Source organism: Coregonus clupeaformis, chromosome 23 (genome assembly GCF_020615455.1).
Source record: "Coregonus clupeaformis isolate EN_2021a chromosome 23, ASM2061545v1, whole genome shotgun sequence".
Taxonomy (NCBI): Eukaryota; Metazoa; Chordata; class Actinopteri; order Salmoniformes; family Salmonidae; genus Coregonus; species Coregonus clupeaformis.
This window is the reverse complement of record NC_059214.1, coordinates 5,014,129-5,086,217: the sequence shown is the minus strand read 5'-3', so window position 1 is coordinate 5,086,217 and position 72,089 is coordinate 5,014,129. Positions and strand designations below refer to the sequence as shown.

Below are 72,089 nucleotides of genomic sequence, written 5' to 3'. Positions count from 1 at the left end.
TATAGATTTAGCTGTGTTTGTGAGTCTAAAAACGATGTGCCCTCCCAAGTGAGGGGTAACATCAAAAGAACTCTGTCCACAGGACTGGGACCACAAATAAAGGACAATGAACATCAGTCAAACATATTCACATGGTTTCACATCGGCTTTGTGTGATGGCTGGGACATTTCAAGATTGGAAGATCAACAAAGTAATCTATTTTTTTGCCATTCTTTCCCGCCTGTAAATTATTGGCCTCATCTTCATCAACTTCAATCTCCCTCGGTTCAGTCATGAGTCACACATGGTCCACTCAGTTATACACGGTTTGGTTTCTCTGTTCTTTCTCGGTCTGCTCCGTCATTGGTTATGTATGTATTCTGTAAACATTTTTTTAAAATATAAATGGTATTATATAACTGATAAGCTATGGGTGTCAGAGTTGAGGTTTTACATATTTCATTCATATATTTAATGTAGGCCTATTTTTGGATTTATTTTAATAGCTGGATTGCATGTACTATGAGGTGTATGATTTTGTATTGTGTGAAATGCTATTCGCTTTAATTTCATGGTCTTCCCTGTAAAAATAAATAATAATCGGTAGAAACAGCTAGAATTTGCCACAACGGTTCACAATTGAAAAGTTATGCCGTTTTGCTCAAATTTTTGATCATAGTGAAAGTCAATGCCAGAAGAAAACAAATGACAGAATTTCATAAACAAGTGCTCCCATGTTCTGTTAATTTGACATTAAAATAACCTTTTAGGTAAATTTGATTTGTCAGTTACTAATAAAACGGAATCAAAGTTTGATTTGAAATTAGATCATTTTAGGATAAGTATTTTGTTGTATTCCAAGCATGCCTGTAATTTCTCAAAATGTTCAATTTTAATAAACATGTTTTACTCTTTACATATTTTAATAGCACCACATTGTCAATTCAATGTGTCTTGCCTTTTAAAAACATACATATATGTTTTGCTATTTTATTACAATGTTACATGTTAGATGAGTTCAGTTTGGGGATATTGCACTCCCCATGTCTTCTCTACCTTCTGTAATCCCATTGCTCAATTTGAGAAGCAGATTAACTGCTTTGATCCAAAGTACAGAGCTAAAAAAAAAATGACACATTGTTTTGGAGTTAAGACATGTCCCCTTCGCCTACCCTTTTTGTATGGCATTTTTATGATTAAGATTTTGATTACGATTTTGTTTTAACATCAGTGCATGTTGTCAGTTGAATGTGTTGTGTATAGTTCTGAACACTAGCTTATATTTAGATGTTTACGTTGACGTTCTTCTGCACATTACATCGTGCCTTGTTCTTCCGAATATTGGGGGGAAATGTTTAAGAATTTATGTTCAGAAGTGGGGTTGTCTTGTTCATAAGAATAAAGTTTGAACCCTTGAGAAGGATACGTCCGTGTGTCATTGAGCCCAGGGAAACAACCCTTTATTAATAAACCCTACCTAATGAAATGGAAGCCTGTTCGAAAACATTGCACTACTGTGAAAATGTGAAGACTACAGGTCACAAAAGTACAATAGGTATACACATGGCACTTCATTGTAAATATATCTGCTATTTTAATAAGAAAATGTGAATGGATATCCACTAGGGACAAAATGACAACACAGTCAACACATAGTTTTTGTGTTGCCTGAGTAATAGTTATTCATGAGACAAGAATATAGAAAGGGAATGAGACATACTTGTGCTTTGAGAACCTAAGGCAGTTCTGAGTAGCTGTCATTAAGTAATTTTCACAAATAATGAAAACTTCAAATTCCTTTCTTTTAAATAAATACTGTGAAAATAGTCTGTTGCCCTAAATGGCTTGAACATAAAACACCCCTAGTCCCATTCTATAGAAACAATAAGTTATTAGGAAAGCAGTCCTTATGTAATGTTGAAGATGCAGGGACTCTGGCCTAGTAAACAGGCTATCCTGCGGCAATGTTGCCGTTTTTGGCTCCAGGTTCAAGTTTCCCCTAGGTGCCGATCTAGGATCAGCTTCCCCCTCCCCTAATCCTAACCTCAACCATTAATGGGGTAAAAGCAACTAGGGGCAACTTCACCCTACAACCCGTTTTTGTTATAGTCTTCAATTAATCATGTCCTTCCACTTCCTTAATCTAGGATGGAAGACTGACGTTGTTCTATTTATAGTATAGTCACATATTGGACTATGAAATACCTGTTATATCAACCTGTATAATGTAGGCTGTTTATTAAATACCTGTTATATTAACTTGTCAAATGTAAGTTGTAGCTCTACATTAGACCAGAGTTCCTGACACCTAGAACACAACAAAGGCTGCGTTTACACAGACAGCCCAATTATGAACTTTTGCCACCAATTGGTCTTTTGACCAACCAGAGATATTATTTAGCCCATAATTGGGCAAAAGATAAGAATTTGGTTGCCTGTGTAAACGCCGTCGAAGGACCAAACAGAAAGCACATGATAAGGTAACTAGCCAAGGGTGTCACACACACTGGCCAGTTTATTAGGTACACCACCCTGTTCACGAAAATGATTAGCTCCTACAGACAGTGAGTCACGTGGCCGTGGCTTGCGATATAAAGCAGGCAGACAGGCATCGAGGCATTCAGTAACTGTTTGATTGAATGCTAGAATGTGTAAAAGTGACTGAGCGTGGTATGAGTCGGTGCAAGTCGCTCCGGATCCAAAATCTCCAGAAACGGCCGGCCTCCTGGGCTTTTCATGCACAACAGTGTCTAGAGTTTACCGCGAATGGTGCCACAAACAAAAAAACATCCAGTCAGCGGCAGTACTGTGGGTGAAAACTGCTCGTTGATGAGAGGTCGAAGGAGAATGGCAAGAATCGTGCAAGCTAACAGGCGTGACACAAACAGGCAAATAACGGCGCAGTACAACAGTGGCGTGCAGAACAGCATCTCGGAACGCACAACACATCGACCCTTGTTACGGATGGGCTATTGCAGCAGGCCACCACACTGGGTTCCACTAAAACCAAGCAGAAGCACTAGCGGGAACGCGATCACCAACACTGGACAATTGAGGAGTGGAAAAACCTTGCCTGGTCTGGCGAATCCCGGTTCTCGGTTCATGCTGATCGGCAGAGTCAGGATTTGGCATAAGCAGCACGAGTGCATTGACCCAACCTGCCTGTTGTCAACGGTACAGGCTGGTGGCGGTGGTGTACTGGTGTGGGGAACATTTTCCTGGCACACGTTAGGTCCCTTGATACCAATTTAGCAACGATCGAACGCCACAGCGTATCTGAACATTGTATGCACTCACTAACTGTAAGTCGCTCTGGATAAGAGCGTCTGCTAAATGACTAAAATGTAAATGTTGCTGACCAAACCCAATAGACAGAGCATCTTTGGGATGAGATGGACCATGCTGTTCGCAGCATGAATGTACCACCGTCCAATCTGCAGCTACTGCGTGATTCCATCGCCTCAGCATGGACCAACATCCATGTGGAACGTTTCCGACACCTTGTAGAATCCATGCCCCGAAGAATTCAGGCTGTTCTGGAGGCAAAGCGGGGTCCGACCCTGTACTAGATGGGTGCACCCAATTAACTGGCCACAGTGTATTTTGGTTAGTCATTTAACCACAACACTGTCTTACATACAAGCTAAATTAGGATGTTAATACAATATAAAACATGTTCTACTTAAAAACTGGTGATTTTAGTGTGCTTTTGGGAGTATTGTGTGGTTGTGGGTGTGTGTGTGTGTGAGAGAGAAATAGTTTGGCAGGGTGTAGCAGATCCTCTTCAAATCCCAGTCCTCAGGCGTCGCTCTCGCCCTCTGCTTCATTAGGGTTAGTCTCATCCTCCATGATGGGTACAATCAGGTTGTCCTTGGACATCAGGTTGTACTTCATCACGAAGCGCGTGAACCGATGGCACAGGAATGTCTCGTTCTGGAGAGGGCAAGAGCATTCGCTTGAGTTTTTAGAAAATCCTAAACAACCTTTACAGTTTAACTAGCATTGGGTTTAGAAACGTTATCCCTGGTAGCTACAGTCCCATGTAGCTCAGTTGGTAGAGCATGGCGTTTGCAACGCCAGGGTTGTGCGTTCGTTTCCCACGGGGGACCAGTATGAAAAAAAAAAAATGTATGCACTCACTAACTGTAAGTCGCTCTGGATAAGAGCGTCTGCTTAATGACTAAAATGTAAATGTGAAATGTAATCAATACACCAGAGTCAAGTATCATCACAATCACAGCTGAATCTATGTGAAACCTGTTGGGGTAACAGTTAGGATGGGATTCAATCTGATCACGCATTGTAGCACGCTTAACATGTAAAGGTAATTTCCCATTGAGCCGACATACGCAGCATTAACCGTGAATGCGATCTCCGCAACCGCTGGAACATTGGACAGCGCGGGATCAGATTGAATTCCAGCCTTAGGGCTAGGTTAGGGTTAGTGCTTTAAGTACATGTGTAATTACAATACACTATTCACAGGAATAAAGACAGTCCTAGAAAATGGAATCTCACTGCTTACCTCATACTTGTCAAAGATCTGACGATGGTGGAAGTAAGCATGGGAGAAGATCCTGTAGATCCGCCGACAAACTGAACCCAGTTTCCCTACTGAGGATTCTTTGATGCTCACTCTACCATAGAACAGAGACCAAATCAGATTACAGTCTATAGACTGCAACTTTATTACAACGCTTACAGCAAATGTAGGTAGGTGCATAAATCAGTCTGATGCGAATGAACATTTGGATGAAACGGTGTCCGATAACAAATTCTTCTGATTTCTGTGCGAAGGGTGCTGGGGGTTAATGAGAAAGTGAAATGTCACAGGAGACATAGGAACATAGTAAACAGTTGTTACCTGCTAGGGAAGTACTTGTTACTGTTGAGGAGGCAGGCGGCTCCGTCCAGGGTGTGTCTGGTGTAGTCGATGGCTGGACACTGCAAACAGAACAACAGGCTTGAGTACCAGCCATGATACAATAATGAGTATAATGTTGTTATTAGTTCTGGCATGGTGAATGTGACTATCTTGTAGTCCTGTGAGGCTCAGTGGGTAGAGCATGGTGCTTGCAACGCCAAGGGTCGTGGGTTGGATTCCCACTGGGGCCACCCAAGTTACAAGTTTGTCTATTTGTCATATGTACAGGATACACATGGTATACACAGTCCAACAAAATGCTTACTTGAAAACGAAAAAATGTATACATGACTAAGTCGCTTTGGATAAAAGTGTCTGCTAAATGGTATATATTATTATTATATTCTTATACCAGGGAAAGGGGTTAAGAACTGGATGAGGGATCCACCTCTACAAATGCTGTGGGCAGAGTGGACATTACCTCTTTGGGAGTCTTGTGTGCAGCACAGAGGAAGATCCACTGCTCTGTTGCCGTCATCTGGGTGCATGTGTCTGGGTGGCATTCTCCCTGTGGGAAGACAGAGTACATGTTAGTAACAGACTTCACAGAAGTTACCACTCCAACAAACACAGTGTGAGAAGAATGGATGTTGAACATGATCTTCCTGAAGAGCTATGTGGTCAATTGTAAGGTCATACCTGTAGTTTCACAGCAAGTCCATTCAGCTCCAAACAGAACTGCCTAAAACGGAGAACAAGAGACAGGACTAAATGTTAAAAGAAGGATTTGTTTTCACCACCAGTACACATTTTGGATGGCTACATGACTTTCTTCTAAGTGGTAAACGTCTGCTACTACCTGAGGTGTTCGTACTTCCAGACACCTTCGTCCTGGCCCTCTGGGGGCTCCAGGATCTTGTCCATGTTGGAGCAGTCTGTACGGATGTTCTGTTGGATGTACTGAGAAGAACCACAAACATAGACTTTAGATAGAAACAGTACTGTATTAAATACAAAACCCGACTAAGCCATTCTACCTCAGCAACTCAAATGGCAGAATAGCCATACATTTTTTTCTGATATATTAGCTATATGCAACTGCTCAATCCATACTGGGTAATCTTACAGAGAGCTGCCCATACAGATCAACACTAGCTAGTCGAATGCCTGATTGGACTTATCCAATGAACCACGGTGTCTCCTCATTTAAATGACTCAAACAGTAAGATATTTCAAACATTAAAATGGAGACATCTGACTCTCACCTGCTGCACAGCCAGTGTGCTGTCCATCTCCTCGAATGACTCATCGGGCCAGTTGTAGAAGTCCTGTGGGCATACACAAGAAACTCAGCAGGGCAAACTAACTGCACTGATTCTGCTGACAAAAAGACCTAACTAGCTAGCTTCTCTCTGTCTGGTAAATGACTAGGTAGCTACTTGCCCAATATTGGACTAAAGAAGCCTAACTTTATTCCTTATAGTCCAAGGACCTTACATGTTCTGTTTAAAGGGCGAATTGGCTCTGGAAGCAAAAACCAAATACTCCATCTAAAAGTGAATCCATTCTCAATTGCGGTACGGTTCTAGAAACGTGAAACATAAATCCCTCTACTTTCATGTCACATCAAAATAATTTCACAAATGCAAAATACATGCTTACTGTACACCAGTGGCGGCTGGTGGGAGGAGCTATATGAGGATGGGCTCATTGTAATGGCTGGAATGGAATTCATGGAACAGAGTCAAATGTGGTTTCCATATGTTTGATACCGTTCCGTTCCAGCCATTACAATGAGCCCGTCCTCATATAGCTCCTCCCACCAGCCACCACTGCTTCAACCGGTTTTAACACAGTTGCAATGGACAGTATTTTTTTGTGACAACATGTTTGTGGCCTGTCTTCAGTTTACACACAGGTGTTCAGAGACGCCGAGATAGCTAATTAGCACAGGTAGAGACCTTAACAAGCGCTGTAACATGGAAATATGGCCATGTGGGTACCCTAACCTTTTAAAGGTGTGAATCAATTTAACCTTCTTTTTTTAAACAGTATTTCTCGCCGATATGAAAGATAAGGTCCTTACGTTTCCAAAATCGTACTGCAAACGATGCGTGTTAATGTTCAGACCGAGTGTCGCGGCTCTTAACAAAACACCCACCTACAGAAGACGCCTTCGTCCAGTGACTTATGTGTAATGTAATAGCACTGATAGTCATGATTAAGGGCTAGGTAGCTAGCTACTAGATAGTTAGCTAACTGTAGATTCGATTTTCAGATAACTTCAGACAATTGACAATACAAACAGGCACCGTTTGATAGCTATTACCAACCCATGTCTCATAGCTTCTGACTTTGACTGGCTAGCCAGCTGGCTGTATGTAGCTCGCTAAGTTAGCTAGTTAACTAAGCCAACAGCTGACAAACGGGGCGTCAAGGAAAGGTACAAATGTGCCCAAGTAAAATGCAAGACAAGAGCATTGAGCATACCGCCACACTATATCAAATTAAACCATGTTGCTAAAATCGGGTACCTTTTCTTTAGTCCCTGGTCGATTCCTCCTCATAACAGCTGCACCCTCCGCCATGACCATCTCGACTGGAATCCGGATGTTGCCAAAGCTGGAGGAAGTGTTGGCTCGCGGTGCAAGTAGCCTATCTTCGTACAGTAAAAAGGCAAGTGCGGATTTGATTGAACTTCAGGGGTGTATTCATTAATTGGATTCCGTTGCAAAACGTTTTGGAAAAGAAACCGTTTAAATCAAATATCAAATCAAATTGTATTTGTCACATGCGCCGAATACAACTGGTGTAGACTTTACCATGGAATGCTTGCTTAAGCGCCCTTCCCAACGATACCGAGTTAAAAAATAAAATAGTACAAGAGGAATAAAATAAAATACACAAGAATGGAGCTACAGTATATACAGGAAGTACCAATACCAGATCAATATGCAGAGGTACGAGGTATGTACATGAAGGCAGGGTAAAGTGACTAGGCATCAGGATAGATAATAATGAGACTAAAATAAAGAACAGAGCTGCAGCAGCATATGATGTGTGTATGTTGGTTGTGTCGTTCTGCGAGTGTGTGTTAGCCTGTGTGTGTGTGTGCGCGCGGGCTTATGTAGTGTATGTGAATGTGTGTGGTATTGTCAATGTATAGTGTGTGTGTATATGGTTTACCGTTTACTCTAGGAAACAAACAGAGCGAACGAAACGGGGAGGGACCTACCTGAATTTCTCCAAACGAAACTCTCGTTTTCGTTGCAAAACGTTTTCCGTTTGGAGTGAACGATTTCCATTGCTAAACGTTTTGCCACAGACCAAACGTTTTGCAACGGAATCCGACTAATTCATAAATCCGTGTAATGAATACACCCAGTTCTCCCACCCCTGTGGATCGAGTCCTTTTAAATTCACAGACCACAGTGCTGACCACCAGTCCTGTGACAGTATCTGATGCAGTAGAGGCTATATTATTAGCATTATATGTTCCCCATACTGTCTACCCATTATATGTTGTTCCATAACATATACTCCTATTCCCCATAATATATTGTCCCCCCATCAGACCCAATAATACCGTAACCCTTATAAGCCTTTTTTGTGGCTGCAGTAGCCTACTGTAGGATACAGGATACCCTGTTTGTGAATATTAACTGATGCTCCATTAGCTTACTTTCAATGATAATGTTCCATGTTACATAGTCCTGTTTGAATATAGTAGTGTTGTGATGGTCCTATACCGTAGTGTTGTGATGGTCCTATACCGTAGTGTTGTGATGGTCCTATACCATAGTGTTGTGATGGTCCTATACCATAGTGTTGTGATGGTCCTGTACCGTAGTGTTGTGATGGTCCTATACCATAGTGTTGTGATGGTCCTATACCGTTGCGTTGTGATGGTCAAGTACCGTAGTGTTGTGATGGTCCTATACCATAGTGTTGTGATGGTCCTATACCATAGTGTTGTGATGGTCCTATACCGTTGCGTTGTGATGGTCAAGTACCGTAGTGTTGTGATGGTCCTATACCATAGTGTTGTGATGGTCCTATACCGTTGCGTTGTGATGGTCCTATACCATAGTGTTGTGATGGTCCTATACCATAGTGTTGTGATGGTCCTGTACCGTAGTGTTGTGATGGTCCTATACCATAGTGTTGTGATGGTCCTATACCGTAGTGTTGTGATGGTCCTATACCGTAGTGTTGTGATGGTCCTGTACCGTAGTGTTGTGATGGTCCTGTACCGTAGTGTTGTGATGGTCCTATACCATAGTGTTGTGATGGTCCTATACCGTAGTGTTGTGATGGTCCTATACCGTAGTGTTGTGATGGTCCTATACCATAGTGTTGTGATGGTCCTATACCGTAGCGTTGTGATGGTCCTATACCATAGTGTTGTGATGGTCCTATACCATAGTGTTGTGATGGTCCTATACCGTAGTATTGTGATGGTCCTATACCGTAGTGTTGTGATGGTCCTATACCGTAGTGATGGTCCTATACCATAGTGTTGTGATGGTCCTATACCATAGTGTTGTGATGGTCCTATACCATAGTGTTGTGATGGTCCTATACCATAGTGTTGTGATGGTCCTATACCATAGTGTTGTGATGGTCCTATACCGTAGTGTTGTGATGGTCCTATACCGTAGCGTTGTGATGGTCCTATACCATAGTGTTGTGATGGTCCTATACCGTAGTGATGGTCCTATACCATAGTGTTGTGATGGTCCTATACCATAGTGTTGTGATGGTCCTATACCATAGTGTTGTGATGGTCCTATACCATAGTGTTGTGATGGTCCTATACCGTAGCGTTGTCGATGGTCCTATACCATAGTGTTGTGATGGTCCTATACCGTAGCGTTGTGATGGTCCTATACTGGAGTGTTGTGATGGTCCTATACCATAGTGTTGTGATGGTCCTATACCGTAGTGTTGTGATGGTCCTATACCATAGTGTTGTGATGGTCCTATACCATAGTGTTGTGATGGTCCTATACCGTAGTGATGGTCCTATACCATAGTGTTGTGATGGTCCTATACCATAGTGTTGTGATGGTCCTATACCATAGTGTTGTGATGGTCCTATACCGTTGTGATGGTCCAATACCGTAGTGTTGTGATGGTCCTATACCGTAGCGTTGTGATGGTCCTATACCGTAGCGTTGTGATGGTCCTATACCATAGTGTTGTGATGGTCCTATACCATAGTGTTGTGATGGTCCTATACCGTAGCGTTGTGATGGTCCTATACCATAGTGTTGTGATGGTCCTATACTGTAGTGTTGTGATGGTCCTATACTGTAGTGTTGTGATGGTCCTATACCGTAGTGATGGTCCTATACCGTAGTGTTGTGATGGTCCTATACCGTAGTGTTGTGATGGTCCTATACTGTAGTGTTGTGATGGTCCTATACCATAGTGTTGTGATGGTCCTATACTGTAGTGTTGTGATGGTCCTATACCATAGTGTTGTGATGGTCCTATACCGTTGTGATGGTCCTATACCATAGTGTTGTGATGGTCCTATACCGTTGTGATGGTCCTATACCATAGTGTTGTGATGGTCCTATACCATAGTGTTGTGATGGTCCTATACCGTAGTGTTGTGATGGTCCTATACCGTAGTGTTGTGATGGTCCTATACCGTAGTGTTGTGATGGTCCTATACCATAGTGTTGTGATGGTCCTATACCGTTGTGATGGTCCTATACCATAGTGCTGTGATGGTCCTATACTGTAGTGTTGTGATGGTCCTATACTGTAGTGTTGTGATGGTCCTATACCGTAGCGTTGTGATGGTCCTATACCATAGTGTTGTGATGGTCCTATACCATAGTGTTGTGATGGTCCTATACCATAGTGTTGTGATGGTCCTATACTGTAATGTTGTGATGGTCCTATACCATAGTGTTGTGATGGTCCTATACCGTTGTGATGGTCCTATACCATAGTGTTGTGATGGTCCTATACCGTTGTGATGGTCCTATACCATAGTGTTGTGATGGTCCTATACCATAGTGTTGTGATGGTCCTATACCGTAGTGTTGTGATGGTCCCATACCATAGTGTTGTGATGGTCCTATACCATAGTGTTGTGATGGTCCTATACTGTAATGTTGTGATGGTCCTATACCATAGTGTTGTGATGGTCCTATACCGTTTTGATGGTCCTATACCATAGTGTTGTGATGGTCCTATACCGTTGTGATGGTCCTATACCATAGTGTTGTGATGGTCCTATACAGTAGTGTTGTGATGGTCCTATACCATAGTGTTGTGATGGTCCTATACCATAGTGTTGTGATGGTCCTATACCATAGTGTTGTGATGGTCCTATACCATAGTGTTGTGATGGTCCTATACTGTAGTGTTGTGATGGTCCTATACCATAGTGTTGTGATGGTCCTATACCGTTGTGATGGTCCTATACCGTTGTGATGGTCCTATACCGTAGCGTTGCGGATGGTCCTATACCATAGTGTTGTGATGGTCCTATACCGTTGTGATGGTCCTATACCGTAGTGTTGTGATGGTCCTATACCATAGTGTTGTGATGGTCCTATACTGTAGTGTTGTGATGGTCCTATACCGTAGTGTTGTGATGGTCCTATACCGTAGCGTTGTGATGGTCCTATACCATAGTGTTGTGATGGTCCTATACCGTTGTGATGGTCCTATACCGTAGCGTTGTGATGGTCCTATACCATAGTGTTGTGATGGTCCTATACCGTTGTGATGGTCCTATACCGTAGTGTTGTGATGGTCCTATACCGTAGTGTTGTGATGGTCCTATACCATAGTGTTGTGATGATGCATTCCAAACGGTAAACATATGTCCCTTTATTGTGGATTACTGGATAATAACATGTATTTTGGTAGACGTACAGTATCAAAAGGGCAGTGGCCAATGGCACGTGGGTGAATAATGTGCAGGGCTAGGACATTTGCATTGATGAATCAGGGGTTTTATCTGTATGGACAGGATCAAGAACTTGGCAGCATCGCAATGGCACCAAATCCCTGTTCATTAAAATAACAAAACCTCTGATCCGGCAACCTTTGATTGAGGTTTATAAAAGAGGCGCGTGTCCCTCTGTCCTGGATATTACATTGAGGAAGAGTGCTCTAACAACTGTGCAGACATGAGTAAGGTAAGGCAGACCAGTTTTTCTCTAACTATTTGGCTTTATACAGCGCTCTGGGTCGTGGTCTCTGGTTGTTTTATGGATTTTAATGCTGATTTGGAAAGAAACTGGTTGATTGTTCAACACAGTAATTCCATAGTGCTGCCAAGAAAAATAATCCAGAGGTAAGTTTCATAGTGTTTGGTAATGACAATGATCATTGATCACTGTTTTACTGGTAGACAAGCTGTAGAATGCTAACAGTGTATGAGCCTTTAACAGGAGACCTACAAACAGGAGACAAACTTACTTGTACATAATTGTTGGTCCAGAGAAGGCGGTATATTTTGCCATTTATAGAAATCATAGAAAATGTGTTTATATCAAATATTAGGAAGTGTATTTTTATTTGAAATGCAGTAAAATGACAGAAAAAAGGGAATGCTTAACTGATGTTAACATTTCCCTCCTAACTTCGGCCCTGGCTGTGTAGATCACTTTCTACGAGGATAAAAACTTCCAGGGTCGCTCCTATGAGTGCGACACGGACTGCCCCGATGTGCACCCCCATTTCAGCCGCTGCAACTCTGTCAAGGTAGATAGCGGCTGCTGGGTGCTGTACGAGAGGCCCAACTATGCAGGCTACCAGTATGTACTGACCAGGGGAGAGTACCCAGAGTATCAGCGCTGGATGGGCTACAACGACACTGTTCGCTCCTGCCGTACCTTCTCTTATGTGAGTAGCCGGGAGGTGAGAAAAGGGGGCTCTCTTTTGAGATGGGTTTTAATGTCTTATTTGTTCATGCCTCAATCTGTATTGTAGTAATGCATTGTGGGGATTTATCAGTGTGTACTTGTTCACTCAACTGGTGGTTTTATGGCTGGTTGCCTTAACACAGATGAAGCCTAGTCCTGGACTAACAACCACTTTCAGTGGAGATTTTCCATTGATTTTTGTCTACGACTAGGCTTCATCTGTGTCCGGGAATCCCGCCCATAGTTTTACAAGCACAACACATGAGTATGTGAATGGTTGGGAGAAAACCAGACCACGTAAAGGTCTGAAGGTGCATGTCAAATAAAGCAAAATGACTCTACGACTCACCTAGAGGAGGAGAGTGGATGGATGGATGGATGGATGGATGGATGGATGGATGGATGGATGGATGGATGGATGGATGCCCATAAAATGTTAATCCCATGGTCCCTTTGTATTAGGAGGTTTCATATGACATAATGATCTAGCATGTACAGTATGTCATGTTAATATAACATAAGGCAATTTCATGTTGGCTAGCCACAGACTAAAGCCTCCCACTAACCAGAACCATACCTAATCAGAAGAATATCTGATCCAGATCATTCTGGATTCATCTTGGGTTCCTTCAAGAGACATTTCTGAGACATTCTGGAAATGTTCTAAACTACCTTTTGTGACTGTAACGACCCTGGCCTATGTTAACACACTGCGACCTCCCCAATTGCGATATCCCACTTCTGACACCAAATGTGGTGTTTGGCTACTTTAGCATTTTTACTTACATGTGTTAACCTAAGGCCCACTGAAAAATGTCAGATGTACTGGTTACCTGTGATTCCCCATGCCCCCCAAGTGACCTGTGTTTTGACAGTGTTAACTCTCCTGTACCTCTCTGTCCGAGCAGGCCAGCGGCAGTCCCTACCGCATGAGAATCTACGAGAGGCCAGACTTCCAGGGACAGATGATGGAGTTCGGTGAGGACTGTGACTCTGTCCAGGACCGCTTCCGCAGCCGTGACATCTACTCCGCCAACGTCATGGATGGCTACTGGACCCTCTACGAGCACCCCAACTACAGGGGGCGCCAGTACTTTATGAGGCCCGGCGAGTACAGGAAGTTCAGTGACTGGGGCGCCACCTGCGCCACCACTGGCTCCTTCCGTAGGATCACCGACTTTTAGGCCCAACATCTTCTCCACTCTGACCAGTCAATAAAACTATTGTTTAAATTAAACTTGCTGTTGATATTTCCATTTCACTGTTTCTGATTAACTGATTGATTTAATTGGTGACCTTTATGATATTTGGGGTCTATGTTTGTGCCTTTAACTTAAATGGAGGACAAATCTCAATACATTGAGCAAGAGGCAAATGTTATACAGTATCCTGCAAGTAGGCATAAATATAATGTAATATACTGCAAATAGGCCTACATAAGAGGATGTAAATATATATTTGAAATACACCTTAAGAATGTACCTGAATGGGCTGTTTAATGGTGTTTCTCTGTGTTGCACATTTAACATTAAAGTGGTGAATCATATGACATTAAGCAGACCATGTTCAGGATCAAGTTTCTAGCTCACTCACTCTTCATGCTTCTTTGACACAGAGTCACTGGGTCAAAAAGGGTCACACAGTTGAAACTTGCCTCCTCGTTGGCAAAGTTCCCAACCAGAAGAAGGTCCCAAAACAAAGCCCATACTAGAAAGGAAGGTCCCAAAACAAAGCCCATACTAGAAAGGAAGGTCCCAGAACAAAGCCCATACTAGAAAGGAAGGTCCCAGAACAAAGCCCATACTAGAAAGGAAGGTCCCAGAACAAAGCCCATACTAGAAAGGAAGGTCCCAGAACAAAGCCCATACTAGAAAGCAAGGTCCCAGAACAAAGCCCATACTAGAAAGGAAGGTCCCAGAACAAAGCCCATACTAGAAAGGAAGGTCCCAGAACAAAGCCCATACTAGAAAGGAAGGTCCCAGAACAAAGCCCATACTAGAAAGGAAGTTACCAAAACAAAGCCCATACTAGAAAGGAAGGTCCTAGAACAAAGCCAATACTAGAAAGGAAGGTCCCAGAACAAAGCCCATACTAGAAAGGAAGGTCCCAGAACAAAGCCCATACTAGAAAGGAAGGTACCAAAACAAAGCCCATACTAGAAAGGAAGGTCCTAGAACAAAGCCAATACTAGAAAGGAAGGTCCCAGAACAAAGCCCACACTAGAAAGGAAGGTCCCAGAACAAAGCCCATACTAGAAAGGAAGGTCCCAGAACAAAGCCCATACTAGAAAGGAAGGTCCCAGAACAAAGCCAATACTAGAAAGGAGGTCCCAGAACAAAGCCCATACTAGAAAGGAAGGTCCCAGAACAAAGCCCATACTAGAAAGGAAGGTCCCAAAACAAAGCCCATACTAGAAAGGAAGATCCCAGTACAAAGCCCATACTAGAAAGGAAGATCCCAGTACAAAGCCCATACTAGAAAGGAAGGTCCCAGAACAAAGCCCATATTAGAAAGGAAGGTCCCAGAACAAAGCCCATATTAGAAAGGAAGGTCCCAGAACAAAGCCCATACTAGAAAAGGAGTAAAATAAGAAAACAGAGATCCTGAAGCTCTTTTCATACCTGCTGGTGGAAGCTTCCACCTTATGCCATATAACATAAATCCTATTGGTTACTAGGCCCTGTCAGTCAAAGTATATAGAAGCAAATGTTAATGTCAGTAATATAAATAATAATATATTACAATTACTTCAAGGTGTATAGATGGGCCTACATTGTCATCATGGCTTTTTATCAATACAATTACACTTTTATTAGTAATGTTTAAGGACCACCTAAAAGTGCTATCAAACTTAGCTTAAAGTGCTGTCAGAATTTAAAATATTGTAATTGTGGTATGAATCATATTGTTACTTACAAGATTGTTCTATAATAAATCTAACATTTTCTATGTCTGGTTAGATCTGTTATGTTCCAGTTATGTATACTGAACACAACTATAAACGCAACATGCAATAATTTTACTGAGTTACAGTTCATATAAGGAAATCTATTCCATTGAAATAAATTAAATATGCCCTAATCTATGGATTTCACATGACTGGGCAGGGGTGCAGCCATGGGTGGGCATAGACTCACCCACTAGGGAGCCTAGGCCCAGCCAATCAGAATGAGTTTTTTCCCCACAAAGGCCATTATTACAGACAGAAATAGATGATGATCTCGGTGAAGAAGCCGGATGTGGAGGTCCTGGGCTGGCGTGGTTACACGTTGTGAGGCCAGTTGGACATACTGCCAAATTCTCTAAAATGAAGTTGGAGGCAGCTTATGGTAGAGAAATTAACATTACATCCTCTGGCAACAGCTCTGGTTGACATTCCTGCAGTCAGCATGCCAATTGCATGCTCCCTCAAAACTTGACGCATCTGTGGCATTGCGTTGTGTGACAAAAGTGGCCTTTTATTGTCCCCAGCACAAGGTGCATCTGTGTAATGATCATGCTGTTTAATCAGCTTCTTGATATGCCACACCTGTCAGGTGGATGGATTATCTTGGCAAAGGAGAAATGCTCACTAACAAATTTGTGCACAAAATTTGAGCTAAATAAGCTTTTTGTGCATATAATTTTAGTCATTTAGCAGACGCTCTTATCCAGAGCGACTTACAGTTAGTGAGTGCATACATTTTCATACTGGCCCCCTGTGGGAAACGAACCCACAACCCTGGCATTGCAAGCGCCATGCTCTACCAACTGAGCTACACGGAACACTAATGGGATTTTTCAGTTCAGCTCATGAAACACTTTACATGTTGCGTTTATATTTTTGTTCAGTGTACAGTATATGCATTTCTGAGTAGAAAAATATTGTATAAGCAAAACCTGTAACAATATCTGTTTGCAGAGTACAAAAATAGATCAATCAAATATCAATAATCTGAATTCAACCAGACAGTGTACAAAAGGCCTACTACTAAAGTAACATAAAAAGTATAATACTTGATTATGTCATTAATGTAGTTTTGTCGCGATACCAGAATTTTGACTTTCGATACTGATACCAAGTTTAGTATTGCGATAATCGAAATACCAAAACGATACCGCAACAACAAAAACGTTTCAAAATGTCTACATTTCCATGTTGCATTATTCAAGTGTTAACAATCAATCAATCAATCAAATGTATTTATAAAGCCCTTTTTACATCAGCAGATGTCACAAAGTGCTATACAGAAACCCAGCCTAAAACCCCCAAAGAGCAAGCAATGCAGATGTAAAAGCACGATGGCTAGGGAAAAAATCCATAGAAAGGCAGGAACCTAGGAAGAAACCAAGAGAGGAACCAGGCTCTGAGGGGTGGCCAGTCCTCTTCTGGCTGTGCCGGGTGGAGATAGTGCAGATGTAAAAGCACGGTGGCTAGGAAAAACTCCCTAACGTCTGTGCAGCATGAGAGGTATAGCAAAGAATGAGGAAGTGGACCAGGCTCGTTGCCCTTGGCGGCGGGGCTGCACTGATACAGACTTGATCCTCTCAATCACGTCAGACACGTAACAACAATTCTAGTACCGAACATTATTTTTGTTTTGTTGAAAAGGGTTTTTCTTTATTTTTACTATTTTCTACATTGTAGAATAATAGTGAAGACATCAAAACTATGAAATAACACATATGGAATCTGTAGTAACCAAAAAAAGTGTTAAACAAATCAAAATATATTTTATATTTGAGATTCTTCAAATAGCCACCCTTTGCCTTGATGACAGCTTTGCACAATCTTGGCATTCTCTCAACCAGCTTCATGAGGTAATCACCTGGAATGCATTTCAATTAACAGGTGTGCCTTGTTAAAAGTTAATTTGTGGAATCTATTTCCTTCTTAATGCGTTTGAGCCAATCAGTTGTGTTGTGACAAGGTAGGGTGGGTATACAGAAGATAGCCGTATTTGGTAAAAGACCAAGTCCATATTATGGCAAGAACAGCTCAAATAAGCAAGAGAAACGACAGTCCATCATTACTTTAAGACATGAAGGTCAGTCAATACGGACAATTCCAAGAACTTTGAAAGTTTCTTCAAATGCAGTCGCAAAAACCATCAAGCGTTATGATGAAACTGGCTCTCATGAGGACCACCACAGGAAAGGAAGACCCAGAGTTACCTCTGCTGCAGAGGATAAGTTCATTAGAGTTTCCAGCCTCAGAAATTGCAGCACAAATAAATGCTCCACGGAGTTCAAGTAACAGACACATCTCAACATCAACTGTTCAGAGGAGACTGTGTGAATCAGGCCTTTGTGGTCGAATTGCTTCAGAACCCACTACAAAAGGACACCAATAAGAAGAAGAGAATTGCTTGAGCCAAGAAACACGAGCAATGGACATTAGACCGTGGAAATTTGTTGTTTAGTCTGATGAGTCCAAATTTGAGATTTCTGGTTCCAAATGATGTGTCTTTGTAAGACGCAGAGTAGGTGAACAGATGTGTGGTTCCCCCGTGAAGCATGGAGGGGGAGGTGTGATGGTGCTTTGCTGGTGATATTGTCTGTGATTTATTTAGAATTCAAGGCACACTTAACCAGCATGGCTACCACAGCATTATGCAGTGATACGCCATCCCATCTGGTTTGCGCTTAGTGGGACTATCATTTGTTTTTCAACAGGACAATGACCCAACATACCTCCAGGCTGTGTAAGGGCTATTTGACCAAGTAGGAGAGTGATGGAGTGCTGCATCAGATGACCTGCCTCCACAATCACTCGACCTCAACCCAATTGAGATGGTTTGGGATGAGTTGGACCGCAGAGTGAAGGAAAAGCAGCCAATAAGTGCTCAGCATATGTGGGAACTCCTTCAAGACTGTTGGAAAAGCATTCCAGGTGAAGCTGGTTGAGAGAATGCCAAGAGTGTGCAAAGCTGTCATCAAGGCAAAGGGTGGCTATTTGAAAAATGACAAATAGAAAATGGAAAAATAAAAATAAAAACTTGAATGAGTGGGTGTGTCTAGGTACTGTATATGTATTTTGTATTTTTTTTATTCCGATTTTTCAGGGTGTGCTTCAGAACCCTCAGCACCCCTACTTCCCACGGTTATGCATGGGCGACTGTGCTGACCTGCACTCCTACTTCAACCGCTGCCAGTACATCAGAGTGGAGACGGCTGCTTCATGATCTCCGATCGTCCCAACTACATGGGCCACCGTACTTCCTGAGGAGGGGAGAGTACTCCGACTACCAGCGTATGATGGGCATGAGCGACTGTGTCAGGTCCTGCCGCATGATCCCCATGGTATGGAGTTTGATACCAGAACATGAGTAGCCTGTACACCGGTAATCTTGTGCTATGTATTGGTAATTCTATAAAACGGTACTGGAGTATCACAGGGTTCTTGTCCTGGGCCATTATAGTTCACTATTTGTGTAAATTACCTATCTGACAATTGTAGGTTCTAATCTACATCTAGTTAAATAATGTGTTGATCATCACTCAACAAGCTGCATTTATTCTGGCTATGTTGATGACATGTAGAAATTGGGTTGAGTGACGTGACTCTGTCATTCCTCACAGCACCGTGTCAGCTTCAGAATGTACGAACACCATGACATGGCCGGCCAGATGACGGAGCTGGATGACGACTGCCCCAACTGCATGGACCCTTCTGCATGTCCGACTTCAACTCCTGCAACGTGATGGATGGCCACTGAATTATGTCGACCAACCCAACTAAAGGGGCAGCAGTACTACCTGAGGACCGGCCAGGATCGTAGATACAGCGACTGGGGAGGCATGAGCCCCAGGATCGGTTCCATCAAGCATCTCATGGACTTCTAATGAAAAGGACCTATTAAGAAAAGGACCTTCAATGACAAACCAATCCTGATCAAGTGTCTCCTGTACGCCTTTTTTTCACACAATAAATTGGTATCAGTAATCCTAATGTCCCTGATGGTTTTTCCTAGATGCTTGGGTAGTGCTATTGTTAACTTTCTCAATTACATAATACTGACATGATGCTCCTCTGTGACTGACTGGCATTCATATCTGGGTCCCCTGCGCACCACAAGAATGTGTTTGCCCACTGAGCTAAAGCCTAGGCTTTAGTTTGTGGAGCTAACGCGCAAGTCTTCAGGTCTCCGACAGGTTACTCATCACGTAAGCGTTCACTGACATGCGGTATAACATTGACTTTTATTTTAAATTCCGGATCAGTTTGAAAATTAAGTATTTCCTCTCAAAGTGAATTACCACAGTTTTTACTTCTTTTTTTCTTACTAATGACATCATGGCAATATTGTTGGCCATTATGTATGTAAACATGATATATGATTACATATATGCATATTCATATGGCCAGAGATTTTTGTTTGCCCACAGAACACAGATCTTTAAGTATAGAAAATAACAACGGGGCCAAACAACCGTTCATTACATAATTACGGTAACATCAGCGTTTTCAGAGTGCATCCCTACATCTAGAAATAAGAAACATATTCTGGCTCACTTGAAAGTCTCCGGATTCAATCCAAGAAGGCATTTTATATGCTGATACATATGCATAATTGTGCATAAAAGGACACAATTGAAACGGACCGTGTTGGTGAATGACAATGATATACTAAATGTCTCATTGATTTGTTTTGCTGATGCTAAGCCCAGCCATGCCCCGGGTCTCAGTATACAGTAGTGTTTTCTGTCAATAGTGATGAACATGTGAAAACTGGCCAACAACAATAACTCATCACACAGTAAGGCATGGCTTATATATAAACAGATTTGTGTACTAACTCCAGATCATTATTTGAATGACAATACTTTATGCTGCGCAATCACACAGCTGCTTTTTATAAAAGGACAGAGGCACAGAGAGGTGACCATTGAGTGTCTATCTGCCCCACACACAACCATGACAATGGGAAAGGTAAGCCAGACTCCACTTGCATTCATATTACTATAAGGCAGTTTTATAGTATAACGGGAAAAAACACCAAACATTTACTTTTATCCACCATATAATGATTCCGAAATGGAAAAAAAATATATCAGTAGATGTATGATAAAAAACTTTTTTTTTAAACAATGACCAAATTATGCTTTAAAATGTCTACACTCCCCTTTGCAGATCATCTTCTATGAGGACAGGAACTTCCAGGTCGGCACCATGAGTGCATGAGCGACTGTGCCGACCTGCACTCCTACTTCAACCGCTGCAACTCCATCAAGGTGGAGAGTGGCATGTTCATGGTCTACGAGAGGCCCAACTACACTGGCCACCAGTACTTCCTGAGGAGGGGAGAATACAATGACAACCAGCGCATGATTGGCATCAATGACTGTATCAGGTCCTGCCGCATGATCCCCATGGTAAACCCAGTGTAGATGTCTCAAACACAGGGCTACGCTCACATTGCAATGTGTTTTTATAGAAGAGCATCAATTAAAACTTCTTGAACTTGGTAAAGGTGTTCCTCAAGGCTCAGTTTTGGGCCCTACTTCCTTTTTGCTATATTGTCTCGTTAATGATTGACCATCATTTTAATCTAAAAACCCCTTTCATCTAAATGTCCTTGTCCTGTAGCACCGCGGCTCCTACAGGATGAGGTTGTCCGATCGCCCGACATGAGTGGCCAGATGCAGGAGCTGAGCGGCGACTGTCCCAATGTCCAGGACCGCTTCCGCATGTCCGACATCAACTCCTGCAACGTGATGGGCGGCCATTGGCTCATGTACGACCAGCCCAACTATAAGGGCAGACAGTACTACCTGAAGCCTGGTGAGTACCGCAGACCCAGCGACTGGGGTGGCCTGAGCCCCAGGATCGGATCCCTCAGAAAATCACTGTCCAACATAAAAGTTCTCAATAAATCTGCATGTTCAACCAACATTTGTTCTCTTTCTGTCAAACGGTGAACAGGGGCATCTGATTCATCCACAGAACACAGAGTGATTTGTATTCAATATTGTATTACATATCATGCTCTTTAATGGCATTTATAACAATAAATCTACACATATGCATGGTAGGGGGCTGTAGGAGGAGCTATGGGAGGACGGCTCATTATAATGGCTGGAATGGAATCATACAGTTAAACACATTGTTTCCATGTGTTTGGGACCATTCCATTGATTTCATTCCAGCCATTACAACATGGAGGCGGTTCATAAATACAATGTAAACATTATCAGATCATATTTTCATGTTGCAATGTTGCAACATAATCAATTCCTTTCTGTAACTCAAGTTCTTCAATCAATAGTGCTGACTTAGTTGCCCAGACGTTTTCCCTATTGTATCAAGAATGAAAATATTAGCAAATTCTGCTGAGTACAGATTAGGATCTTAACTTGAGCCAGTTTGGTACAGCGGAAAATAATCCTCCAATTATCATGTGGATTATAATTAATTAACATTTTTGTAGGAGTTGATAATTTTTCGTAATTTCAAAGTGGAAATGACAAACTTCAAGCCTTTTTGAAACCTTAACTACACTACAAGTTTGAAATTTTCTGCGTTGCAGAAGTTCTCCTGAAACAGGGTGATCAAATTAATCCTCCATCTGTAACACATTACACAAATGTGAGTGCAAAGCAAAATATGTAGGGTCTTCACGTCATATAATTCTCAGATTATCGCAAACAGCTTATTCGTGTGAATGGTGCTCACGTACACAAAAGATGGCAACCAATAAATACAAGCATTTATGTGAGGTATTTAGGGTAGCAATCTATTCTAGGTCGATTGGTGTTGTTTCACTCCCGTTTCACTCCGTTTAAACCATGTAATATGGGTGTTAATTCATTTAAAAACTTTTTAAAGTTCAACCAACCTAACAGATACATTTGCATATTCATTATGTCTTGGGTTTAAAATACAAAAGGCAAAAAAAACGCTGTGTGATGATTTATTTCAACATGATTTCCCACGGTCATTCATTCAACAGTCGTACATTCGCTTCTTACATAATCGTCTGATGGGGCCCCACCCTGGCGCTCATGCTTCCCCACTCATTGTATCTCCTGTACTTCTCCAGGGGTTCAGCGGGTACTGGCGCCCCCTGTAGTTGGGGATGCTCATAGAAGAGGGCCAGGAGCCCTCCATCGGTTGCAGAGTGATATCGTTTAATACTCGTGGAGTTGGGGCAGTGTCCTCAATTCCATCATCTGTCCTCTAACTCGGCGCTCGAAGATTCTCATCGGTAGATCCTTGATGCTGTGGAACAGAGGATTATTGATGACAATCATGTCTAGCCTAGCTCAGAAAACATTCGTATATTTAGCAGTAGAATACGTCCAGCAGAGTCAGTGGAGGCTGGTGGAGGGAGAAAGTGGGGAGGATAATGGGCCTGTCCTCCCCATTTCTCCCTCCACCAGCCTCCTCTTCTCAGAGTCCAGCAGTTGATTTCATGGGATCAAACTACAAAGGCCCAAAAGGCCCTGTAATACTTTAGAGTCCCTCCAATACTTCAGAGTTAACGGTATCTCTTTAACCTCTTCCTTAATCTGTCGCTTATGGGGGATCATACGGCAGGACCTGACACAGTCATTGAAGCCCATCCAACGCTGGTAGTCGGAGAACTCGCCTTCCTTCAGGAAGTACTGATAGCCCTGTAGCTGGGCCTCTCGTACACCATCCAGTTGCCGCTCTCCACCCTGATGGAGTTGCAGCGGCTGAAGTGGGCATGGAGGGTCAGAGCATTCTCCACCGCACTCATAAGAGTGACCCTGGAAGTTCCTGTCTTCATAGAAAATTATCTAAAAAACAGATCAGTTTAGGTGTTTTTTTAGTGTAACTACCAGATATCTTCCCCAGCAGTGAGCCCCAAGATTTAGAATTATTTAGAATTATTGTACAGACAAAAATTCCTGATAAGAGCACACATTACCTTTCATTAATCTCATCCCCTTTTATTGATTTTGAATAATCATTCATTCATTATAATAATATTGAATAATCTATGGAGGAATGCAGGGGCACCACATATGCATAGCATAAAAAACAGCCTTACCTTTCCCATTGTGAAGGTCAACTTTGGTCTCACTGGCACTCAGCACGGATCGGGATGTGCTCTCTTTATAATCCATGGACAAACTGCAGTATTGTCATGTAAATGTTTGACTTTTAACACGTCAGTGTTTTTTTTCGAGGAGAATGCTGTGAACACTGCAATGTATTTTTGTCTTTGGTGGTCAACAAAGTAAGTATTTTTTCCTTTTCAAGAAAGGCTTCTTATGTTAGGATGATTGTAATCATAAAATGTATTGTAGATGAGTGATCATCTCTTGATGATTAGAACTATGTTGTTTTAGACTAGATTGTGGTTTGATTGGGATACACAATTCTATTTCTATGTGAAGAAATTAAACTGAGTAAGCTGGTATAGAAATGGCAGACCAATCTGAGTAATACATGTGTCCAGTTTTGTGTACCAATCCAGGTTAAAACATTATAGTAGTGGAAATTATGTTTTCCTGCATGTACCCCAACACATTTTATAGAAAACAAAGTACACAGTACATTTTGGGGGGAGTTCTTTATTGAACTTTTAGAAATGGAAATAACTCCATGTCACCAATCTTCGTCTTGGCTCTGTGAAACTTAAATCCGTTCTACCTAATTTCTACCAGCATGTTAAATGTGCAACCAGGGGAAAAAAACTCTAGACCACCTTTACTCCACACACAGAGACGCATACAAAAGCTCTCCCTCGCCCTCCATTTGGCAAATCTGACCATAACTCTATCCTCCTGATTCCTGCTTACAAGCAAAACCTAAAGCAGGAAGCACCAGTGACTCGGTCAATAAAGAAGTGGTCAGATGACGCAGAAGCTAAGCTACAGGACTGTTTTGCTAACACAGACTTGAATATGTTCCGGGGAATTTTCCAATGGCATTGAATAAGTGCATCGATGACGTCATCCCCACAGTGACCGTACGTACATACCCCAACCAGAAGCCATGGATTACAGGCAACATCCGCACTGAGCTAAAGGGTAGAGCTGCCTCTTTTAAGGAGCAGGACTCTAACCCGGACACTTATAAGAAATCCCCCTATGCCCTCCGACCGAACCATCAAACAGGCAAAGCGTCAATACAGGACTAAGATTGAATCGTACTACACCGACGCTCGTCGGATGTGGCAGGGCTTGCAACCTATTACAGACTACAAAGAGAAGCACAGCCGCGAGCTGCCCAGTGACACAAGCCTACCAGACGAGCTAAATCACTTCTATGCTCGCTCGAGGCAAGCAACACTGAAGCATGCATGAGAGCATCAGCTGTTCCAGACGACTGTGTGATCACGCTCTCCATAGCCGATGTGAGTAAGACCTTTAAACAGGTCAACATTCACAAGGCCGCAGGGCCAGACGGATTACCAGGACGTATACTCTGAGCATGCGCTGACCAACTGGCAAGTGTCTTCAATAACATTTTCAACCTGTCCCTGACTGAGTCTGTAATACCAACATGTTTCAAGCAATCTCTATTGCACTCCACCTCCCTTTCCCACCTGGACAAAAGGAACACCTACGTGAGAATGCTATTCATTGACTACAGCTCAGCGTTCAACACCATAGTGCCCTCAAAGCTCATCACTAAGTTAAGGACCCCGGACTAAACATCTCCCTCTGCAACTGGATCCTGGACTTCCTGACGGGCCGCCCCCCGTCAGGTAGGGGAGGGAACAACACATCTGCCACACTGATCCTCAACACGGGGGCCCCCTCAGGGGTCCACTCCTGTACTGCCTGTTCACCCATGACTGCATGACCAGGCACGACTCCAACACCATCAAGTTTTCGGACAACACAACAGTGGTAGGCCTGATCACCGACAACGATGAGACAGCCTATAGGGATAACAACCTCTCCCTCAATGTGACCAAGACAAAGGAGATGATTGTGGACTACAGGGAAAAAAAGAGGACTGAGCACACCCCCATTCTCATCGACGGGGCTGTTGTGGAACAGGTTGAGAGCTTCAAGTTCCTTGGTGTCCACATCACCAATTAACTATCATGGTCCAAACACACCAAGACAGTCGTGAAGAGGGCACGACAAAGCCTATTCCCCCTCAGGAGACTGAAAAGATTTGGCATGGGTCCTCAGATCCTCAAAAAGTTATACAGCTGCACCATCGAGAGCATCCTGACTGGTTGCATCACCGCCTGGTATGGCAACTGCTCGGCCTCCGACCGCAAGGCACTACAGAGCGTAGTGCGTACGGCCCAGTACATCACTGGGGCCAAGCTTCATGCCATCCAGGACCTCTATACTAGGCGGTGTCAGAGGAAGGCCCTCAAAATTCTCAAAGACTCCAGCCACCTTAGTCATAGACTGTTCTCTCTGCTACCGCACGGCAAGTGGTACCGAGCGCCAAGTCTAGGTCTAAAAAGGCTTCTCAACAGCTTCTACCCCCAAGCCATAAGACTCCTGAACAGCTAATCATGGCTACCCAGACTATTTGCACTGCCCCCCACCCCACCCCATCTTTTTACGCTGCTGCTACTCTGTTAATTATTTATGCATAGTCCTTTAACTCTACCCACATGTACATATTACCTCAACTAGCCTGTGCCCCGCACATTGACTCTGCACGGTACCCCCTGTATATAGCCTCCCTACTGTTATTTAATTTGACTTCTGCTCTTTTTCTCAACACTTTTTTGTTGTTGTTGTTTTATTTTACTTTTTTATAAAAAAATAATTGCATTGTTGGTTAAGGGCTGTAAGTAAGCATTTCACGGTATGTCTACACCTGTTGTATTCGGCGCATGTGGCAAATACACTTTGATTTGATTTGATTTGAAGGAAAAATTTGATGGCATGGATTTAACATAAAAAACACTGTAAAACATATAATTGAGTCATTTATCCAATGTCAAGTCATTAAAAATGTTTATATATTCAATGTGCCTTGTGTTACTTCCTCAGGTCCTCTACATTGTGACGTTTTCATAAAACCAAAATTGAACAGCCCTGCTCTAATTTAATATGTTTCTGTAATCATATTTTATTATGCATCTCATGCGATGGCCATACTACCCACAATTCTGCTTTAAATGGTGTCCCTGCTATGTGAAATGTTAAACTCAGCAAATAGAGGTATCAAAATAGTTGAAGCATTTGTACATACGTGAGGAATGCCACTGCAAGGCCTGGTTAGGGTAAGCAGTAGCTGGTGTTGGCCAATCAACAGCCCTTTGCAGGTCCTGGGTCAGTGGTCAAGTAAACAACAGCCCTTGCAGATCTGGGTCAGAGGTAAAGTAAACAACAGCCCTTGCAGATCTGGGTCAGAGGTCAAGTAAACAACAGCCCTTGCAGATCTGGGTCAGAACTCAAGTAAACAACAGCCCTTGCAGATCTGGGTCAGTCAAGTAAACAACAGCTCTTGCAGGTCTGGGTCAGTCAAGTAAACAACAGCCCTTGCAGATCTGGGTCAGAGGTCAAGTAAACAACAGCCCTTGCAGATCTGGGTCAGAGGTCAAGTAAACAACAGCCCTTGCAGATCTGGGTCAGAGGTCAAGTAAACAACAGCCCTTGCAGGTCTGGGTCAGAACTCAAGTAAACAACAGCCCTTGCAGATCTGGATCAGAGAGTAAAGTAAACAACAGCCCCTTGCAGATCTGTGTCAGGAAGTCAAGCAAACACTGACCAAAACATCTGCTCTATCACTGTTTTCCCCCTGCAGAGATGACAACTTTGTCAGGTAAGATCATGCTGTATGCAGATCCAATACTTTTCTAACTTCTGTCGTAGCTCTGTCGTAGCCGGCCGCGACCGGGAGACCCATGGGGCGGCGCACAATTGGCCCAGTGTTGTCCAGGGTAGGGAGGGAATGGCCGGCAGGGATGTAGCTCAGTTGGTAGAGCATGGCGTTTGCAATGCCAGGGTTGTGGGTTCGTTTCCCCACGGGGGCCAGTATGAAAAATAAAAAATAATGTATGCACTCACTAACTGTAAGTCGCTCTGGATAAGAGCATCTGCTAAATGACTAAAATGTAAATGTAAATGTATTACAATTGAACTGTTGTTTGTATCCATTATCTTTCTAATCTACATGTTGTATTTAGAGCCATTACAAACTGTCTCCCATGGGGATGTTTGTGTTCATTTAGTGTTGCAGTCGACCTTTTATACGTTGCGTATTTTACACCATTCATTGCTATGGGGTCAGCATAATAAACTCTCTGTCTTTTCGGTTTTGTTGGCTTCAAACCCTCCTATTGTGAGATGTTCTATAGGCTTAATCCCTCAAATGTTGTAATACTAGTATGTGTCTAAACAAATAAAATAAGTGAAGTTACTAAACGATGGTGAGTGGATAAATAACATGAACATTTAAACGTAAAGATTTATATAATGCATGTTCATTTCCTCTGTTAGTATTACATTTTCTTTAGATCTACAGTAAGTGGCATATTCCAATACAAAATCCAATGCGAAGTTAATTTCTTTGTAGGAAACTATCCTATCTACCCTCAAGAAATGGGGGGTTATAAGTAACAAATTAGTTTCTGTGTTTATAAGTCACAAACAACATTCTTTCTAACAAAAGAGTGTATTTGAATCTTTATTAGGTTCTTGAAGAGGCACTTAACCACTATGGAACCTCATATTCATTATCTTCAGCACTAAAACAATCAGTGGAGGCTCCTCAGAGCAGGAAGGGGAGGACCATCCTCCTCAGTGAATTTCATAAAAATATAAATTGATTAAAACACACTATTTTGCAATGAAGGTCTATAGTAGCCTCAACAGCACTCTGTAGGGTAGCACCATGGTGTAGCCGGAGGACAGCTAGCTTCCGTCCTCCTCTGAGTACATTGACTTCAAAACAAAACCTAGGAGGCTCATGGTTCTCACCCCCCTTCTATAGATTTACACAGTAATTATGACAACTTCCGGAGGACATCCTCCATGCTGCAAGAGCTCTGATAGGTTGAACTGACATGTTGTTCATCCAATCAAAGGATCAGATAATTAATATAGTACTGAAAGCATAAGATACAGCTAGCTAGCACTGCAGTGCATAACATGTGGTGAGTAGTTGACTCAAAGATTGCTACGCAGACGACACACAATTAATTTTCTTCTGATAACCAGGTGGCGAATCGCATCTCTGCATGTCTGGCAGACATATCAGTGTGGATGTCGGATCACCACCTCCAAGCTGAACCTCGGCAAGACGGAGCTGCTCTTCCTCCCGGGGAAGGACTGCCCGCTCCATGATCTCGCCATCACGGTTGACAACTCCATTGTGTCCTCCTCCCAGAGTGCAAAGAACCTTGGCGTGACCCTGGACAACACCCTGTCGTTCTCCGCTACATCAAAGCGGTGACCCGATCCTGTAGGTTCATGCTCTACAACATTTGCAGAGTATGACCCTACCTTACACAGAAAGCGGCACAGGTCCTAATCCAGGCACTTGTCATCTCCCGTCTGGATTACTGCAACTCGCTGTTGGCTGGGCTCCCTTCCTGTGCCATTAAACCACTACAACTTATCCAGAACGCTGCAGCCCCGTCTGGTGTTCAACCTTCCCAAGTTCTCTCATGTCACCCCGCTCCTCTGCACCTCCACTGGCTTCCAGTTGAGGCTCGCATCTACTGCAAGACCATGGTGCTTACCTACGGAGCTGTGAGGGAACGGCACCTCCTTACCTTCAGGCTCTGATCAGACCCTACACCCAAACGAGGGCACTACGTTCATCCACCTCTGGCCTGCTAGCTCCCCTACCTCTACGGAAGCACAGTTCCCGCTCAGCCCAGTCAGCTATTCGCTGCTCTGGCACCCCAATGGTGGAACAAGCTCCCCCACGACGCCAGGACAGCAGAGTCACTGACCACCTTCCGGAGACACTTGAAACCCTACCTCTTTAAGGAATACCTGGAATAGTATAAAGTAATCCTTCTTCTCCCACCCCCCATAAAAATACATTTAAAAAGGTGGTTGTCCCACTGGCTATCATAAGTTGAATGCACCAATTTGTAAGTCGCTCTGGATAAGAGCGTCTGCTAAATTATGTAAAACTCTTGTTTGCAACTGTTGGACTAATGATTACACCCTATATCAGCTAGATGCAGGCAAGAGTGTGCAAGGCGTATATTGGATGTGTCACTGTCTGTCCATGTGTCACTGTCTGTCACCTCAAATTTTCTCTCGACCTGTGTGCACCTACGTTGTAAACTTTAATTTATAGGCTAGGTTGTAGCAACCTCATGATGGGTATAGGGAACATTTTTGGTATCATGTAGTAGCCTAAACCTATCACTTTTACATTGAACTGGGTGAATGGAATATGAATGACAGTCATCCAATATGCTGTAATAGAAATAGGCCATGCTCATGAAAAAAAGTTTTTGTCCTCCCTCATCTTAAACGGCACTGACCGCCACTGATACCAATGTCCACATGCTCTGTAGTCAAAAGCATGAAAAAAAAAAAAGGTCCTAAGAAAATGACTCTCTATGGAGTCATAATTTTCTAGCAACTACAATGAGTTCCCAGTTGATCCCACACACCAGTAAGATTGACAGACGTTTGCTTGCCGAGAGTACTTAGCACCTCTGAACAGAGTGTTGGCAGTCAATCTCTTTTGTGTTCACACCGAACAGACTTTGAAGCCATCAGTCTTGTTAAAATACTCCAAACTAGAAGGTAGGAGTAATGTTGCATTCTTAAGCTTAGTTTGGTAATGCTAGTCCCTATGTATTTTGTTTTGTAGGTATCAATGTTGGCTAATTAGCTAGCTAGCTGCAATAATGTTGCTATTGTTGTAGAATGCCCTTGGTGATACTAGCCAGATGGCCAGAGCTAGATAACTAGCTAGCAAGATGACAAAGAAACAATTTAATTCACTCTCCATAATCCCAACTGTTAGCATGTCATTCGCTAGCTAGCACAACATATTATTTCCTTTTTTGTTGTCACTCCTCTCGGCTCCCCCCACTTTGTGCTCTCTGATTGGCTCAAAGTCAAGTTGTCGGCCACTGAGGAGCATTGTGCTTCTACAAGTAGAAGCGGGTAGGTTCGTCGGTACGCAGCAGGTATGTTTTTGGTTCTAGAAAAAGAGAAGGGACGGCCTCCTACTATGATACGTACCTATCGGCAGTCTATCAGAAGTCAGATTCTCTATGTATTTCGTGCTTTAGGTGTTTGCCTTCTCTCAGCGTCACCACGAAAGTCATATTTTTCAAATTACAAAAAAGAAAAAAGAACTCTTCATGCACAAGTTTTATGATTTCTAAATAACAAAACTATAAAAAATTAACTAAAGGACAGAACCTGATGTTTATTTTGGTTGGAATATTATGGGACATTGGAGCTAACAACCCCTGGCCATTTGAAAACATGCACTGCTGGAATTTAGGCCTTGGGCCAATTCAATAAGAAACTGGCCTGGCTATATGGAGGCCTTGGACCTGCAGGCCACTGTACACTTCCATGCCAAACTATTAATGAGGAAGGAACCTACTAGTGGCGTCAACTAGTAGAGTTTTGGTTAACTCAGAAAAGGCTCACAGACATACTGCAAATTATTTCTAATTGTAAAGAAAAAAATAGATATGTTTTATTGTCACATACACCAGATAGGTGCAGGGAAATGTGATATTTTACAGGGTCAGCCATAGTAGCATAGCACTGCTGGAGCAAATTAGGGTTAAAAGCCTTACTTGTCCTCTCGGGTACTCAAACCAGCAACCATTTGGTTACCAGCCCAACGCTCTAACCGCTAGGCTACTGATGACCTCTATGTAGAAGAGTTTTCAGTGTTATGAGAGGGAGATGATTTTAGAGTAACTTGAAGCATTACTGTATGTTGACATTGAGTTTGAATATTACATATATATTAAATGTTATCTGGGTATGATTGGTATGGTCTTGTAAGTATACAGATGGTTTGAAGATGAACATATAAATTATGTGGTGGAGAAAAATATACCATTGCTGCTGTTTTGGAACCACAAGAAGAATCAGTGATCATCATTTTGTTATAGATTGCATGCAGATTTTCTTGGGAATAGATTGTATGTAACATTATTTTGTATTAAAATATTCAAATTACCTGAAACATTGAGTCAATTGAATTTGAGATGGATGCTTTTATACAAGCCTTTATTACAAACCTAATATTCACGTCAAACAGTGAATTAACAAGAATCCATGATACGCCTCATAGACTGCCATCTCATGTTGCCCATGCTTCCCCCCATGTTGCTGAAGTTTCTGTACTCCCCAGGCCTCAGGTACATCTGCCTGCCTCTGTAGTTGGGCTGCTCATACATGAGCCAGTGGCCGTCCATCACGTTGCAGGACTGGCAGTCGGACATACGGTAACGATCCATCATGTTCTCACAGTCGTCCATCATCTCGTGCATCTGGCCTCCGAAGTTCTCCCTCTCGTAGATCCTCATCCTGAACTGGCCACTGTGCTGTAAGGGGAAACAACCAAAGCCATTAGAATAATTGCAAAATGTTGACAAATATTTTATTATAAAATGTTATTCCAATTATAACTATTTTATCCAATCTAAACTAATACCAGTGATAACAGACACATATCAATTAGTTGTTTATTTACCATGGGGATGTTTCGGCAGGACCTAATGCAGTCGGACATGCCCATACGCTGGTAGTCACCATACTCTCCTCTCCTCACAAAGTACTGGTTTCCCTGGAAGTTGGAGCGGTCGGTACACCATGAAGCAGCCGCTCTCCACCTTGCAGGAGTTGCACCTGCTCAGGTAGGAGGTCAACTCAGGGCAGTCGGAGCTGGTCTCATAGGAACGGCCCTGGAAGTTCCTGTCCTCGTAGAAGATGATCTGAAGGGCAAAATAAACAACAATATTGACTCCAAACAGTAATACGACAAGTTCAAAATTCAAAATCAACTGCAATTTTGATTGTTTCTTCAGTGGTGCGATGCTGTAGGTTGGCTTACCTTTCCCATGGTCATGGTGACTCTTTGGGTAGCCTATGGATATAGGGTGATACTTGGCCTGAAAGTCTATAGCTTATGCTCCGTCCTTGGGTACTTTTATACCTGGCTTAACATCAAAAGAACCCCCAGCTCCATTGTGAAAAGTACTGAGTTGTCATAATGGGATAGGGGCCCCCTTTACACAGTGGTTCCCAGCTAAATCCTTTATTACTCACCATTGTGTGCATTTGTGAGGTGGGGTCAATTTTTGGATTGTTGCTGTTTGAATGACAGAGAAAAAAAGAAAATTCTCTGGTCCAATTATGATAATTTACCTCAAATGGCACCCATCTACTGTATAATATTATTATAAAACATAACATTATGCACATAATTTAGTGCTGGAAGAAAAATACCTAATATTTGGGAACACATGAGTGATTTGAGAGAGCAAACTCCATGTTATGAGAGGCTGGTAAGATATGGTACTGTGCATTGCCTCTCAATTTAACGCACTGACATGCCCTGTCAGAAAAATCACTGAAAACAACAGTAGATCTTTAGATGTTCAGTGATAAGTGATTGATTGACTGGGAATATGTTTTTTATTTCAAAGTCAAAACAGGCTAAATGAAAGTATTTCCTGTAAATTATTACACATGTCATGTACAGGTAGACAACATTATGGCTGGCTTTTTGTTTTCAGTTAATCATTGGTGGCAGGTTCACTAACTCCAAAAACTCTAATTCCCTGAGTGAAATGGAAAACCAATTTGCAGTATTGAACATTGATTGGAAATCAGTTCAGTTGATACTTTAATTCTGAATACAAATGTAATCATGAATACAAATTGGTCAACCATTTGTTGCAAGTAATGAAAGCTATTATATATCAGTACTTGAGTTTAGTGGTCTATATAGCCTATTTCTGCTTCAACCACTTCGTCCTTATTGCCAAACAGCCTGGAGTTAGTCCATTATCCATTGTCTGTTGTCCTATCAACACACTCACAGCCATAGTCCATTCCCTTTTCACATACTCTGATTTGGACTCACACTCCAACCGTTCCGTGCTCCAATTTGCATTTCTCAATATTTGCATATATTGAGAAATATCCATTGTTGTCACTGTCACATACTGTAGTTTATCCATTTGAACCTCACCTTGCTATTGAGCCCAACCTTGCTATTAAATCTGACCTTGCTATTGAACGTGACCTTGCTATTGATCCACCTTGCATTCAAATGAACTACCACTTGTAAGGCTTAATGAAGCCTTCATTAGCAATGTGATGCTATATAACATTTAGTAAAAAGGTTACATTTGTCAAAATACCAGATGGAATATCCTTTAACCTCACCCCTTTATGTAGTACCACATTGCTTATGGATGATGTGTGAAGCACTTGTGTAGTGCTTATAAAGGCTATGAATGCCCTATAGAGCCATTATAAATTGTAGTTTGTTTAAAAGAGTATGTTTATTTTACCCAAATTTGATGTCAAGCAATAGTAAGTGAGTGTTTTAGGCAAGGTGAGCTTGTTATTCCCCTCAGGATCCACTCTCGTTCTCCCCTGGACATGCCTCACTTCCTGATTATGCCAGATATTCACTATTCCTTTAGTCACAGCAATCTAGTCACCCCCATTGGTTGAAATAATTTAGATTGTTTGAGTGTTCTGAGACATTTGAAAATGTGTTTATTAAATTAAAATTGAATGATAAATAGGTTATTGTTTTTGTAGATGTCATCTGTGTAAAAACGTATTTGTTGATATTTTCTATGAGGCATACATATAATGCCTTATAAGTGTATATATAATGTCTTATAATACAAAGTGTTTTATCATACTCACTATAACATCTCGTAATTGTTCATAGTAGTTATCCATCCTTATAATACCTATAATATGTTATAAGCCCAGAGAGCATAAAATGCATTATAGCATTGCAAGAATGTGAAAATCTACCAAAGAACACTCATATTTCGCACTAGCTACCTATTAGTGTTATATTTAGGTCAAAGCTTCATTTGACTCGGCTAGCTTGATAATTATCTGTTTAGCATCAGACATGTCTTCAGATAATGCTATTAGCAATCTTCACAGTCAGCTGTCTTCCTAGCAAACAGTTAGCTAACTAGCTAGGTAAGTGTCGGCAGGTGCCTAGCTTTTCCAAATATATGTTGCTAGCTAACGTTAGCTACCTAGTCCTGTTAACTTGGGTAAATACAAGACAGTGGTGGCTAGCAGCTCAGACATTTCTACCTTAGCTAGCTTGTTAGCTAGCTAGCTCGTAGCTAATCACACAATGTTGTGCCATTTGCAAATACCTCATGCCACTAGAAATTTAGCTAGCAAACATTAGCTAGCCACTCACTCAAATAGTCTAATCAAAACGAATCTAAATGTAATCAAATGTATTTGTCACATGCTTCGTAGACAACATAAACACGTGCATGTGACCAATAACATTTGATTTGATTTGATTTGAACTTGTGTGAACTTTGAACTAACAGTGAAATGCTTACATAAGGATGACATAAATGTAAATGTAAATATGGGTCCATTTCCAACAATGCAGAGTTAAAGATAACACAAGCTGTAGCTAGTCTAGTCCATCTACAGCTTCCCAAATCCAGGGAGCGAGCTAGCTAGCTAGTTTTCTTGGAGCAGGGGTAATGGCCGGTTTTAAATACCAAAAGGCTGATGTTATAAATCATGCTCAGTTCAAATTAATGCTGTTAATTAGTTATATATTTATGTAGCCATCTGTGACAGACCATTTTAGGTAGGGCTATAATGCTTGATGCTTTTTGGGCTCATAATGCATTATAGTAATGTATTTTAAGAAAGCTATAACTACCTACGATAAATTATATCTTATAGTGAGTATTATAAGGCACTATAAGTGTATTATAAAGCATTATACATGCACTTATAAGGAGTTATATATGTATGCCTCTTAGAAATGATTACCACAATATTTTATTTGATAAGTTTGTGGTTTTGTATTATGGTAATGTTACAGTTTTGGCAGATGGAAGTGGGAAGTGGTTTGATAAATATGGCATGCCACTGCGTAGTGTGAAGGCCTGTGACAAGTTGTCACAAGTTCTTAAGAGTTGAATTTGTGAGTGCTATGTGTGAAATGTTCCTCTTTTTTATTGTAGCAGCAACATGCTTGATTATGGCTGAGTAAGGACAGTATGATGTGCTGAGCTGAGCTTTCAATGCCCATACGCTGGTAGTCACCATACTCTCCTCTCCTCACAAAGTACTGGTTTCCCTGGAAGTTGGAGCGGTCGTACACCATGAAGCAGCTGCTCTCCACCCTGCAGGAGTTGCACCTGCTTAGGTAGGAGTTCCTCAAAGTAAACAAAAAAATGAATCACTTAAGCGCCTTTGTCTGATTTCCATGCTTCAATTAGAGGACCTTTCCTTTACAAAAAGTGGCGTAGTCTTATTTCTTATTTTGGCAGAATTCCAGTGTTAAGAGTTAATCTTGTCTAAAACACCCATACACAAGGCAGTGTCAAGTGCCTAGAATAGGGTAGAGGGGGTCAACCAACTGTCTTAAGTTTTTTAAGACTAAATATAATGTTTATAGAATTTGGGGCAAAAAATTGCTGCAAAAAATAAAGGTTTAAAATCTTTATTAAAAAGTCAATGCACCCTTTAAAGGCAGCACATTTAAAAGGCAGCATCGCCGGTAATGCGCCTCATGGACTGGAACCTCATTTCATCATTTCCCATTCCCATCTCTCTTGTGTTCCTGTACTCTCCAGGCCTCAGGTAGGTCTGCCTGCCTCTGAATTGGGGCTGCTCGTACATGACCCAGTGGCCGTCCATCACATTGCAGGACTGCATCTCGGACATGCGGTAACGCTCCTGGATGGACTCGCAGTCGTCCATCACCTCGTGCATCTGGCCTCCCGAAGTTCTCCCTCTCGTAGATCTTCATCCTGAACTGGCCACTGTGCTGTAAGGGAAAACCACAACAACCAAAACAATTTTGAAAAGAAGATCACACTTTTCATCATCTATTAACTGAACAGGGTGAGTTTGGTTGATAGGATGGCATACAATGCAATATGCCGCAATCTAAAATGAATGAAAAAGATGAGAACAGCACGTTTAATTCGTCTCTTTTTCATTCATTTGCGGACGAGGTATATAGTTGGATCTACACAACCGATGGCGTGGGATGTGTTTTTATGTGGACTTTAGATTACATTTGAGGTGTGAAAACTTTAGACAGACTTCCATTTGGGAGTGTAAAATGGTTGTATGGCATGTATGGTTGTGATCATTGTGGTGTGGTTGTGGATAGTTGTGTTCTGTTGTGCTCTGTCTGCAGAAGTGCTTACCTGGGGGATCATACGACAAGACCTGATGCAGTCGTTGAAGCCCATCATGTGCTGGTACTCAGGGTACTCTCCCCTCCTCAGGAAGTACTGGTGGCCCATGTAGTTGGGGCGGTCGTACACCATGAACATGCCACTCTCCACCTTGCAGGAGTTGCACCTGTTCAGGTGGGAGGAGAGCTCGGAGCAGTCGCTGCTGCACTCATAGGAGCAGCCCTGGAAGTTCCTTTCCTCGTAGAAGATGATCTGGAGAAAGAGAAAGTATGCAATGAAAGTCTGGAAATCTAATTGATTTTGAAGTGCAAAACTCATTCATTTGATCCAGTTCAGAAATTATTCGACATCATTTTAATGTGCCTGACAAAATCAAACAATGCAACCATGCTTATAATTATAAGTCATTATAAGTCATCTATAGTTATCATAGTGTTCTGAATCTAAAAACACACATGAAGGATCTATTTTCCATTGGCAATGGGCTCTGATGCATACTAGATTTATAGTTCCAATGTCAGGTGACGTACAGTTCAGCACTGTGCACAGACTTTGATCAGAACCCCACATTACAGTACCTTTCCGTTCATGGTCACAGTTATTTGATTTCTGTTGTTCTCCCCTACTGGCGTGCTGCCTTTTATGCTTGATGTAGCTCTAGAAGAATCTACCGCAATTGTATAAAACGCTGAGTCAGCTGAGCATCACTGGGCTCGGTACTGTACTATACATCAACGCTAAGCCCACGGCAAAGAGTTATAATTTAGTGCTCTGTAAGGTAAAAGGGTTTAGATTAGGTCCGATTCGTTTTAGATGAATTGTATAGTGTCTTTAAAATATACTCTGAAGGGTGAATAAACTATGTATTTAACTAACTAATGAACTATGGATTTTCATTTAGCTTCAACATGACATTTGTGCAAATGATGTGCTTATAATTAACCATTTGGGAGAAGCACTTAATAGGCTACTTTCAAACAGCATGTTCATGTTCTTTTCATTTGCATTAGGAATAGGTTTGTACACACAATAAACTTTCACTCAAAAACTATCTTTTGGTATTTTGTTAATTAGTCCACTGTTGATACAGTCCCAAAATGTTTTGCATGTCAGCAGTCAAGTTTTCAAGATGTTGGACATTCAAGAACCAAAGTGTCACCGGCCAAATCATCATGATGATGCAAAATGCAGACCAATGTACAAAAGTCCCTTTAAAGTTGCAATATGTAACTTTTTGGGCAACCTGACCAAATTCACATAGAAATGTAAGTTACAGATCTGTCATTCTCATTGAAAGCAAGTCTAAGAAGTGGTAGTTCTGTTCTATGTGCGCTGTTTCTATGCTTCCCGTTCACAAGTTTCGGTTTTGTACACCAGCTTCAAACAGCTGAAAATACAATATGTTTGGTTATGGAAGATCTAATACACAGCGGTTTATAAGGTACAATGATTCTCTACACTATACTTGCTTGTTTTGTCACATAAACTGCAACCAGGAAATGGCGGAGCGATTTCTGCATAGTGCACCTTTAAAGGGTAGGTAAAGTGCAGGTAAAGGTGTGCCTTACAACTTATATTAACCTGTGTGTATTGTATACAGTATTGCATAGTATCAAAATAGTATCAAAAACAATATGGGGGTTGTTTGAATTGCTCCTTGAGTGTATCAGCAAAATAATATTTAAATTCAGTGTTATTTAAGATGTGCATACAAATGTGAAATCTGCAAGTTTTTGTACAGTACATTCAATATAACACCTTATTGAAAGATACTGTGATATTTAGTTTGACGGAAAACACTGTCTCAGGCGCCGCTCCAGAATCTCCCATAATTATTCCTGTCTCAGGCGTCGCTCCAGAATCTCCCATAAGTGGATCATGATGATCCAAGATGGCGTAGCAGTGCGGTCGTGTACTATGTGTGTCCCCGTGTAAATAGCCAGTTATTTGTATTTTTTTTGTATTTTTCATACATATTTCCCTATCACACTTATCATCCTTCTACTAAATATACTTTCCTGCAACCAGCCTCACTCAATGTGGAACAGATTATATTATTGACTTACCTTTTATCTAGAATCTACAGTTGAAACTAGCTAGCCAGCTAACTAGCTACTTGCTATTAGCCACCGTTAGCGGTTTTCACCCAGAACATCGGATTTTCTGCCGGAATAACTGAATCACTGGACATTAACACCGGATCGCAACTAGCTAGCCGCAACCAAATGGATGTTGCTGTTGGCTAATCACCACTGCCCCCGAAGCAAGCCAGTTAGCCTTGAGCTAGCCTCGAGCCAGGCCCATATCCCGGCTATCTACCTCTCTGTCTACCGGACGGGAGTAGCCAGCTAACTAGCTACTTGCTATTAGCCACCGTTAACGGTTTTTCACCATTGTCCGTGGCCTGCACTACCTACCAGCCAGCTCTGGCCTGGACTATTATCGGCCAGTCTGCACTGTCTGCACAGCGCATTATCGACCCAGAACATATCGTTTTTTCTGCCGGAATCACTGAATCACTGGACCTTTAACTCCGGATCATCGCAACTAGCTAGCTGCAACAAAATGGATGTTGTTGTCGGCTAATCAGCCTTGAGCTAGCCTCGAGTCAGGCCCATCTCCCGGCTATCTACCTCTCTGTCAACCAGACGGGACCTCCTAGAGTCGACACGGAGCCCCGCCGATCCATCACAACTGGTCTGCCGACGTAATCATCTGTGGTTTCAACAGGCTTCCCGTTGCGACGACCACGAAGATCCATCTGCTAGCCCCGGCCCGCTAGCACACGCAAACAACAGCTGTGCTTCCTGCTAGCCAGTGCTGTAGCACCAATTCGAACTGCTCTCGGACTCACACATTGCTGTTCACTGGACCTTATGATCACTCAGCTGCACAGCTGATGCCTGCTGGACTGTTCCTTTACACAGTACCCTGTCCTGTTTATCTGTTTAGTCTCAGCCCAAACTTTCATCGCCATTACCAGTTGTTGTCTTAGCTCTCTCGAATAACACCTGTGATTGCTTTATGCCTCTCCCCCATGTCAATATGCCTTGCCTATTGCTGTTCCAGTTAGTTCTTATTATACAATTTCACTGTAAAGCCCCAAGCCCCTCTCAAATTGCCTCAAATAGCTCCTTTGTTCCACCCCATACACGCGGAGACCGGCTCAATCGGTGCCTCCAGTGATGCTATCTCTTTCATTGTTACCCAATGCTTAGGTTTACCTCCACTGTACTCACATCCTTCCATATCCTTGTCTGTACATAATGCCCTGAATCTATTCTACAACGCCCGGAAATCTTCCCCCTTTACTCTCTGTACCCAACGCACTAGAAGACCAGTTCTTAAAGCCTTTAGCCGTATCCTTATTCTAGTCCTCCTCTGTTCCTCTGGTGATGTAGAGGTTAACCCAGGCCCTGCAGCCCCCAGTATCCTCCTACTCCCCAGGAGCTATCATTTGTTGACTTCTGTAACCGTAAAAGCATTGGTTTTTTGCATGTTAACATCAGAAGACTTCTCCCTAAGTTTGAGTTATTCACTGTGTTAGCACACTCCGCCAACCCTGATGTTCTAGCAGTGTCTGAATCCTGGCTTAGGAAGGCCACCAAAAATTCAGAAATTTCCATCCCCAACTACAACATTTTCCGTCTAGATAGAACTGCCAAAGGGGTGCAATCTACTGTAGAGATAGCCTGCAGAGCTCTGTCATATTATCCAGGTCTGTGCCCAAACAGTTTGAGCTCCTACTTTGAGCTCCTACTTAATCCTACTCCTACTAAATCCATCTTTCCAGAAATAAGTCTCTCACTGTTGCCGCTTGCTACAGACCCCCTCAGCCCCCAGCTGTGCCCTGGACACCATATGTGAATTGATTGCCCCCGATCTATCCTCAGAGTTCGTACTGATTGGTGACCTAAACTGGGATATGCTTAACACCCCGGCCATTATACAATCCAAACTAGATGCCCTCAATCTCACACAAATTATCAAGGAACCTACCAGGTACAACCCTAAATCCGTAAACATGGGCACCCTTATAGATATCATCCTGACTAATTTACCCTCTAAATACACCTCCGCTGTCTCAACCAGGATCTCAGCGATCACTGCCTTATTGCCTGCGTCCGTAACGGTTCCGCGATAACGGCTCCCTCATCACTGTCAAACGCTCCCTAAAACACTTCAGCGAGCAGGCCTTCCTAATTGACCTGGCCCAGGTATCCTGGATGGATATCGATCTCATTCCGTCAGTAGAGGATGCCTGGTTGTTCTTTAAAAGTGCTTTCCTCTCAATCTTAAATAAGCATGCCCCATAAAAAAAAATCTGAACTAAGAACAGATATAGCCCCTGGTTCTCCTCAGACTTGACTGCCCTTGACCAGCACAAAAACATCCTGTGGCGTACTGCATTAGCATCGAATAGCCCTCACGACATGCAACTTTTCAGGGAAGTTAGGAACCAATATACACAAGCAGTTAGGAAAGCAAAGGCTAGCTTTTTCAAACAGAAATTTGCATCCTGTAGCACTAACTCCAAAAAGTTTTGGGACACTGTAAAGTCCATGGAGAATAACAGCACCTCCTCCCACTGAGGCTAGGAAACACTATCACCACCGATAAATCTACAATAATCAAGAATTTCAACAAGCATTTTGCTACGGCTGGCCATGCTTTCCACCTGGCTACCACTACCCCGGTCACCAGCTCTGCACCCTCCGCTGCAACTTGGCCATGCCCCCCCCGCTTCTCCTTCACACTAATTCAGACAGCTGATGTTCAAAAAAGAGCTGCAAAATCTGGACCCCTACAAATCATCTGGGCTAGACAATCTGGACCCTTTCTTTCTAAAATTACTAGCCGAAATTGTCGCAACCCCTATTACTAGCCTGTTCAACCTCTCTTTCGTAACGTCTGAAATCCCCAGAGATTGGAAAGCTGCCACGGTCATCCCCCTCTTCAAAGGTGGTGACACTCTAGATCCAAACTGTTACAGACCTATATCCATCCTGCCCTGCCTTTCGAAAGTTTTTGAAAGCCAAGTTAACAAACAGATCACCGACCATTTCGAATCACACCGTACCTTCTCCGCTATGCAATCCGGTTTCCGAGCTGGTCATGGGTGCACCTCAGCCACACTCAAGGTCCTAAACGATATTATAACCACGATCGATAATACACAGTACTGTGCAGCCGTCTTCATCGACCTGGCCAAGGCTTTCGACTCTGTCAACCACCGCATTCTTATTGGCAGACTAAATAGCCTTGGTTTCTCAAATGACTGCCTCGCCTGGTTCACCAACTACTTCTCAGATAGAGTTCAATGTGTCAAATCGGAGGGCCTGTTGTCTGAACCTATGGCAGTCTCTATGGGGGTGCCACAGGGTTAAATTCTTGGGCCGACTCTTTTCTCTGTGTATATCAATGATGTCGCTCTTGCTGCTGGTGATTCTCAGATCCACCTCTACGCTGACGACACCATTTTGTATACATCTGGCCCTTCATTGGACACTGTGTTAACAAACCTCCAAACAAGCTTCAATGCCATACAACACTCCTTCCGTAGCCTCCAACTGCTCTTAAACACAAGTAAAACTAAATGCATGCTCTTCAATCGAACGCTGCTGGCACCCGCCCACCCGACTAGAATCACTACTCTCGACGGGTCTGACCTAGAGTATGTGGACAACTACAAATACCTAGGTGTCTGGTTAGACTGTAAATTTCGCAAAACAAAACCTCCTTCACTCATGCTGCCAAACATGCCCATGTAAAACGGACTATCCTACCGATCCTTGACTTCGGCGATGTCATTTACAAAATAGCCTTCAACACTCTACTCAGCAAATTGGATGTAGTCGATCACAGTGCCATCCGTTTTGTCACCAAAGCCCCATATACAGTGAGGGAAAAAAGTATTTGATCCCCTGCTGATTTTGTACGTTTGCCCACTGACAAAGAAATGATCAGTCTATAATTTTAATGGTAGGTTTATTTGAACAGTGAGAGACAGAATAACAACAAAATAATCCAGAAAAACGCATGTCAAAAATGTTATAAATTGATTTGCATTTTAATGAGGGGAAATAAGTATTTGACCCCTTCTCAATCAGAAAGATTTCTGGCTCCCAGGTGTCTTTTATACAGGTAACGAGCTGAGATTAGGAGCACACTCTTAAAGGGAGTGCTCCTAATCTCAGTTTGTTACCTGTATAAAAGACACCTGTCCACAGAAGCAATCAATCAATCAGATTCCAAACTCTCCACCATGGCCAAGACCAAAGAGCTCTCCAAGGATGTCAGGGACAAGATTGTAGACCTACACAAGGCTGGAATGGGCTACAAGACCATCGCCAAGCAGCTTGGTGAGAAGGTGACAACAGTTGGTGCGATTATTCGCAAATGGAAGAAACACAAAAGAACTGTCAATCTCCCTCGGCCTGGGGCTCCATGCAAGATCTCACCTCGTGGAGTTGCAATGATCATGAGAATGGTGAGGAATCAGCCCAGAACTACACGGGAGGATCTTGTAAACTTTATGTAAAGTGTTACCAAGAAAACAATTGGTAACACACTACGCTGTGAAGGACTGAAATCCTGCAGCGCCCGCAAGGTCCCCCTGCTCAAGAAAGCACATATATAGGCCCGTCTGAAGTTTGCCAAAGAACATCTGAATGATTCAGAGGAGAACTGGGTGAAAGTGTTGTGGTCAGATGAGACCAAAATCGAGCTCTTTGGCATCAACTCAACTCGCCGTGTTTGGAGGAGGAGGAATGCTGCCTATGACCCCAAGAACACCATCCCCACGTCAAACATGGAGGTGGAAACATTATGCTTAGTGGCTGTTTTTCTGCTAAGGGGACAGGACAACTTCACCGCATCAAAGGGACGATGGACGGGGCCATGTACCGTTAAATCTTGGGTGAGAACCTCCTTCCCTCAGCCAGGGCATTGAAAATGGGTCGTGGATGGGTATTCCAGCATGACAATGACCCAAAACACACAGCCAAGGCAACAAAGGAGTGGCTCAAGAGGAAGCACATTAAGGTCCTGGAGTGGCCTAGCCAGTCTCCAGACCTTAATCCCATAGAAAATCTGTGGAGGGAGCTGAAGGTTCGAGTTGCCAAATGTCAGCCTCAAAACCTTAATGACTTGGAGAAGATCTGCAAAGATGAGTGGGACAAAATCCCTCCTGAGATGTGTGCAAACCTGGTGGCCAACTACAAGAAATGTCTGACCTCTGTGATTGCCAACAAGGGTTTTGCCACCAAGTACTAAATCATGTTTTGCAGAGGGGTCAAATACTTATTTCCCTCATTAAAATGAAAATCAATTTATAACATTTTTGACATGCGTTTTTCTGGACTTTTTTGTTGTTATTCTGTCTCTCACTATTCAAATAACCCTACCATTAAATTATACACTGATCATGTCTTTGTCAGTGGGCAAACGTACAAAATCAGCAGGGATCAAATACTTTTTTCCCTCACTGTAATACCCACCACTGTGACCTGTACGCTCTTGTTGGCTGGTCCTCACTACATATTCGTCGCCAAACCCACTGGCTCCAGGCCATCTATAAATCACTGCTAGGCAAATCCATGCCTTATCTTAGCTCATTGGTCACCATAGCAACACCCACCCGTAGTATGCGCTCCAGCAGGTACCTCCTTTGGCCACCATTCCTTCCAGTTCTCTGCTGCCAATGACTGGAACGAACTGCGAAAATCTCTGAAGCTGGAGACTCTTATCTCCCTCACTAACTTTAAGCATCAGTTGTCAGAGCACCTTACCGATCACTGCACCTGAAATTAGCCCACCCAACTACCTCATCCCCATATTGTTATGTATTTTGCTCATTTGCACCCCCAGTATCTCTATTTGCACATCATCTCTTGCACATCTATCATTCCAGAGTTAATACTAATTGTAATTATTTTGCGCTATGGCCTATTTATTGCCTTACCTCCATAACTTGCTACATTTGCACACACTGTATATATATTTTATATTTTCTGTTGTATTTTTGACTTTATGTTTTGTTTTACCCCATATGTAACTCTGTGTTTTTGTTTTTATCGCACTGCTTTGCTTTATCTTGGCCAGGTCGCAGTTGTAAATGAGAACTTGTTCTCAACTGGCTTACCTGGTTAAATAAAGGTGAAATACAAAAACAAAAAAATAAAAAAGTGTTCCTGTCTCAGGCGCCGCTCCAGAATCTCCCATAAGTGTTCCTGTCTCAAGAATCTCCCATAAGTGTTCCTGTCTCAAGAATCTCCCATAAGTGTTCCTGTCTCAAGAATCTCCCATAAGTGTTCAATTGGGTTGAGAGCTGGTGACTGAGATGTCCATGGCCTATTGTTTAGACCGTTTTCATGCTCATCAAACCATTCAGTGACCACGGTAGCCAAAATAATGGCCAAAATAATGGCCTGCCCAGTATTTTTATGCTATACATGACCCTAAGCATGATGGGAAGCACACCTGTGTGGAAGCACCTGCTTTCAATAGATTTTCAATACACTTTGTATCCCTCATTTACTCAAGTGTTTCCATTATTTTGGCAGTTACCTGTACATCATCCTAATAAAATAAAAATGATAATATTCCGAGCTTAAATGTGCAACCAGAGGGAAAAAAACTCTAGACCACCTTTACTCTACACACAGAGACGTATACAAAGCTCTCCCACGCCCTCCATTTGGCAAATATGACCATGATTCTATCCTCCTGATTCCTGCTTACAAGCAAAAACTGGAAGCACCAGTGACTAGGTCAATAAAGAAGTGGTCAGATGACGCAGATGCTAAGCTACAGGACTGTTTTGCTAGCACAGACTGGAATATGTTCTGGGATTTTTCCGATGGCATTGAGGAGTACACCACATCAGTCACTGGCTTCATCAATAAGTGCATCGATGACGTCATCCCCACAGTGACCGTAAGTACATACCCCAACCAGAAGCCATGGATTACAGGCAACATCCGCACTGAACTAAAAAGTAGAGCTGCCTCTTTTAAGGAGCAGGACTCTAACCCGGACGCTTATAAGAAATCCCGATATGCTCTCCGACGAACCATCAAACAGGCAAAGCATCAATACAGGACTAAGATTGAATCGTACAAAACACCGGCTCCGACGCTCGTCGGATATGGCAGGGCTTGCAAACTATTACAGACTACAAAGGGAAGCACAGCCGTGAGCTGCCCAGAGACACGAGCCTACCAGACGAGCTAAATCACTTCTATGCTCGCTCGTAGCAAGCAACACTGAAGCATGCATGAGAGCATCAGCTGTTCTGGACGACTGTGTGATCACGCTCTCCGTAGCCAATGTGAGTAAGACCTTTAAACAGGTCAACATTCACAAGGCCGCAGGGCCAGACGGATTACCAGGACATGTACTCCGAGCATGCGCTGACCAACTGGCAAGTGTCTTCACTAACATTTTCAACCTGTCCCTGACTGAGTCTGTAATACCAACATGTTTCAAGCAATCTCTATTGCACTCCACACTGCCCTTTCCCACCTGAACAAAAGGAACACCTACGTGAGAATGCTATTCATTGACTACACCTCAGCATTCAACACCATAGTGCCCTCAAAGCTCATCACTAAGCTAAGGACCCTGGACTAAACATCTCCCTCTGCAACTGGATCCTGGACTTCCTGACAGGCCGCCCCCAGGTGGTAAAGGTAGGTAACAACACATCTGCCACACTGATCCTCAACACGGGGGCCCCTCAGGGGTGTGTGCTCAGTCCCCTCCTGTACTGCCTGTTCACCCATGACTGCATGGCCAGGCACGACTCCAACACCATCATTAAGTTTGCTGACGACACAACACCGACAACGATGAGACAGCCTATAGGGAGGAGGTCAGAGACCTGGCCGTGTGGTGCCAGGATAACAACCTCTCCCTCAATGTGATCAAAAACAAAGGATATGATTGTGGACTACAGGAAAATAAGGACTTTGCACACCCCCATTCTCATCGACGGGGCTGTAGTGGAGCAGGTTGAGAGCTTCAAGTTCCTTGGTGTCCACATCACCAACAAACTATCATGGTCCAAATGCACCAAGACAGTCGTGAAGAGGGCACGACAAAGCCTATTCCCCCTCATGAGATTTGGCATGGGTCCTCAGATCCTCAAAAAGTTGTACAGCTGCACCATCGAGAGCATCCTGACCGGTTGCATCACCGCCTGGTATGGCAACTGCTCGGCCTCCTACCGCAAGGCACTACAGAGCGTAATGCATACGGCCCAGTATATCACTGGGGCCAAGCTTCCTGCCATCCAGGACCTCTATACCAGGCGGTGTCAGAGGAAGGCCGTAAAAATTGTCAAAGACTCCAGCCACCCTAGTCATAGACTGTTCTCTCTGCTACCGCACAGCAAGCGGTACCTTAGTCCTTTTTGGGTAACACTTTACATGTAGTTGTTCCTATAGGGTAACACTTTACATTAAGTTGTTCCTATATGGTAACACTTTACATTAAGTTGTTCCTATAGGGTAACACTTTACATTAAGTTGTTCCTATATGGTAAGACTTTACATTAAGTTGTTCCTATAGGGTAACACTTTACATTAAGTTGTTCCTATATGGTAACACTTTACATTAAGTTGTTCCTATATGGTAACACTTTACATTAAGTTGTTCCTGTAGGGTAAAACTTTACATTTAGTTGTTCCTATAGGGTAACACTTTACATTAAGTTGTTCCTATAGGGTAACACATTACATTAAGTTGTTCCTATAGGGTAACACTTTACATTAAGTTGTTCCTATAGGGTAACACTTTACATTAAGTTGTTCCTGTAGGGTAAAACTTTACATTTAGTTGTTCCTATAGGGTAACACTTTACATTAAGTTGTTCCTATAGGGTAACACATTACATTAAGTTGTTCCTATAGGGTAACACTTTACATTAAGTTGTTCCTATAGGGTAACACTTTACATAAAGTTGTTCATTTTTGGGTAACACTTTACATGTAGTTGTTCCTATAGGGTAACACTTTACATTAAGTTGTTCCTGTATGGTAACACTTTACATTAAGTTGTTCCTATAGGGTAACACTTTACATTAAGTTGTTCCTATATGGTAAGACTTTACATTAAGTTGTTCCTATAGGGTAACACTTTACATTAAGTTGTTCCTATATGGTAACACTTTACATTAAGTTGTTCCTATATGGTAACACTTTACATTAAGTTGTTCCTATATGGTAACACTTTACATTAAGTTGTTCCTATATGGTAACACTTTACATTAAGTTGTTCCTATATGGTAACACTTTACATTTAGTTCTTCCTATATGGTTGGTTTTGTGGTTGCCTTTTTGTCTCTCAACGTGTTTGTGTGTGTGTGTCTGTCTGTCTGTGTGTGTGTGTATCTGCATGCCTGCAGGCCAATGGGCATAAGGAAAGCAGATGACTGCAATACATGAATTATGTAAGCAGGTAGGCTACTGTACACTTTGATCTGTTCTGAAATTGAATAGCCACAATGCACTGTATGCCTGACCCCTATCTAATACTTTACTTGTATAATCCATCTATTGTGTTCAGTGAAATGTGTGGCCCCGTTGTGAAGAATCCCTGACCAAGCAACATGAAGTAGCATAGAGAGGTATACCGCTGTCTGGTTTGTCGAGGGTTGTTAAGTTCTGTAACTGGATACATTTGTGTTTTGATGTCGCTTTTATTGTCCTCTTTCCATTGTAAAGGTCCAGAACGTTCCACATGTACATTATCACGATGTTGACTACAAAAATGTATCATGCCAACAAAGAATACAATTGAAACTATTAAACGAAATGTTTCAGAAAACACACCCAAAAAACAGCAACAGAAAAAGGAACATCTATCCATGTTACACATTTGATGCTCACATATAGTCCACATTTATGAACTTCTATTATGATTGAAAATGATGTCCAATTCAAACCCCAATGGAGATGATGTTCCTCTGACAAAATATTATCAGACACCAGAGGTCGTGGAACGTCCAATTTCTCTGACTTCTCTAAACCAGTCCACAGTCCATTGGTTATACATTACTTCTCTAACGTCTCTAAACCAGTTAATTGGTTATGCATTACTTCTCTAACATCTTTAAACCAGTTAATTGGTTATACATTACTTCTCTAAACCAGTTAATTGGTTATTCATTACTTCTCTAACATCTTTAAACCAGTTCATTGGTTATACATTACTTCTCTAAACCAGTTAATTGGTTATACATTACTTATCTAACATCTCTAAACCAGTTAATTGGTTATTCATTACTTCTCTAACATCTTTAAACCAGTTCATTGGTTATACATTACTTCTCTAAACCAGTTCATTGGTTATACATTACTTCTCTAACGTCTCTAAACCAGTTAATTGGTTATACATTACTTCTCTAACGTCTCTAAACCAGTTAATTGGTTATACATTACTTATCTAACGTCTCTAAACCAGTTAATTGGTTATGCATTACTTATCTAACGTCTCTAACCCAATTAATTGGTTATACATTACTTCTCTAAACCAGTTCATTGGTTATACATTACTTCTCTAAACCAGTTAATTGGTTATGCATTACTTCTCTAAACCAGTTAATTGGTTATACATTACTTCTCTAAACTAGTTCATTGGTTATACATTACTTCTCTAAGTTCTCTAAACCAGTCCATGGTCCATTGGTTATACATTATATTGTTGTCTGTGGAGAAAATGTGAACTAGCGTAATGCTAACAATCAATGATATGGATTAGTTTGCTGCAAAATAAGTTTGAGAAACTGGAGGTTAAAGTACATCAGGGTTTCTGTAACACTGGTTAAATTGGGTTAAATTGAGCCAGTGAGAAAATGTAGTTTATTCATTTTTTTACTATTGATAAATGAATGTTCTATGCACATTTCGTATATCAAAATGTAATTATATTGCTTGTATTCTTTCAGACCGTTTGAAATCCCTCTCCAGACACCAATTTGTGGGAAATAAACCAGTGTGATTTAAATACCATGATTAGATTAGCTTTGATAGAAAAAAGAAGAGAACAGGTACGAACAGGTACTTCAAAATAAGAGTTTTATTTCATTCAATGAGAATTGTGACTTTTAGCAGCCTGTCAGGACAGTAGGAATCTCAGACATCAATGGCGCTGACCCTCACAGGCATCCATGATCCTTCTGATGGAGTGAACTCTCATCATGGTGCTCATGCCCATGTCTCTGATACTCCTGTACTCTCCAGGCCTCACGTACATCATCCTGCCTCTGAAGTGGGGCTGCTTCGTACATGAGCCAGTGGCCGTCCATCACGTTGCAGGACTGCATCTCGGACATGCGGAAGCGCTCCTGGATGGACTCGCAGTCATCCATCAGCTCGTGCATCTGGCCTCCGAAGCTCTCCCTCTCGTACAGCCTCATTCTGAACTGTCCCCTGTGCTGTTGGGGAGAGAGAACATTGACAGTTACTACTGTGTGTACTCTATGCTTCCAGTATTACATGTATCATTGCTTGTCAGCTGACTTATACAGTAACAGAGGCCTGGACCACGTTCATTAGGGACAAACTGTTTCGATAATACCTAAACTTGTCCAATTAGAACACAGATTTTTGTTTTCTGTTACAAAACGTTTGGCTACGGTGTGCCCTGCTGAACACGACCCAGATGAAAAGCACATCAAGTATCAGATGTACAGAGTCCTAATAACTCAAACTTGATCACCATTAACGAACATCTAGCTACTCAAACATATAAGAATGCACTCTTTATAAGAGAAATGGCATGAACCACATCATAAATATAATCATGTCATCATCAAACACAAGGAGATGGTGGAACTCCAACGGTGGACATCTTACCATCGGGATCATGCGGGAGGAACGGATGGACTCCAGCATGGTCATACCCCCCATGCCCATCATGGAGCCCATACGCTGGAAGTCGGAGTACTCTCCCCTCTTCAGGAACATCTGGTTGCCCATGAAGTTGGAGCGGTCATAGATGACGAAGCAGCCCATCTCCACCCTGACGGACTGGCAGCGGGTCAGGTACATGTTGAGGTCGGGGCAGTCGCTGCTGGCCTCATAGCTGCGACCCTGGAAGTTCCTCTCCTCGTAGAAGATGATCTGAGAGGGAATGGAAACAAGTTAGGCTTTTGATCATATATTTAGGCTTTAATATGATTGCGAACGTATCCCCCGGTGCTCTGAGAAATACAGTTTCTGGAAGACAGCTACGAGTGACTACTTCATCATAACGAAACACGATTTGATCATTTGCTACGCTGAGAAATTATTTTGCCTCTGACCTCTTCACCTATGTTGAGAAGACTACAAAGGCTATGATTTTTAATGTTTTACATAATTAATATGGTTAATTATTATTAATTGATTGTGATTAATTTGTCATTACTGTTTAATATTTAAAAACATAATTATAATTATTCACTTTGTATATAATGCATATCAACTGCATGATCTCGTATAATGACGCCTTACATTATTTTGATAAAACAAATAGTTTAGCATTATTTAGCTGTAAAACTGTGCTTTATTCTCACTGATTGATATTATTTTGATTTTGTGGTTACAGCTGCTATGCCAGACACTATATTCATATTTCAATGGCCAGCTCTTATACTGAATAACAACCCACTGCTCGGTATTACCCTGCTCATGGTTACGGTGGTTTAGCTTGATGGTGAAGCTTGACACGCAGAAGGCACGGTGTGTTGTGTCGATCCAGTAGCACTTTTATATTGACATTGGGTCCACAGGGCACCTTGCACACCTTTGTGCTAAATAACATGAGTCATCACAAAGCCCACGTGGGGCTTGTATACATTTTACACAGCACATCTCAATTAGTTATTATTGGATGCTGAATGCAGCATGGGGCCATGACATATATTGTTCTCACCAGAAATAGAACATTGCATATTCTTCAGTTTGGGTGATTATGCTAGTGGGTACTTTACCAGGTCAAAATACAGTTACAGTATATTTACTAGTGAACTTGGTCACACTTAGTGAACTTGGTCATACTTAGTGAACTTGGTCACACAGTGAATTTGGTCACACTAAGTGAACTTGGTCACACTTAGTGAACTTGGTCGCACTAAGTGAATTTGGGTACACTCAGTGAATTTGGTCACACTTTATATTAAGTTGCACAAACACCATATAGCTAGTTACCTGACATTGTATTTATTGGTGTGATTACATATCTACACAGTATACTGTCACAACTTTGAGTACAGTATTTGACCAGTTTCTTTTAATTCAATAATTGTTGATAAACCTTATCTGTTGAAATGTTTACAGTTCTGTATTGTAATTACATTTTGAAAGCTTGGGACTATAAGATTCTATCTGCATTTTTGTCAGGATTGAGTTATACACATGTCCTTGTTCTGTTCAATGTTCTCTTCCTATGTATACTCTAATTAGCCCAATTCATGTTAAGTTCAAAAGAATACAAGATCAAAATGTCTGACACCATTCAAACCAATGAGGATTCGGAACTTTAAAGCCAATTATCTCAGAATCATCTTTTTGCAGATAGAACCTTACAGTCCCAAGCTCTCGATTTTGGTTAGCAAGATATTGTTATAGAGTTGCTGCATATCATAAATGAAGAAATGTGAACACATTTTTAGTTCAACTTAAGCACAACATTTCTCAGCAGGACAAAGACGTTGCAGATAGAGGGTTATTTTAAAGGTGGCTGTTTGACTTCATGAGGACAAGCACTGGATGAAGAAACATTACTATTTGGCAGCTTTACTGGTCTGACCACATTGACAACATAACATCAACTTCCTGGTTCTTCTCAAAATAACAAAAAATACGAATCAGAGGACAAAGTAATTATCAGGTAAATAATGAACTAATATAACACTACTGATTCCCAACATTTTAGAAATACATAAATAGTGCCATAAAAAAAAGAAAATCAGTAAAATAATACCTCACAATAAAGTAATGCTACAATATTTTCCCACTGTTCAGCTTTGATTGAATTCCATCTCAGTTCCATCTCAATTGATCTGGAATATGTTTCCAAAGACTGACATAATAATTCAGCTAATATTAGGGCAGCTAGGGTTAGCTGGAAACAATCATTATCCTATATTTTACCCCCCAGTGACGTAGTTCTAAAAGTGGCATTCAGTATGTGACATTATAGGACTGGCTTGCACCACAATATAGAATGATGACTCATGAGTTCTAGAACAATAAATATGGAGATGTGAATGCTGTCCAAAGTATAAAAGGGACAGGAGGTTGATCGTCCAGCATTCCATCTGAAATTGGATAAGAGATTGGATCACCATCACCATGACCATGGGCAAGGTAAGTGTCACTGCAAGTCTTCCTCCTCCATGCCTATCTCTCTGGGTCTATCCATGCAGCCATGCATTCCAAAGAAGACGATCGGATCGGAAACACAAGGCATTGCTAATCAAATGAGCATTAGTGCACTCATTTCAACTATCAAGCACTAACTGTGTGATTGTCTTTGTAGATCATCTTCTACGAGGACAAGAACTTCCAGGGTCGTTCCTATGAGACCAGCAACGACTGTGCAGAGGTCACCTCCTACCTGAGCAGGTGCAACTCCTGCAGGGTGGAGAGCGGCTGCTTCATGGTCTATGAACGCCCCCAACTTCATGGGTCACCAGATGATGGTTAGGAGAGGAGAGTACCCCGACAACCAGCGCCTGATGGGCATGGCCATGAGCGACTGCATCAGGTCCTGCCGTAACATCCCCAGTGTAAGTAATGCAGTGTGTAGCTGCTTGTTAGCTGATGCAAATAGTTTCAACCGCACTGGTCGTGAACTCGTGTCATCAACAAGATTTTACATTTAAATGTATGAGCCCACCGGTTGGATCTACAGTAGTTCCGTATCACAGGAGGCTGCTGAGGGGAGAACGGCTCATAATAATGGCCGGAACAGTGCAAATGGAATGGCATCAAAAACATGGAGACCGTGTGTTTGATGTATTTGATACCATTCCACTGATTCCGCTCCAGTCATTACCACGAGCCCCCTTCTCCCTAATTAAGGTGCCACCAACATCCTGTGTTCCATCAACAGTATAGGGGACAGTTCAGAATGAGACTGTACGAGAGGAGAACTTCGGAGGCCAGATGCACGAGCTGATGGATGACTGTGACTCCATCCAGGAGCGTTACCGCATGTCCGACTGCCAGTCCTGCAACGTGATGGAGGGCCACTGGCTCATGTACGAGCAGCCCCACTTCAGAGGCAGGCAGATGTATGTGAGGGCCTGGAGAGTACAGGAACCTCAGAGAGATGGGAAACAACTCCATGAATAGATTCATGTCGATTAGACGTATCACTGATTCCTGTTAAAGTCACAAACCTTTTAGTTTAATTTAATAAAGTGTTTCATTTTAATTTTCCTGATGTGTCCTAGTTCTTTAAAACATAACAACCACTTCATAAATCAAAAGAAACCAATTAGTAAAACAAGTGCGTAAGGTCTGGTGTCTGACAAGAGCCAATACGCTTGGAGAGTAGACATATCACAAACAGGAAAATGGAACCATTATCAGTTTTGGGGTAACATTATATTTGATAGCAAAGAACGTGAGATAGCTAACTAGCTGTAAGTAGGTGAATTGTTTTGTCCCACAGTTAGCCAAGTTAGTTAGCCAGCTAGCTAAAGTTATTTAAAGATAGTTAACAGCCACTCCTAAACTATTTTACTAGCTACTGTAATGCTCTTGTGTCAAGAACATGCCTCCAAAAATGACAAGGTGTCTGCAGTTGTGTTTACATTTTACAGATTGTGATATAATCCACTTTTCTAAGTGAATGGTGCTAGTTGTAGTTTTAGAAGACTACAGCACTAACTTGTATACATGTACATGGTAGACCACTCCTTTACAAAGATCAGTATTCATTTTAATCAGGCATGCATCATTTGACAAAGGGACATGGTGTCACCGACATTCAAAATGTTGAGATACTCTGTCATTAGTTTCAATGAATAAATAATTGAAGTTGAATCCATAAATACATTTAAGTTCAATAAAAGTAATGCAATATGTTTGGAAAGGGGATACATCACAAATATAAAAAATAGTGAAGCCACCTTATCAGTTTTTGAGTTTTATGAGTTTTGGATGAAGCGTTATGTTAGCTAGCAAAAGAGCGGTGCAGGAGCTACCTAACTAAAAAAGCTTACTTGTTTCACCCAGGTACCAAAGTTAGTTAGCTGGCTAGCAAAAATTACTTACACTTAGTTAGCAACCTCTCCTACAGTCTTTGCTGCATTAGCTATCCCAGGGGGAAAAAAATGGTAGGCTGGCCTGATTTATTAAATTCAACAAAGTTTCAACTTAGATTCCTTTGTTTGTGTAACTCATATTACTCAAGTAAATTCAAAATAAGTTATAGGCTTAGACAACATGACTGCCAAATTCTATTTTGTTAGTTATTTTTTACAATAGGTTGCATACTCTACGCCTCAAATGGAACTTTCAGTAGATTACCAGCCGATTCCACGTTGGAAGGGCTGACTTTGCAGGTTATTCGAATTACTGACCATTTGCCACTGTAAGAACGTAAGGGTATTAAGTTATAGAACCCAAGTTTTACCAAATTCATGATGAGCTAAATTACCCACAATCCCCAAAACATAGAGCAATACTGCAAGTGAATGTTGTGGCAATGTACATAATTAAGTTGTCTGTACCTCAATAAATTGAGTAGCTCTTATTACAATGCCCCTTTTGTATTATTTACAAAAGTCCCTTTTTAGAATCAATATAGTCAACTGCATTACTTAAGTTCAACCCAAGATGATATCACAGACACATACTGTATATGAGTTTCTGTCATTCATATGGACTATCCATTATTCTAGTGCCTGGTGGGCTTCGGAATAATGTTTAGATGTAAACATGGTTATAATCATCAGAGCTGTGTTTGAATCTGTATCAAGGTAGTAAGGTAGCAGTGGTTTGATACAAACATATACAGTATATGCAATATTTGTTGTTTCAGAAATGAGCATGGTGTGTATTTTAGGACTACTCCATGTAACATAAGTCTCTTAAACCAAAAGCCTATTTTCATTAGTTTACACTAAAGGAAATACAGTGCCTTTAAAAAGTATTCACACCCCCTTGACTTTTCCACATTTTGTTGTGTTAAAGCATGAATTTTAAATGGATTAAATTGAGATTTTTCTTTGTCACAATACCCCATAATGTCAAAGTGGAATTATGTTTTTACAAATAAATTGAAAATGAAAAGCTGAGTCAATAAGTATTCAACCCCTTTGTTATGGCGAGCCTAAATAAGTTAAGGAGTAAAATTTGGCTTAACAAGTCACATAATAAGTTGCATGGACTCACTCTGTGTGCAATAATAGTGTTTAACATGATTTTCCAATGACTACCTCATCTCTGTACCTAGTAGGAGAGGAAGGGAACCGCTCAGCGATATCACCGAGGCCAATGGTGACTTTAAAACAGTTACATAGTTTCATGGCTGTGATAGGAGAAAACTGAGGATGGATCAACAACATTGTAGTTACTCCACAATACTAACCTAATTAACAGAGTGAAAAGAAGCCTGTACAGAATAAAAAATATTCCAAAACATACATCCTGTTTGCAACAACGCACTAAAGTAATACAAAAATTAACTTTATATCCTGAATACAAAGTGTTATGTTATGTTTGGGGCAAATCCAATACAACACATTACTGAGTACCACTATCCATATTTTCAAGCATAGTGGTGGCTCCATCATGTTATGGGTATGCTTGACATTGTTAAGGACTGGGGAGTTTTTCAAGATAAAAATAAACATAATGGAGCTAAACACAGTCAAAATCCTAGAGGAAAATCTGGTTCAGTCTGCTTTCCACCAGACACTGGGAGATGAATTCACCTTTCAGCAGGACAATAACCTGAAACACAAGGCCAAATCTACACTGGAGTTGCTTACCAAGAAGACAGTGAATGTTCCTGAGTGGCCGAGTTACAGTTTTGGCATAAATCTACTTGCAAATGTATGGAAAGACCTGAAAATGGTTGTCTAGCAATAATCAATAACCAATTTGACAGAGCTTGAAGATTGTTTTAAAGAATAATGGGCAAATGTTGCACAATCCAGGTGTGAAAGCTCTTAGAGACTTACCCACAAGACTCACAGCTTTAATCACTGTCAAAGTTGTTAATACAAAGTATTGACTCAGTGGTGTGAATACTTATGTAAATTAGATATTTCTGTCTTTCATTTTCAATACATTTGCAAAGAAATCTAAAAACATGTTTTCACTTTGTCATTATGGGGTATTGTGTGTAGATTGGTGGGATAAAAACAAAATGTTTCAGTTCAGGCTCTGACACAACAAAGTGTGGAATAAGTCAAGAGGTATGAATACTTTCTGAAGGCACTAGAGACAAAATATCATAATTCACTTGTACTAGAATGATGATTAAAGTTTAGGTAGGTAATACATAGACAATGAGACATGATTTCAATTATACAATATTTATTTTGAATGTCAGAACAATATGAATCTCAGACATCAATGACGCTGACCCTCGCAGGAATCCATGATACGTCTCATGGAGCTGTATCTGTTCACGGAGCTGTTTCCCATCTCTCTGAGGTTCCTGTACTCTCCAGGCCTCACGTACACCTGCCTGCCTCTGAAGTGGGGCTGCTCGTACATGAGCCAGTGGCCGTCCATCACTTTGCAGGACTGGCAGTCGGACATACGGTGGCGCTCCTGGACAGACTCGCAGTCGTCCATCAGCTCGTGCATCTGACCTCCGAAGTTCTCTCTCTCATAGACCTGCATCCTGAACTGTCCTTTGTGCTGTAAAGTTTATAAGGACACATATTTAAAGTAAGAACATGATGAAAGTAATTAAATATGAATCTGATCAGTCTGCAATCAAATACTTACATTTTTAGATACATAGTATTATGCTATATATATAATACATATGACACTATAAATTTACATTTTACATTTTAGTAATTTAGCAGACGCTCTTATCCAGAGCGACTTACAGTTAGTGAGTGCATACATTTTCATACTGGCCCCCGTGGAAACGAACCCACAACCCTGGCGTTGCAAGCGCCATGCTCTACCAACTGAGCTACAGGGGACTAAATGCATCATATATACGATGTTTTCTAGTAGTGACATCTTACCACTGGGAATCATACGGCAAGAGCGAACGGAGTCGGTCATGCCCATACGCTGGTGGTCATCGTACTCTCCTCTCCCTTCACAAAGTACTGGTTTCCCTGGAAGTTGGAACGGTCGTACACCATGAAGCAGCCGCTCTCCACCTTGCAGGAGTTGCACTTGCTCAGGTAGGAGGTCAACTCAGGGCAGTCAGAGCTGGTCTCATAGGAACGTCCCTGGAAGTTCCTGTCCTCGTAGAAGATGATCTGAAGCAACCAATAACAACACAGAGAGGGAGATGGATAAGCCTCAAATCAAAAGTTATTATTTATCAACTAAATAATTAAATATTTAAATGTAAACTATGTGTTCTGTAAGAAGAACAACTGGTAATTAAATTAGTAAATCAACAATGAAATGGTAAAATGTAGAAATGAGGCCAATGGGGCCCACACAATCTCAGCCTTGAAGAACCGCTGTTCAAATGTAATTGAACATTACTGAACATAAATACAAATCAAGTAAAAAGAGCTTATAACGTCCAAACTATAACTTAACAATTCTAAAATAAAGAAATAAAATAAAGTCAATTGCCAATGCATCAGGCAGAAAAGCCAGCTATACAGCGCTGCACCTTGGCCATGGTGTTGGTTTGCTGCGGTTCTGGGATGTTGTCCAATAGGTCATGTTCACGCTAGCTTTATACCTTATACCATTTCACATGGCTTTTTGTTATTCAAATCCCCATCCTGATGAATAAGCAGGATGCTTCTTGCTGTTGATTTTGTGCAGCTGTGCCTTGCCTGGCACAAGCAGAGAGAGAGAGTGGGCATGAAGACTGTATTAGAATTATCATGGGATCCTAGGTTTTTTAAAACATGTAGCTGTTTTGATCATATTTTACCAAGAGTATTAGAAAACACTTATTCAGAAATGTATTTGGAAAAAAAATATATTGGATTGTGTTTTACAAGAGACCAACACATTTGACCATCATTATAATTGGTTTGGAGTATTAAATATATGGTGCAATAATGTTTAACTTCATTTTTTGGGGCACTGAAGATGGATCTTAATGATTGCATATTGTATTTAACATACACATTTATGTATGAAAATGTATTTGCTCAAAAAATGTTTTGCCAAAAATGTGCTCTATACAACCATCATTTTGTCTTGTTTAGTTTCTTAAGAGGGGAAGTCTCGTTTCCCATTTTCTCAGCAGGGTGAGCGCCGGGAGGGGCGTGGATAGGTGGGGGGGGAGAATATGTCTGTCACCATGACAACTGTTTTGAGAGGTGGATGTCAACAGTCCTGGGAGCAGATGGGGTCACGAGGTCATGCTCGGTTAATCCTGCAGTGACTCAGCCTATAGGGGGACAGAGGCTATGGGAACGCAGAGTAAGAAGACCAACCCAGCAGTTTACTTAGCATTGTTAAAGAGAAAGTAGAAATCCACTTTCTCCAGCTAAAAGATAATGGCCAGAGCTTACCCACGATGTTACACAACGATGTAAGTCAATAAGTCATCATTTTAGTCAAAGTATGATATATTTGGCCTTGAAGTGCCAAATCCAAATGTGTGACTTCGGATGTTTCCGTGAGTCTTCTGTGTCTTTTCCTATGAGATGACGTAGAAATTATTTTCAGCCTGCGTTTCGTTTCAGGGCTGGGTTTTATTTAAATGATACCACCCACCAGCATGGCAATGTTTTCTAATCAGAAACACCTGCTGCAAAGTTCTTCCTATTCGCAAACAACTTTTCTCAATAGTCTACACTTGGGTTTCTACTAGATAAAAACAGCCACAAAGTCAAAATTGACTATATCATACAAATTCATGAAAACAAAAATGTGCTTTTTGGTCTTAATTTAAGGTTAGGGTTAGGTCATGACAGGCCTACATAATTATATAGAAATGAAGCCTGGTCTCATAGACGTAACATAGTAAATGTATGATAAACCAGAATCTCATCACGGACAACTTTAGCATTTTAGCTACTTACTACTTTTTAGCTACTTTGCAACTACATAGCATGTTAGCTAACCCTTTCCCTAACCCTAACCTTAGCCCTTTTAGCTAACCCTTCCCCTAATCATAACCTTAACCCTTTTAGCTAACCCTTCCCCCTAACCCTAACCTTAACCCTTTTAGCTAACCCTTCCCCTAACCCTACCCCTTTAACCTAACTTCTAAACTTAACCCTAACCTTAACCCTAACCTCTAGCCTAGCTAACGTTAGCCACCTTGCTAATATTAGCCACCTAGCTAGAATTCGTAACATATCATACATTTTGCAAAATCATAACGTATTGTAAGTTTTGCAAATTCGTAACATATAATAGGAATTGTAATTTGTAACATATCATATGAAATGGGTGATGGACATCCACAAATTAATACATACCATACGAAAGGTAACATATCATCCTAAATGAAGCGTCTCGAATTTACATACAGAATAATAGTAAATGCTCTGAGACCAGGTTGAGAAATGATCCAAGATTATCGAGAAATTTGCTAAGCTTAGCTAAAAGGTTGTTTTTCCAGTATTTTCATTATCAAGGTTAGAGTTCATTTAGCTTTATCATTTACATTTCATTGAGTATCCATAGTTATTTTCAGTATACATCCACTTCAATTTCTACCAAGGAATGATTTGACCTCAAATCAGTATCAAGTAACTGTCAGAAAATCTGTTCACAGAGAGTGGTAGCGAGGCAAATATCTTGCCAATATCAACACCCGCTTATCAACACCCCACTTATCAATTAAAAATAGGCTACATGTTTGTAATTTCAAAATCACAACTGAAGTAATTATTGAAAACGTAAGATACTGTATTTCAATCCCAAGTAGCAATTTTTATTTTCGTATCGTTTGAAAATGTTACGGATGTTTAAAAAAAAGAAAGTACAATCTCACATGAACTTGCAGATCATCTTTGATATCAGACGAAGAAGATACTTGATCAAGTAAAATGTAAATGTAAAAAAATCAAGTCCATTTTCCTCAACAGGAGTAGTGGAATAGGAAACACACTCAGTATATCCAAGATGTAAACCCTACAGAAAAATAAATAATCATAAAACAGTCAGAGCAGATTGCTGTGACTTAGGCCTTTATAACATTAATTTCACTGTTCCATCAATTGTTTGATACAGAGTCATTAGACTGGAACAAAGAGAAATTAAACATGACCAAACCATTTTGCTCATATGCAAATCGGCCTCATTTGGATATCAAAGGCTTTCCACACTCTGCACATTTTGTTTGTACATAAATACTTTGACGGCGCGGCAGCTATGGAAGTAGTTTACAGTGCTGCGAAAATGGTGAAGGTAAGGTGACGCATTAAAAAAATAGTCTGTATTTATCAGTGATGAGTTCGATGCATATACTTATTATTATCACTTATTCAATATAAAAGTTGAGCATTTGGCTATATATATGTTTTCATTTATTCATTCATATGCAGCCAATACTCTTCATATTCCTGCAAACACAAAAAGTTAACTTGATAATAGTTTAAAGATATGGCTTTGCCATTTTTATATGCCTTTGAGAATATCTGAATAAAGCTTTAATGTAATATGTGATCCCGTAGTAATATGATTGTTATTATCCATTACTCACCGCAGAGTATTCTCTGCTTCCCATACTTCCTTAGATCACATTCTACGAGGAAAAGAATTTCCAGGGCCGCTGCTATGAGTGCAGCTCCGACTGTGCCGACCTGCACTCCTACTTCAGCCGCTGCAACTCGGCGCGGGTGGAGAGCGGGGCCTGGGTGCTTTATGAGAAGCCCAACTACAAGGGCTATCAGTACATCCTGAGCCCAGGGGAGTACACAGACAACCAGCAGTGGATGGGCTTCAACGACAGCGTCAAGTCCTGCCGCGCCATCAAAAACGTAAGATGATTCCTTGCATATCCATATTTCATTTCATAATTCTCTCCTCTCTACATTCCTAATTCTCTCCTCCCTCCCTCCTCCCTCCCTCCCTCCATACTCACTCTCTCTCTATCTCTCTCACTCTCTCTCTCTCCTCTGTATGCCTTCAAATTCAAGTAAAAAATAAACGTCTTGGTTCCATAGTTTCCAGCAGTTAATGTGTCTCTTTCATCGCAGAAACTTGTAACGCAAACCAATATGCATTTAGAATTTGCTCTGAAAAATGTGGAAAAAAACGTGGAAAATATGATGTTTTGATATTCTCGACTAGAAGGTAAGCTAGTACTCCCTCTTGTCTAATATTGTATAAATGTCTATGTTACAGAACGGGGCTGAGATAGTGTTTCATACAGGGTTAAGTGGACCTCAGGCCCATTATGCATCAGGGAATAACACACTGCTCTATAATCCAGCAGACAATACAAGCAGACAAAAGCAGACATTTTTGGCAGCATTTTACCCCATGCCCATCACTTTAAGAGGAAATATGCCAAGAAACCTTTAAAGGGGCATTTTCATTTAATACTTCATGCCCTTCGAACACGAAAAGAGCAGACGAACACGAAAAGAGCAGACGAACAAGTCCACGTTAGACAACATGCTACAACGTCATGTTGTTTCATAAGAATTTAATGAGTTGCTCTGAATTCAAAAAATCTATTGACCAACATAAGTGAAGCCGATATCTTACATTTTGTAGTTGATTATATTTAACAGGAATGTACGGGAGCTATAGCTATTATGATATCCAACTGAATTTCAGAAGCCTCTGAAACACCCAATAGATTATATTACAGTAGATTTGGTATAAAACAAAACTCTAACTAACCCTTCACAATGTTAGTATTTTTCTCCCTGTCTTCCTGCCAGGTGTATGGCAACGTGTGGAAGCTGAGACTGTACGAGAGGCCAGACTTCGGCGGCCAGATGGTGGAGTGGGCCGAGGACTGCCCCTCGGTTTACGAGGCCTTTAAGTTCCTCGAGGTGTACTCGTGCATGGTGACCCACGGCGCCTGGGCCTTCTACGAGCTGCCGAACTACAGGGGACGGCAGTACTTTCTGGAGCGCAGCGAGTACCCCCTCACACCGACTGGGGCGCCGCATCTGCCGTTGTGGGCTCCTTCCCGCAGGATCACAGAGTTCTAGGGCTCTGTGACCTTTGACCTTTGAGTGGGGATCGAGATGTTCTCTGGTCTTATTGAATCTGTGTGTCATGATCCAATAAAAAGTGAACTATTCGCAAATGTCTGAAACTCGTTTTGTGATTTGTTGAGGTGAGATGCAAAACGTAACATCAAGGTTTCATGAGTTCAGTGGTAGGACACCATGATCCTACCACAATGCAAAACTTTTCTGACAAATTAATTTCATAAGCGACAATCTGAGTATTCTAAATGTCAATTAACAAACTGCCTAGCAAACTGGGAACATTCCCAGAACATTAGCTAACATTCCACAGTCCTAAGTTCTAGTTAGGGTTTAAGCTAACTTTAGGATGATAACGTTCCACAAACATTCAAATAATGTTTTTTATCACCAAATATTTTTTTCGAATAAAATGTTTGAAATGAAATATCCTTGGAATGTTCTCCTAACATTCACTAAAATGTTCACAACATCTGTAAAAACTACCGCAGAACATTCCCCTAAGGTTCTCATTAGGTTGCCAGGGTAATGTTCTTATAACATACTGCCACAACAAAATGTGGGAGCAATAGTGGTAGGAGGAAACATTACAAGAACGTTCTGCTAATGTTGATGGATATGTTATTCAAAATACTCATAACAACAAGCGGGAGTATTCCTACAAAGGTCTTATAAAGTTATAGTGTGACATTATGAAATGGTGGTTCTAATAACGTTCTCTGAACATACTTCAGCAATATGTTGGAGCAATGGCGGTTGTTCTAAAAATACATTCCTGGAATATTCAGTTCATGTTGATGGATATATTACTACTAACACATATAACAACAAACAAGAAACATTCCCTTAAATACTCTTATGAAGTTATTCTGTAAGGTTATGACATGATGATCCAGAATTGTTCTAAAAACATACTTCACTATAATGGAAGTAGTTCTGAAAACATTGCTGCAATAATCTGCTAATATTGATGTGTAATGTAACATTATTATTGCCAAATTTAAAGAAAATGGCATTTCAATCTTCTGACATCATATTTTATTAGGGTATTGTCCAAACATACAGTGGGGGAAAAAGTATTTAGTCAGCCACCAATTGTGCAAGTTCTCCCACTTAAAAGATGAGAGAGGTCTGTAATTTTCATCATAGGTATACGTCAACTATGACAGACAAATTGAGAAAAAATCCAGAAAATCACATTGTAGGATTTTTTAATGAATTTATTTTTCAAATTATGGTGGAAAATAAGTATTTGGTCACCTACAAACAAGCAAGATTTCTGGCTCTCACAGACCTGTAACTTCTTCTTTAAGAGGCTCCTCTGTCCTCCACTCATTACCTGTATTAATGGCACCTGTTTGAACTTGTTATCAGTATAAAAGACACCTGTCCACAACCTCAAACAGTCACACTCCAAACTCCACTATGGCCAAGACCAAAGAGCTGTCAAAGGACACCAGAAACAAAATTGTAGACCTGCACCAGGCTGGGAAGACTGAATCTGCAATAGGTAAGCAGCTTGGTTTGAAGAAATCAACTGTGGGAGCAATTATTAGGAAATGGAAGACATACAAGACCACTGATAATCTCCCTCGATCTGGGGCTCCACGCAAGATCTCACCCCGTGGGGTCAAAATGATCACAATAATGGTGAGCAAAAACCCCAGAACCACACGGGGGACCTAGTGAATGACCTGCAGAGAGCTGGGACCAAAGTAACAAAGCCTACCATCAGTAACACACTACGCCGCCAGGGACTCAAATCCTGCAGTGCCAGACGTGTCCCCCTGCTTAAGCCAGTACATGTCCAGGCCCGTCTGAAGTTTGCTAGAGTGCATTTGGATGATCCAGAAGAAGATTGGGTGAATGTCATATGGTCAGATGAAACCAAAATAGAACTTTTTGGTAAAAACTCAACTCAAGTCGTGTTTGGAGGACAAAGAATGCTGAGTTGCATCCAAAGAACACCATACCTACTGTGAAGCATGGGGGTGGAAACATCATGCTTTGGGGCTGTTTTTCTGCAAGGGACCAGGACGACTGATCCGTGTAAAGGAAAGAATGAATGGGGCCATGTATCGTGAGATTTTGAGTGAAAACCTCCTTCCATCAGCAAGAGCATTGAAGATGAAACGTGGCTGGGTCTTTCAGCATGACAATGATCCCAAACACACCGCCCGGGCAACGAAGGAGTGGCTTCGTAAGAAGCATTTCAAGGTACCCTTTCCCACCTTGAGAAAAGGAACACCCATGTGAGAATGCTATTCATTGACTACAGCTCAGCATTCAACACCATAGTGCCCACAAAGCTCATCACTGTGCTAAGGACCCTGGGACTAAACACCTCCCTCTGCAACTGGATCCTGGACTTCCTGATGGGCCGCCCCGCTGGTGGTAAGGGTACGCAACAACACGTCTGCCACGCTGATCCTCAACACTGGGCCCCTCGGGGGGTGCGTGCTTAGTCCCCTCCTGTACTCCCTGTTCACCCATGACTGCGTGGCCAAACACGACTTCAACACCATCATTAAGTTTGCTGACGACACAACAGTGGTAGGCCTGATCACCGACAATGATGAGACAGCCTACTAAGGAGGAGGTCAGAGACCTGGCAGTGTGGTGCCAGGACAACAACCTCTCCCTCAATGTGAGCAAGACAAAGGAGCTGATCGTGGACTACAGGAAAAGGCAGGCCGAACAGGCCCCCATTACATCGACGGGGCTGTAGTGGAGCCGGGTCGAGAGTTTCAAGTTCCTTGGTGTCCACATCACCATCAAACTATCATGGTCCAAACACACCAAGACAGTCGCCGAAGAGGGCACGACAACACCTTTTCCCCCTCAGCAACTGAAAAAGATTTGGCATGGGTCCCCAGATCCTCAAAAAGTTATAGAGCTGCACCATCGAGAGCATCCTGACCGGTTGCATCTCCGCCTGGTATGGCAACTGCTCGGCATCTGACCGTAAGGCACTACAGAGGGTAGTGCGTATGGCCCAGTACATCACTGGGGCCAAGCTTCCTGCCATCCATGACCTATATACTAGGCGGTGTCAGAGGAAAGCCCAAAAATTGTCAAAGACTCCAGTCACCCAAGTCATAGAGCTGTTCTCTCTGCTACCGCACAGCAAGCGGTACCAGAGCGCAAAGTCTAGGACCAAAGGCTCCTTAACAGCTTCTACCCCCAAGCCATAAGACTGTTGAACAAATAATAAAATGCCCACCGAGACTATTTACATTGACCCCCCCATTTGTTTTTACACTGCTGCTACTCACTGTCTATTATCTATGCATAGTCACTCTACCCCTACCTACATGCACAAATTACCTCAACTAACCTGTACCCCCGCACATTGACTCGGTACCGGTACCCCCTGTATATAGCCTCGTTATTGTTATTTTATTGTGTTACATTTATCATTTTTTACTTTAGTTTATTTGGTAAATATTTTCTGAACTCTTTCTTTAACTGCATTGGTGGTTAAGGGCTTGTAAGTAAGCATTTCACAGTAAGGTCTACACCTGTTATATTCGGTGCATGTGACAAATAAAGTTTGATTTGATTTGAACATTTTATTTTATCATTCCGGGAACATTGTAATAATATTCAAAGAACATTGAGAGAATGTCATTACAACTGGAAAGATGTTATGTTTTGGGAACCTCTGTCACGCCCTGACCTATAGAACTCTAGTTAGTTTGGTCAGGGTGTGCATGTTTAGTTCAATGTTGTGGTAGATCTATGTTTAGATCTAGGTTTTCTATTTCTACGTTTGGCCGGGTGTGATTCCCAATCAGAGGCAGCTGTCGCTCGTTGTCTCTGATTGGGGATCATACTTCAGGCAGCCAGTTTTCCTGCCTGAGTTGTGGGATCTTGTTTGTGTTCAGTGAGTTTTGCTTGTTAGTGTATAGCCTTCCAACGTCACGTTTCGTTGCCTTTTGTTGTTTTGTATGTTTATTCAGTTTAATAAACATGTATGCATTTCACGCTGTGCCTTGGTCTGACCGTTCTTCAACGAACGTGACAACCTCTCTATTGTCATGTTCCCACAACCTAAATACATGTTTTAGGTACTTTTAAAGAATATATATTTTTTTTAAATAATAATGATTAATATTTTTCAATGATGTTCTGATTTAATCTCTTCAGTTTTTGTTGGAAAGGGTTAATACTGAAGAGAAAAAGATCCAATCGGGATTTTTCTTTGCTGGTTTCTGGGGAGATAAATCAAGTTAGCTAAGTCAGCCATTGGCTAGGCCATCAGAAGCTAGATAAAAGCATCTGCCATTCAACTGTATTAGGGCAAAATTTTGACAGTGGAATCAGCAATCACATTTTAACTTAATGAGTGGGACTGTTACAAAAACGTATGGAAACCTCTTGCCTTCTTGAAGGCCAACAGGTCACTTATCAATAGCGAACAGCTAGCTTTTGCTGTCAGCTAGTTTGTAGCGGCTGCAGCAGGTGTTATCAAAGAACATGTTGCTAATTTGTTAGCTTCTCCCTTTTCAAGAATAACTTTCAACAAGAAGTTACGTTTCAAATGATCATCTGGTGAGTGGAACTGTGTTTTTATTGCTGCCTGCTTGCTGTTAGCCATCTCTTTGAAAATAACTTGTGTGAAACATTGTTGCATTTAAAGTGGAACTGACAGCATTTTAGCAACATTAAATCTTATTAAAATCTGTTCATATACACCCCCAGGAAGAGTATGACACTTTAAAAAATGAAGTCTGACAAACAACCACTTTGATATGGTAGGACCGTGCGTTTGGACAATTAATAGACACTGCAGTAAATAAAACCGAATAAAAACATCTGTCTTGTCCAGGAACAGGAGTCTACACAGACCGGTGCGCTATTGCCAATCAGAGCTGCAGTAGACCTTCATACAAACAAGCCATTTGCTACACTGGTCTGCCATAATTCACTTTGAACTGGACTGTTTGTTTACAGGCAGTTGCAACAGCGCGACTTTAGATCATTAGAACGCATTTGCCAAAAGCCACAAAATACACCTGAATCAAATATGTAAACACCACGGGAGTCCTCTTACTTTTGGGAACTTTACAGTCCTATTGATCAAACAACCATGAAAAGGTAGGCTATCTCTCCCTCAGTTATGCACATCAACAACAATAAGATCAACAACTAATGCTAGCCAGAGCAAGATGAGGTCAAATCTAACGAAGGAACATTAGATAAACCCTCTCAAACTTTATCAGCTAGTTGGCCGTCAAAATTGCACTGATAAACGATCAGGAATTGTAGCCTCCTTGTCCTTCTGCAGCTTGCCTGCCAATGCATGCTTATCCCAACCAAGCACCCAAGCTAACTGGCTAAAGTTGGCTACTTCCAGACACAAATGAGAGAACACCTCACTCTGACCATTTTACTCACCGTAGCAGAGCTGGTTCGGCTGTTTACATGTTTTCTAGAGCGTTCTTGACTAACTATTGTCACGCCCTGACTCTGGGGACTCTTATTTGTTGAGTCAGGGTGTGATTTTCTATGTTGTGTAGTTCTATGTTTTCTATCTAGTATGTCTAGATCTATGTTTGGCCGGGTGTGTTTCCCAATCAGAGGCAGCTGTCGCTCGTTGTCTCTGATTGGGGAGCATACTTAGGCAGCCTATTGGCAATTATGTGTTGTGGGATCTTGTTCCGTATAAGGTATGTTGTTTGTGTCTACCTTGGACTTCACGTTTCGTTTATTGTTTTGTCGAGTGTTTATTAAGTTTAAATAAACATGTATGCATATCACGCTGCGCCTTGGTCTGACCCGTCTATGAACAAACGTGACAGAAGATCCCACCAAACGAGGACCAAGCAGCATGTCCAGGAGCAGACAGCCTGGACCTGGGAGGAGATCCTGGATGGTAAGGGATCCTGGACTTGGGAGGAGATTCAGGCTGGGATGGATCGCCGTCCTTGGGAGGAGACAGTTGAGGCCCGGTATAGAGAGGAGAAACGGCGCCAACAGTGCCGGCGACGGAGACCCGAGAGGCAACCCCAATACATTTTTTTGGGGGGCACACGGTGTGGACGACAAGGCAGCAGGAGGCCGTTAAAGGGCGGGTCTGCAGGTTAGGGAGAGGAGGCCACCATGTTACGGGGGCTATTGGTTCAGAGGGAGCAGGAGTTATTTGGTCAGAGGGAGGCGCTACAGGAGGCTAAAAGGGAGAAGGAAAGTGTAGAGGCACGGTGAAAGGAGCTGGTTAGGCAGCAGAAGGAGCGGGGGTTAATCAAAAGGAACCCAGTCTCGCTCCTCGCACCAAGCAAGTGGTGCTTGTTGCCAGTCCCGTCTGGCCCGTTCCTGCTCCCCGCACTAAGCCAGTGGTGCGTGTTCCCAGTGACGGCCCGACCCGTTCCTGCTCCTCGCACTGCAAGCCAGTGGTGCGCGTCGCCAGCCCGGCCCGGCCTGTTCCTGTTCCTCGCACCAAGCCAGTGGTGCGCGTCGCCAGCCCGGCCCGGCCTGTTCCTGCTCCTCGCACCAAGCCAGTGGTGCGCGTCGCCAGCCCGGCCCGGCTTGTTCCTGCTCCTCGCACCAAGCCAGTGGTGCGCGTCGCCAGCCCGGCCCGGCCCGGCCTGTTCCTGCTCCTCGCACCAAGCCAGTGGTGCGCGTCGCCAGCCCGGCCCGGTCTGTTCCTGCTCCTCGCACCAAGCCAGTGGTGCGCGTTCGCCAGCCCGGCCCGGTCTGTTCCTGCTCCTCGCACCAAGCCAGTGGTGCGCGTCGCCAGCCCGGCCCGGCCCGGCCTGTTCCTGCTCCTCCGCATCCAAGCCAGTGGTGCGCGCGCCAGCCCGGCCCGGCCTGTTCCTGCTCCTCGCACCAAGCCAGTGGTGGCGCGTCGCCAGCCCGGCCCGGTCTGTTCCTGCTCCTCGCACCAAGCCAGGGGTGCGGGTCGCCAGCCCGGCCCGGCCTGTTCCTGCTCCTCGCACCAAGCCAGTGGTGCGCGTCGCCAGCCCGGCCCGGCCTGTTCCTGCTCCTCGCACCAAGCCAGTGGTGCGCGTCGCCAGCCCGGCCCGGCCTGTTCCTGCTCCTCGCACCCGGCCAGTGGTGCGCGTCGCCAGCCCGGCCCGGCCTGTTCCTGCTCCTCGCACTAAGCCAGTGGTGCGCGTCGCCAGTCCGGCCCGGCCTGTTCCCGCTCCTCGCACCAAGCCAGTGGTGCATGTTCCTAGTCTGGTTTGGCCCGTGCCTGCTCCTCGCACCAGACCAGTGGTGAGTGTGTCCAGGCCGCACGGCCCGTGCCCGTTCCACCGGTGCCTGGTCGGCACCAGTCAGCAGCTCCAGTCCGAGCCAGAGTAGTCCGCTCCACCGGTGCCTGATCCAGCTCCGGTCAGCTGCTCCAGTCCGGAGCCAGAGCAGTCCGCTCCACCGGTGCCTGATCCAGCTCCGCTCAGCGGCTCCACTCCGAGCCAGAGTAGTCCGCTCCACCGGGTCCAGTCCAGATCCGGTCAGCGCCGCCACTCCGGAGCTAGAGCAGTCCGCTCCACCGGTGCCTAGTCCAGCTCCGGTCAGTAGCTCCAGTCCGGAGCCTGAGCAGTCCGCTCCACCGGTGCCCGGTCCAGCTCCGGTCAGCGGCTCCAGTCCAGACCCAGACGTCAGCCCCTCTCCAGGTTCGGGGTCTCCCAGACCAGGGTCCAGACAGGGCTTGGAGTATAGTGGGAGGAAGGAGAGGGGGAAGCAGCGCGCCGAGGTTCAGACCAGACCAGGGCGCAACAGGGAGGCGGAGAATAGGTGGTTGTCACGTCCGGGAGCCGGATCCGCCTCCCGAGGCGGAATGTGGGTGTGATTTTCTATGTTGTGTAGTTCTACGTTTTCTATCTAGTATGTCTAGATCTATGTTTGGCAGGTGTGTTTCCCAATCAGAGGCAGCTGTCGCTCGTTGTCTCTGATTGGGGAGCATCACTAGGCAGCCTATTGGCAATTAGGTGTTGTGGGATCTTGTTCCGTATAACGTATGTTATTTGTGTCTACCTTGGACTTCACGTTTCGTTTCGTTTATTGTTTTGTCGAGTGTTTATTAAGTTTAAATAAACATGTATGCATATCACGCTGAGCCTTGGTCTGACCCGTCTATGAACGAACGTAACAACTATTACATTTTTTGCCTATATTTACTGACACTGGTCATATTCAGCAGGTGTTGCACGTTCGTAAATTCATCAATTATTCTGCACTCTGGCATCGAAGTAGATAGCCAGAGTGAATTTACGAACGCAAGAGATATGCAAACTGTATAACAGTCGTTCAAGTTCTTACTAGCTAACCAAAAGACACCTGCATCTCTAGCTGTGTATAGCCACCAAAACATGATAGGAGGGGAAAAGTCACTCACTCACTCACTCCTCCAATGGCATGACATGACATCCTCCTAGCAGCTAGCTATCTAGCTAACGTTAGGCTCCATGTCTTTAGCTTGCTACATTATTAGATACGCTAGCCTATTAGCCACGTTATGACTGACTTGTGATCATTGCCCTTGCTAGTTTGATTGTCTTTGACATTCCCAGCCTTAGTTACATTCGTCCATTTTTGTCCAGAATATTGAGTCATTGAAACTGAAATGGTGCATCCTGAATGGAGGCAGCAAACAATGTCCCAGGCCAGCTGTGATTTACAACCTGATATTTTTTGGACTACCGAGAAATGTATTGGTGAATGATTTTAATCATGCATTGAACTGCATCCATCTATTCTGCCAACAATGTGTTAGTGTACGTCATGGAGCATTGAGTCAAATAGAACATATTTTAAAAACCTTTTATAAAGTTGGTTTTGTAGC

The 72,089-nt window shown here is 42.4% G+C and overlaps 2 protein-coding genes and 7 pseudogenes across 3 annotated transcripts; 4 read left to right on the top strand and 5 right to left on the bottom strand.

Moving 5' to 3' along the window:
• Positions 1-3,634: 3,634 nt before the first annotated feature.
• On the bottom strand, positions 3,635-7,485 carry LOC121582937 (MOB-like protein phocein). Its single transcript, XM_041899111.1, has 8 exons — positions 7,379-7,485; positions 6,110-6,172; positions 5,704-5,804; positions 5,544-5,586; positions 5,326-5,412; positions 4,845-4,924; positions 4,506-4,617; positions 3,635-3,913 (listed from the first exon to the last, which is right to left on the bottom strand). The coding sequence occupies exons 1-8, from the start codon at positions 7,436-7,438 to the stop codon at positions 3,779-3,781; spliced, it is 681 nt and encodes a 226-aa protein (XP_041755045.1). The 5' UTR covers positions 7,439-7,485; the 3' UTR covers positions 3,635-3,778.
• A 4,136-nt stretch (positions 7,486-11,621) lies between these two features.
• Positions 11,622-14,267, top strand: LOC121583423 (gamma-crystallin M2-like). 2 transcript variants are annotated; one of them, XM_041899593.2, is made up of 3 exons: positions 11,622-12,010; positions 12,477-12,719; positions 13,648-14,267. In XM_041899593.2, the coding sequence occupies exons 1-3, from the start codon at positions 12,002-12,004 to the stop codon at positions 13,921-13,923; spliced, it is 528 nt and encodes a 175-aa protein (XP_041755527.1). In that variant the 5' UTR covers positions 11,622-12,001; the 3' UTR covers positions 13,924-14,267. The 2 variants fall into 2 exon arrangements, with proteins under 2 accessions (XP_041755527.1, XP_041755526.1); XM_041899592.2 differs by having other exon boundaries at positions 12,477-12,734.
• Positions 14,268-20,642: 6,375 nt separating this feature from the next.
• On the top strand, positions 20,643-21,640 carry LOC123481666 (annotated as a pseudogene).
• Positions 21,641-31,813: 10,173 nt separating this feature from the next.
• Positions 31,814-32,780, bottom strand: LOC121582939 (annotated as a pseudogene).
• Positions 32,781-36,289: 3,509 nt separating this feature from the next.
• Positions 36,290-37,617, bottom strand: LOC123481727 (annotated as a pseudogene).
• Positions 37,618-50,118: 12,501 nt separating this feature from the next.
• On the bottom strand, positions 50,119-51,732 carry LOC121583426 (annotated as a pseudogene).
• A 1,592-nt stretch (positions 51,733-53,324) lies between these two features.
• Positions 53,325-54,393, top strand: LOC121583427 (annotated as a pseudogene).
• Positions 54,394-57,590: 3,197 nt separating this feature from the next.
• LOC123481665 lies at positions 57,591-58,880 on the bottom strand (annotated as a pseudogene).
• Positions 58,881-59,590: 710 nt separating this feature from the next.
• Positions 59,591-63,304, top strand: LOC123481664 (annotated as a pseudogene).
• The last annotated feature ends 8,785 nt before the right edge of the window (positions 63,305-72,089 follow it).

What these genes read in the sequence shown, in the direction of transcription:
- LOC121583423 (XM_041899592.2), top strand. An exon ending in CTTATGTGAGTAGCCGGGAG is followed by an intron (nt 12,735 to 13,647) that starts GTGAGAAAAGGG and finishes CTGTCCGAGCAG; the next exon opens with GCCAGCGGCAGTCCCTACCG.
- LOC121582937 (XM_041899111.1), bottom strand. Translation starts at nt 7,438, where the DNA reads ATGGTCATGGCGGAGGGTGCAGCTGTTATGAGGAGGAATCGACCAGGG. An exon ending in GACCAGGGACTAAAGAAAAG is followed by an intron (nt 6,173 to 7,378) that starts GTACCCGATTTT and finishes GTATGCCCACAG; the next exon opens with GACTTCTACAACTGGCCCGA. An exon ending in GCACACTGGCTGTGCAGCAG is followed by an intron (nt 5,805 to 6,109) that starts GTGAGAGTCAGA and finishes GGTTCTTCTCAG; the next exon opens with TACATCCAACAGAACATCCG.